Source organism: Pristiophorus japonicus, chromosome 6, assembly GCF_044704955.1.
Source record: "Pristiophorus japonicus isolate sPriJap1 chromosome 6, sPriJap1.hap1, whole genome shotgun sequence".
Classification (NCBI taxonomy): Eukaryota; Metazoa; Chordata; class Chondrichthyes; family Pristiophoridae; genus Pristiophorus; species Pristiophorus japonicus.
Genome location: NC_091982.1, coordinates 40,385,628 through 40,446,575, shown reverse-complemented (window position 1 = coordinate 40,446,575; position 60,948 = coordinate 40,385,628). Strand labels below are relative to the sequence as shown.

Below are 60,948 nucleotides of genomic sequence, written 5' to 3'. Positions count from 1 at the left end.
GCGTAGTGCTGCTGAGGCGTCTGCCCCGTTACCGACCCGCTTACGTTCCACTTTCTTCCAGGGACAATAAGCTGAATTTCTTGAGAGGGGCGAGACTTTAGTGCCTGGAGCTAGTGCAGTGCCCGACTGTTACTGCCCCCAAAGGGGCAATACCTAATTTCTCCCCCAAACTATTTCCTCTGGGAGAGTCCAGAACAAGGGGGAATAACATTAAAATTAGCGCTAGGTCGTTCAAGGATGACGTCAGAAAGCAGTTTTTCATAAAAAGGGTAGTGAAAATCTGGAACTTTCTCCCCAAAAACTGTTGAGGCTAGGTGAACTGAAAAGGTCAAAACTGAAATTGATAGATTTTTGTTAGGCCAGGGTATTAAATTTTACAGAACCAAGTCGAATAGATGAAATGGTGGAACAAGCTCGAGGGGCTGAATGGCCTCCTCCTGTTTATGTTCCTATGTTCCTAAGTAGGTCTGAGGCTCTGTAGCCTTTGCTGGAGATATACTCAACATTCCTACACTTGTATTGGAGGAAGATTGAGTGGGGCAAATTTTCCCAGCCGATCCCAGAAACAAAGCAGAAGGAAAAGGGACACAGATACATGACACTAGGGGGTAAATTTTCAACTTACTGCCCGGGTCCCCTGTTATAGAAACTTCACGATTTGCATTTCCATTCAAATCAATGGAAAGAAAAAACCTAAGACAGTAATTTCCATTTGGAACACTCAGAATGTCATAATTTAGAAAATTACAGCTCCCTGTTTAAGAAAAGTTATGATAAATTATTATAGCGGCTAAGTGCAAAAATGAGATCACTGATACCTCCACTACTGTAGGTGCCGACCTTTACTGGTATATGAGCATTCCCAATTCTGTGGTACCTCACCCACATTGTAATTTGTCATGTGTGAACTTGGACAGAGAATGTCATAGAGGCATCACCACTGACCTTCAACCTCCGTTTCTATTATGTGCACTTTGCAATAAGCGATACCAACTCCTACACAAAATAATTAGCTCATAAGAGCTTTATCACTGCGTTGCTGGATCCATTGCACATTTTGTTCTAAGATAAAGTTTATCAGACAGGAACAACTGCTGATTTAACTTAATGCCACAGGAAGTTTGAGGCACATGAGGTCATGTTCACAGTTGTTAAGTCAACAAAAAACCTCACAATCTCATCATACATAAGAACATAAGAATTAGGAATAGGAGTAGGCCATCTAGCCCCTCGAGCCTGCTCTGCCATTCAAAAGATCATGGCTGATCTGGCCGTGGACTCAGCTCCACTTACCCACCCGCTCCCCATAACCCTTAATTCCCTTATTGGTTAAAAATCTATCTATCTGTGATTTGAATACATTCAATGAGCTAGCCTCAACTACTTCCTTGGACAGAGATTTCCACAGATTCACAACCCTCTGGGAGAAGAAATTTCTTCTCAGCTCGGTTTTAAATTGGCTGCCCCCGTATTTTGAGGCTGTGCCCCCTAGTTCTAGTCTCCCCGACCAGTGGAAACAACCTCTCTGTCTCTATCTTGTCTATCCCTTTCATTATTTTGAATGTTTCTATAAGATCACCCCTCATCTTTCTGAACTCCGACGAGTCTACTGAATCTATCATCATAAGGTAACCCCCTCATCTCCGGAATCAGCCTAGTGAATCGTCTCTGTACCCCCTCCAAGGCTGGTATATCCTTCCTTAAGTAAGGTGACCAAAACTGCACGCAGTACTCCAGTTGCGGCCTCACCAATACCCTGTATAGTTGCAGCAGGACCTCCCTGCTTTTGTACTCCATCCCTCTCGCAATGAAGGCCAACATTCCATTCGCCTTCCTGATTACCTGCTGCACCTGCAAACTAACTTTTTGGGATTCATACACAAGGACCCCTAGGTCCCTCTGCACCGCAGCATGTTGTAATTTCTCCCCATTCAAATAATATTCCTTTTTACTGTTTTTTTTTCCAAGGTGGATGACCTCACATTTTCCGACATTGTATTCCATCTGCCAAACCTTAGCCCATTCGCTTAACCTATCTAAATCCCTTTGCAGCCTCTCTGTGTCCTCTACACAACCCGCTTTCCCACTAATCTTTGTGTCATCTGCAAATTTTGTTACACTACACTCTGTCCCCTCTTCCAGGTCATCTATGTATATTGTAAACAGTTGTGGTCCCAGCACCGATCCCTGTGGCACACCACTAACCACCGATTTCCAACCCGAAAAGGACCCATTTATCCCGACTCTCTGCTTTCTGTTAGCCAGCCAATTCTCGATCCATGCTAATACATTCCCTCTGACTCCGCGTATCTTTATCTTCTGCAGTATCCTTTTGTGTGTCGCCTTATCAAATGTCTTTTGGAAATCTAAATACACCACATCCATCAGTACACCTTTATCCACCATGCTCGTTATATCCTCATATTGGTAGATACACCTGCATCTTTCTATTCTATTCTTTTAAAAATATTTATTTTTCCTTCCAATGTTCTCCCCTCCACTACAGTAGGTGCTGATTTTTACTGGTTGCATGGGCACACCCCATCCTTTGGTACCTCACACACGTGGTCATTCGCCATGTGTAAACATGGACTGGGAATGTCAATGGGTGATTCGGACATACAGGCATCACCACTGATCTTCAACCTCAGTTTCTACCGTGCACCCTTTCCCATAAGCGAGAACCATGGCTGCTTTTACCGCACTCGATTGCAGAGTGGCTGAAATAAAGTGTAGCATTCTTACCTTCACCCTCGGTGAGATCAGCTAACTCAGCATGAACCAACGATTGAACTTGGGACCATCCTGGACTGCTTGGCTCAGTTCTACACTAAGTGGTGCATTTATCAACTGAGCCATCCGGACAGCAATCTGCTTTTCTTTTCGATTCTCGTTCTGCCCCAGCTCTATCCTTGACCAAATATCAATGAGTTGTTCTACGTCAGGATTAATAAAATGGTGAAAAATCAGTCAAGGTTCCAGCTCTCGATCATTAGCCAATAATTCCTGCTGGGATATGCATATGGTAGAAATTGGGGAAGAACAGATTCAGGATCAACGGTGAAGACCAAATATAGTATTGCTGCACTGAGTGTCCGACTTTCAAATATCAAAGAGCACAGGAACAAAGCACTTTAAAAAATCTTACTTTGGTGACTTGTGCTTATTGATTTAAATGATAGAGTATGGAATACTGTCCCACTTCTACCAATTAAAGACAGCACCAAGTGAGAATATAGGAACAGGAGGAGGCTATTGAGACCCTTGAACCCATTCCGCCATTCAATTAGATCATGGCTGATCTGTTCCTCATTCCATTTACCCGGCTTGGTTCTGTAACCCTTAGTACCCTTGGCTAACAAAAACTGACCAACCTCAGTTTTGACATTTTCAATTGACCGAGCCTCAATAGGTTTTTGGGGGCTGCGAGGTCCAGATTTCCACAAATGCTCCAAGATCAGACACGGCATGAGTTGGGCGAAGACTAACGATCTCTTTGCTTTGCCCCAACAATATAGTTTAGCCTCAACCTCGGAAAGGCACTGCCTACTGCACCAGTGTGACATTACTTAGCAATTTCAACGTGATAATTTCTAAGTTCTATCCAACCCATAAAATAACATAACTTTTAAAATGGTATACTAAAAAAGACTTGCTTCTAAGATATTAGTGGTGTGGGACCTATTCTGCCTCCCATCTCTCCTGCCCCCACCACCGCCGCGCCCCCCCCCCCAAGTAGTTCACTGTAAACGCACTTTCAATGCTGATTGTCCTGGGATGGAAGTCGTGGTGGGTGAGAGAAGGCCTCTGTATCTGCCTGACTAAGTTCTAATGTCCTACCATGTGCAAACAGTAGAGAAGAAGGTGAGATGAATAGTGCAAAGGCACTATTATAGAAACATAGAAACATAGAAAATAGGTGCAGGAGTGGGCCATTCGGCCCTTCGAGCCTGCACCACCATTCAATAAGCTCATGGCTGATCATTCACCTCAGTACCCTTTTCCTGCTTCCTCTCCATACCACTTGATCCCTTTAGTCTAACTCCCTCTTGAATATATCCAATGAACTGGCATCAACAACTCTCTGCGGCAGCGAATTCCACAGGTTAACAACTCTCTGAGTGAAGAAGTTTCTCCTTATCTCAGTCCTAAATGGCTTATCCCTTATCCTTAGACTGTGTCCCCTGGTTCTGGACTTCCCCAACATTGGGAATATTCTTCCTGCATCTAACCTGTCCTGTCCTGTCAGAATTTTATATGTTTCTATGAGAACCCCTCTCATCCTTCTAAACTTCAGTGAATAAAGGCCCAGACGATCCAGTCTCTCCTCATATGTCAGTCCAGCCATCCTGGGAATCAGTCTGGTGAACCTTCGCTGCATTCCCTCAATAGCAAGAATGTCCTTCCACAGATTAGGAGGCCAAAACCGAACACAATATGCCAGGTGAGGCCTTACCAAGGCCCTGTATAACTGCAGTAAGACCTCCCTGCTCCTATACTCAAAACCCCTAGCTCTGAAGGCCAACATACCATTCTTCACCGCCTGCTGTACCTGCATGCCAACTTTCAATCACTGATGTACCATGACAGCCAGGTCTCGTTGCACCTCCCCTTTTCCTAATCTGCCGCCATTCAGATAATATTCTGCCTTCATGTTTTTGCCCCCAAAGTGGATAATCTAACATTTATCCACATTATACTGCATCTGCCATGCATTTGCCCACTCACTTAACCTGTCCAAGTCACCCTGCAGCCTCTTAGCATCCTCCTCACAGCTCACCGCCACCCAGTTTAGTGTCATCTGCAAACTTGGAGATATTACACTCAATTCCTTCATCAAAATCATTAATGTATATTGTAAATAGCTGGGGTCCCAGCACTGAGCCCTGCGGCACCCCACTAGTCATTGCCTGCCATTCTGAAAAGGACCCGTTTATCCCGACTCTCTGCTTCTTGTCTGCCAACCAGTTCTCTATCCACGTCAGTACATTACCCCCAATACCATGTGCTTTAATTTTGCACACCAATCTCTTGTGTGGGACCTTGTCAAAAGCCTTTTGAAAGTCCAAATACACCACATCCACTGGTTCTCCCTTGTCCCCTCTACTAATTACATCCTCAAAGAATTCCAGAAGATTTGTCAAGCAGGATTTCCCTTTCATAAATCCATGTTGACTTGGACCGATCCTGTCACTGCTTTCCAAATACGCTGTTATTTCATCCTTAATAATTGATTCCAACATTTTCCCCACTACTATATCAGGCTAACCAGTCTATAATTACCCGTTTTCTCTCTCCCTCCTTTTTTAAAAAGTGGTGTTACATTAGCTACCCTCCAGTCCACAGGAACTGATCCAGAGTCGATAGACTGTTGGAAAATGATCACCAACGCATCCACTATTTCTAGGGCCACTTCCTTACGTACTCTGGGATGTAGACTATCAGGCCCCGGGGATTTATCGGCCTTCAATCCCATCAATTTCCCTAACACAATTTCCCGCCTAATAAGGATATCCTTCAGCTCCTCCTTCTCACTAGACCCTCGGTCCTTCTCACTAGACCCTTGCACATCCGGAAGGTTATTTGAGTCTTCCTTCGTGAAGACAGAACCAAAGTATTTTTTCAACTGGTCTGCCATTTCATTGTTCCCCATTATAAATTCACCTGAATCTAACTGCAAGGGACCTACGTTTGTCTTCACTAATCTTTATCTCTTCACATATCCATAGAAGATTTTGCAGTTAGTTTTTATGTTCCTGGCAAGCTTCCTCTCATACTCTATTTTCCCCCTCCTAATTAAACCCTTTGTCCTCCTCTGCTGAATTCTAACTTTCTCCCAGTCCTCAGGTTTACTGCTTTTTCTGGCCAATTTATATGCCTCTTCCTTGGATTTCACACTATCCCTAATTTCCCTTGTTAGCCACGGTTGAGCCACCTTCCCCATTTTATTTTTACTCCAGCCAGGGATGTACAATTGTTGAAGTTCATCCATGTGATCTTTAAATGTTTGCCATTGCCTATCCACTGTCAACCCTTTAAGCATCATTTGCCAGTCTATTCTAGCCAATTCACGTCTCATACCATCGAAGTTACCTTGCCTTAAGTTCAGGACCCTTGTCTATGAATTAACTGTGTCACTCTCCATTTTAAAAAGAAATTATACCATATTATGGTCACTCTTCTCCAAGGGGCCTCGCACAACAAGATTGCTAATTAGTCCTTTCTCATTACACATCACCCAGTCTCGGATGGCCAGCCCTCTAGTTGGTTCCTCGACATATTGATCCAGAAAACCATCCCTAATACACTCCAGGAAATCCTGCTCCATCGTATTGCTACCAGTTTGGTTAGCCCAATCTATACGTAGATTAAAGCCACCTATGATAACTGCTGTACCTTTATTGCACGCATCCCTAATATCTTGTTTGATGCAGTCCCCAACCTCACTACTAGTGTTTGGTGGTCACTACACAACTCCCACTGGCGTTTTCTGTCCTTTGGTATTCCACAGCTCCACCCATACAGATTCCACATCATCCAAGCTAATGTCCTTCCTTACTATTGCATTAATTTCCTCTTTAACCAGCAACGCTACCTCACCTCCTTTTCCTTTCTGTCTATCCTTCCTGAATGTTGAATACCCCTGGATGTTGAGTTCCCAGCCTTGGTCACCCTGGAGCCATGCCTTCGTGATGCCAATTATATCATATTCATTAATTGCTGCCTGTGCAGTTAATTCATCCACCTTATTACAAATACTCGTCGCATTGAGGCACAGAGCCTTCAGGCTTGTCTTTTTAACACACTTTGCCCTTTTAGAATTTTGCTGTAATGTGGCCCTTTTTGATTTTTGCCTTGGGTTTCTCTGCGCCCCCCCCCCCCCACTTTTATTTTTTTTCTTTCTATCTTTTGCTTCTGCCCCTATTTTACTTCCCTCTGTCTCCCTGCATAGGTTCCCATCCCCCTGCCATATTAGTGTAACCCCTCCCCAACAGCACTAGAAAACACTCCCCCTAAGACATTGCCCAGGTGCAGACCATCCAGTTTGTACTGTATTATATTGTAAGAGTGTATAATCATCTCCTGACATTGACTACGCCTGTAAATGTAACTGAACTGATCTGATGATTTTGTTGTTTGATAGCAGGGACCCACTGCTTCAGAACTCCACTTAAAAGTAAAACCATGAAGCGGGATCCCATGCACTGCAGCAATTCACCAAGGCTTCTTCGGCAGCACCTCCCAAACCCATAACCTCTACCACCAAAAAAGACAAGGGCAGCTGTAGAGGGTGGTGTGTGGGGTCAGGTTCACCTCTGACCTTCTGAGTGCTTCGAATCGCTCCCACTCCCTTGGGTTCTAGACTCTGGATTTATTTGGGCGATGTGATAAAGTGCAAGAGACAACTGGTTTGGTACAAAAGAGCTTCGATTTTATTAAAGGCAAGAAAATACAATGTCAAACTTATAATCACTCAATTAAAGAACAGTACATCACACATTCAAAGGGGTTACAGTGAATAATACACCTCCCACCTCCCAATGCCTAACACTGACTAGGTTAAACTTCAGGGCAAACAGGAACTATGCTCACCAATCCTTTACTGGTAGTTGGCAGTTGTTCACGATTTCAGGATTCGCTGGATTCTGTAGGTTCTGCTTGCCATACCCCGAACGTCGTAGAAGACTTCTTACTGCGCAATCTTCAGTTGGGTGGTGTCCGCTGATGCGGTATGGCGTGTTTTGGACTTATGTGGTAAGTACCCACATTCTTTCGTTAGAAATAGGTTCAAAGTCTCTTGAGGTAATGTTTTCACCTGTTGGTAGTCAGGTTTAGGTTGTAGAGTGGAAACTTTCAATTCTTCGGTTTCTTCCTTCGGTTTTGTTTGGAAGTTGGTCAATCGGGGTGTTTTTGGTGGTACCACGTTGGCTGTGGTCGGTTGCTGCCGCAATGGTGATGTTCTTCCTTCCTTTTCCGATTTCAGGACGTCAAGGCTGGAGAAGCTAGTTAAAACTACTGCAGTGGTCTCTCTCCCTTCTTGATGCTCTATGATGCTTTGCTGCTGTGTGTATGCCTTCTGCTAAGTGTCCCTGGCAGTGTCTTCTGAAGCAAAAGCATACCCTTTGTTAAAGCAGGGCCCAGTTATACCTTTGGAGCTGTTCTAATCTTCGTGCTAAATCAGCTCCTGATTCTTTGTTTAATTTTGGCAGGCTTGATATTTCTTTGTCATATTTTGGCGGGCTCATTAAATGTTAACCTGTCTAGGATGTGTTGATCTTCTAAATTTGTTTCTTGATGGAAATATTAGCTTTGGTATTTGCAATGTCTGTCTGTGCTTGGGTTTTTCATGCGGGCTGGATGTGCCATTGTTATTATGTATGTGCTGGAATGGTTTTCCAGATCAGGATGATGGTTAGCTATCTCTGGGTTAATTGTTGCTATGTTAATGTCTCCTGGGGAGAAGGGTTTTCGAGTATCCACAATTCTCCAGACAATTTGCTTTAGCTTCAATACCCCAGACAGCTTCAATACTCAAACTGGCTTCTTTGCAGGATGGTTATCCTTTAGCTTTTAGCCCTGCCCACAAAGACTCAATCTGCCTTGTAAAATCCTAAATTCGATTAAAGTTCTTCCATGTGCACTTTAGGATCTCAAACTTTCTGGTAGATAGTTCCAAATTAAATTTCCTTTCCAATGAGTCCAAACACCGGGGGGGGTTTTCCCACGAATTTTGCAACCCTTCACAGCAGGCGCATGGGAACACCATCACCTGCAAGCACACCACCAAATCACACACCATCCTGAAATATATCACCATTCCTTCATTGTCGCTGGGTCAAAATCCTGGAATTCCCTTCCTAACAACACCATGGGAGTACCTTCACCTGCTGCATTAAAACTTGTGTAGTAATCCTAGCCACTGCCTCGAGTTCATGTAAGGGCTGTGAAGGGAATCTGTCGGACAGATACTTCTGGGTGATGAACAGCTGGAATGTGTTGTCAGGCAGGTTGGTGAGCGCAGTGAAGGGGTGCTCTTCTGAGGGTGGAAGTGGTGCAGGAGGGATACTGTGGCCGTGTAATTCGTTGGTACTGCACCTGTTTTTCAAGCACAAAATGGACGCCTAAGCTTCCAATATGGCAGGCAGTATGTATGCGCTCATTCCACGCCGGAAGTGCACCTTCCGCCATATTGGATCGGGCTGCTCTATAGGTGTCCAAGACACATGCCAGAAGTATTTTATTAAAATATGATTGAAAACCTGCTGCCGAAGTTACTTTTCAGCAAGCAGTAGAAATGTTATGTGTTAGAGAGACTTGCCTTGGAGTATTGCTGTCCATGCTATGCATTGATCAGGAATCTTCACAGTTTTTAGAAAGACTGTAATCTGACAATAGTCAAAAATGAATACAGAATGTTATTCCAGCTCTTAGACATTAGCCTCAAAGCCACCAACAGCTTTTCCCGTGCAGCTAACCACAAGGTCCATATCCTGTCACACAGGAACACAATTAGCTGCAGCTTTGAGTTGATAACAATCTCTTACCTTGTACAAAACCATAGCATGCCAGTGCCTCACAAAACAGTGTCATGCTCTCGCGGAGGTGTTTCTTATTCATCTCCCGCCCATTCCACATTTCTGTTGCTCTTTTGTATGAAATGACTTCATGCGGCCATTTTAGGCAATTGCTATGTCCTCACTGATGCCCTCGTTCCCCAAAATTGCTAATATGAGAGCACATGCTGCCTCCTATTTCTCTTTATCATCACCGAATCCCAAAATGGGGAAAAGTAAACATGGTGAGATAATTCCACCATCCTCACCCAGTTACCCAATTCTACGCAAAACAGCACTTTTGGGCACTGCACCTTAGGAAGGCTGCGAAGGCTATAGAGAGGGTTCAGAAAAGATTTATGAGAATGGTTCCAGGGATGAGGAATTGCAGTTATGTGGATAGATGGAGAAGCAGGGGTTGTTCTCCTTAGAGCAGAGAAGGTTGAGAGGAAACTTAATAAAGGTGTTCAAAATCATGAAGGGTCTAGACAGAGTAAATAGCGATAAACTGTTCCCATTGGCTGAAGGTTTGAGAACCAGAGCACACAGATTTAAGATGATTGGTAGAAGATCCAAAGGTGATACGATGAAGAACTTTTTTACACAGTGAGTGGTTAGGATCTGGAATGCACTGCCTGAAAGGGTGGTGGATGCATATTTAATAGTGGCTTTCAAAAGGGAATTGGATAAGTACCTGAAGGAAAAAAAATTGCAGGGCTACTGGGAAAGGGCGAGGGTGTGGGACTAGCTGAATTGCTCTTGCAGAGAGCCAGCACAGGCTCGATGGGCCGAAAGGCCTCCTACTATACTGTAAAGATTCTATGATTCTACAGCAGTAACCCATTATCACTGCTGTGGGTGCCATTGGGAAAATAGTTTTATTTGACAGGGTTGTTGATGCCAGATGTTAATTCAGTTCCTTCATACAGTGGGCTTCAGTAACTACCCATAGTCAGATACTGATTAATGACTGTATTTGATAACGTCACCCAGTCACCCACCTCGAAGCCGCCGTATACTTGGAGCAGCTCGTGCTGGAAATTGTAGTCGGGGTGGCCCACAATGTTGCAGGGGCCACGCTCCAGCTCTTATCCTCCCGACCTGCGGTGGTGTCCTCTCGCAGGTCAGGGTGGCCCACGATTCTGATGTGCAACAGTCAACACACGTTAAAAAAAATGCACGCACAGGCATCTTCCACCCCTCGAGTTCAGGACTGGAATATCGGGTCCTTCATTGAAACATCTGCAAACTCATTCCTTTGCTGTGAGGAGGACGCTAAGAGGTTGCAGGGTGACTTGGACAGGTTAGGTGAGTGGGCAAATGTATGGAATGGATAAATGTGAGGTCATCCACTTTGGGGGCAAAAACACGAAGGCAGAATATTATCTGAATGGCGGCAGATTAGGAAAAGGGGAGGTGCAACGAGACCTGGGTATCATGGTACATCAGTCATTGAAAGTTGGAATGTAGGTACAGGAGGCGGCGAAGAAGGCAAATGGTATGTTGGCCTTCATAGCTAGGGGATTTGAGAAAAGGAGCAGGGAGGTCTTACTGCAGTTGTACGGGCCTGGATTATTGTGCTCAGTTTTGGTCTCCTAATCTGAGAAAGGACGTTCTTGCTATTGAGGGAGTGCAGCGAAGGTTCATCAGACTGATTCCCGGGATGGCAGGACTGACATATGAGGAGAGACTGGATCGATTGGGCCTTTATTCACCCCAGTTTAGAAGGATGAGTGGGGATCTCATAGAAACTTATAAAATTCTGAAGGGACTGGCCAGGTTAGATGCAGAAAGAATGTTCCCAATGTTGGGGAAGTCCAGAACCAGGGGACACAGTCTAAGGATAAGGGGTAAGCCATTTAGGACTGAGATGAGGAGAAATTTCTTCACTCAGAGAGTTGTTAACCTGTGGAATTCCCTACCGCAGAGAGTTGTTGATGCCAGTTCATTCAAGAAGGAGTTAGATATGGCCCTTATGGCTAAAGGGATCAAGGGGTATGGAGAGAAAGCAGGAAAGGAGTACTGAGGTGAATGATCAGTTGTGATCTTATTGAATGGTGGTGCAGGCTCGAAAGGCTGAATGGCCTGCTCCTGCACCTATTTTCTATGTTTCTATGTTTCTATGTTTTGATTTGGAAGCAAGTCATCCTCGTCTGAGGGACCGCCTATGAATGACTCTATTAATACTGGTTTTATTCCAGCCATTACAATTTCTCCCAATGATTAACTCTGTTAATGGGTGCATTTCTACTGATCCAATTGCTAGCTAGCAATGTGGAAAAATATAAAGCTGGAACAAGAAAATGATATGCAGCCCATCATATTCGCTTCTACTGTCGATGTTATCTACCTTATCATGGACTCCACCCCATCCCACCAATTTAATCTTCTGAGGGAAACCTGTGTATAAGACACCAGTAATCTTCAGAGGTAATCAGGCAAAACTCTAGAGTATCTATCCATTTCCTTATCTCCATTTGTCAACCTTGGTATGCAGTCCTTCACAAAAGCATAGAAATCATTGGGGCCGAAATTCAGTAGTGCAAGAAAGCTGGTGCACCTATGAGCTTTTTTCTGTTTTTACCGCAGGAATCCATGAAGCAGCTGTATGAGCGATTTTCAGGACTTTGAATTTCAGGACGGGAGTTGGTCATAGTGGGGATGGGAGACCAACAGGAAGCTGTATTTGGGTCGGGACCAGAATTCCGCCACTGTCAATCAGCGGTGGAGTGGTGGTGACGTCACAGCGCGTGTGCGTCACCACGCTCTCTCCCCTCCATTAAAGGGGAGAGAATCTGTTCGTTTTCATCTTCGGCCACTGGGCCACCAGGGAGGGTTTCGGCCAGGCCAGTGGCCTGGCACCCAAGAGGGGGTATCAGGCTGCCTATTGGCTGCCCGAACCCATGAGCACTATGTTGTCGGCCAATCGGGAAGTTGGCCGGCAAAAATGAATACATGGCGGCCGCGGGCCCTCCCCTTGAAGGGCTGCCACGATGCTGGGCCGCACTCACTGCGGATAAGGTGCATCGACACAGAAAGCTGTCGGGGGGACCGTGTGGCGGGGCATCGATTTTCTGACCTGAATTTTGGTCAGTGCATTTCTCAGGTGAGGGAGAGCGGCGGTGCGCATTCTGATGACACGCCTGCGGTGGTCATCGGCATCGGGGCGGAATCAGGTCCAGGCCGAAAAATACCCGACCTGAATTTGGGTCAGGTCGGCCAGTTGACCACAAAGCGGCGGCCACGGGATTCTGACACATGGTCGCCGCAAACGGGTAGTGACGGGTCTTTATGAGACCCTGAATTTCAGCCCCATTGTGTCCTGTAGAGTATTAGATTGTCTTCTAAGATCATCCCATATGTTGTGTTACTGAGTGCATTTCTGGCAATGTTAGTCCAGCACGCTCATACCTTCAGGTTCCTCCTCCAAGCTAGTTCTGTTGAAGATGTAACCAGCATTTATTGTACTGTGTATTTGACCTGCTTTGTATATATTTGCACATTGTTAAGCAGCTTTGTTGCGTGCTTCAGCTATTTTAATAAAGATTTTCAAGAGGAGGGCACTGTCTTTATATAAAAAAGGCACTTTCAAACCTTTCTTGTGTATTTAAAAAACATTGAAGCAGACTGACACAAATCACATTGGAACTCATTATTACATGGAAAATGTTGCCATGTTGTATGCATGTGATGTCAAAGCAGATTATTCAAATAGGATTTCTGACATTCCTTGTTCAAAGGCTCTGGTCAAATTGTTTTCACCAGTTTAAGGGTATGAATACCAATAGCTGCCTGGTCTCTCCAGCTTCCCCCTACAGAGACTGTTAAAATGAACTCAACCACCTGCCTATGCATCTCCTTGTGCGTTTATGGCTCTGTGTATTTTTTAATTGAGAGATGTGGATGACGGGCCTCGGCCCATAGTGGAGGTCACACCAAGGTTGAAGAAAGTAGGAGAGAACACAAGATAAATGAGCAAGTTTTCATTGGGAGATATGGAGTTTAGGATTTAAAAGTCTGAAGATGGTTGGAGAAAAAGATGATAAAAGATTAAACAGTTTTTAAAAAATAGAAGAATGAATTATAATAGGAGAATGGGCAATGGATCTTTATTTCAACAGAATGTAGGAATAACTTAGCAGTGGGTCTGTAACATTGTGAATAGGTGACGTTTAACATGATATGGACGCTTCAAGGGAAGTGGCAGAACACAGAGCAAAAACCTTAGTAGATTTAGGAACGGCTCCATTGGTCGGCTTTGCTGAGGCTGAAGTGGGAGAAGGCTAAGAAATGAAAGGCAAAAGTGAAGAGAAGGAAAAGCCAATGCACAGGTATTACTGGGTATAGATGGTCAGAGGGAGAGAGCATGAATTTATGTGATGGAGGTCGCTGCCTGTTAGTTGTAGCAGATGCCACAGCTCTGGAACTGGGTGTCTGCTGACAATGACCCTTCTCCTAAGTGGATCAGGATTAGGAGCTTATCCTCAATGATGCCGGAGCCCAGCACATGAGTGCAAATGACAAGGCTGAAGCATTTGCAACCATCTTCAGCCAAAAGTGCCGAGTGAATGATCCATATCGGTCACCTTCTTGGGCCCCCCTTCACAGAAGCCAGTCTTCAGCCAACTCGATTCACTTCACATGATATCAAGAAAAGGAGTATAGGAATATAGGACATAGGACTATAGAAACAGGAGTAGGCCATTCAGCCCCTCGAGCCTGTTCCGCCATTCAATTAGATTATGGCTGATCTGCGAACTAACTCCATGGGGTTGAAATTCACCGTCCCCGAAGGGACGGTGACCACGGTGTTTGGGCAGCCGATTGAAAAAATCGATCAGCCGCTGAGGTCAGAGGATTTTTCCTCCCTGAGCCATATTCAGCTCGGTGGGGTGGGGGGTGGGGGGGGAGGATTTGAATGGTGTGCACTTCCGCTGGAAATGGTGTGGTGAAGCCGCTGTAAAGATAATTTTCCAGCGGAGAGCTCTGCAGCGTGCGGGCTGCTGAAAAGCAGCAAGTACAGGGATTTTCAGCTGCAGAAAGGTCAGACTTTTCCCGGCACTGCCCCCGCAAGGTATTTGATGCGGTGCTCGAACGTGACACCGCTGGAGTGTTGCCGCGATCGAGGCCCTTTGGGAGGGAAATAGTTTTATTAATTTTAGTGTTTTTATTTCAGATTCCAGCATCCACTGTATTTATCTTTTCATACAGTTTTATTAATTGTTTTGGTTCCACTCAAACTGCTGCGTGCTGCTCAGAGTTTTTCCACATACTTTTGTACAACTTTCGGGTCTGACTCTTTAACAGAGACCTGCTTGGCAGGGTTCACCCTGAGGATGGGGGGAGTGTTGGGAGGGCGACACCTGGTACACCTGGTCAGAAGCAGGGCGGCACGCAGGAGTAGGCGTCGCCATCAGCACCATGCAGAGAGGCAGCGGGCAAGGGAGGCAGTAGCCATGATTCGTTCATTCTGCGCCAAACCAGTGTGCCCGCCGTCTTGACCGGCCCGAATCAGGATTGCAGTCGGCTGCTTGGAGACAAGGGATACCCCCTGTCCACTTGGCTTCTCACTCCACTGCGGAATCCCAGGACAGCGCCAGAGCATGCATACAATGATGCTCATTGTGCCACCAGGTGTATCATCGAGTAATGCATAGACATCCTTAAGCAAAGGTTCCTGTGCCTGGACCACTCTGGTGCCACCTTGCTGTACTTTCCTCAATGGGACTCCATAATCGTCATGGTCTGCTGCATGCTGCACAACTTGGCCATTATGAGGGGACAGTCGCTGGAGGTTGAGCCAGCAGTACCACCTGAGGAGGAGGAGGAGGAGGAGGATTCCCGTCGCCCCAGAGCTAGGAGGCGTCAACCCATCGCCACCCTGGAAGGGCCGGGTGAAGACTGGCCAGCACCCTCCTGGGAGGGTGCGTCCTCACATATATGGAGGTATCTGACACCTCCCCTGCAATCTCCCTCCATGCATTATGTACTGGGGTCTGCCAGGTCTCCCCATGTCAGGAAACAGTATTCTTCTTCTGTCCTCCGCACCGTCCATCTGTGTCTCCAGCTCCATATCAGTGAACCTGTTGGCTCTCCTTGCTCCTCTTACATCAGCCATCCTTCCAAACTCCTTCCAACCTCCTTCCCCCCTCAGGGCCTTGCTGTAAACCCTGGTCTTTAAATAGGCCAGGGAGCAGCTGGCTTGTTAGAAACCCTTATCTGCATGCTGAATTTCTCAGTGGCGATAACGCTCAAATTAAGACAGCCACACCGCTGAAAAAAGCACTTTGGAAGGGTTCCTTAGCGCTGGAATCAATTTGTTCACTTTTGGAGCGGAATATGGGGTAGCCCAGCCACGAAAGAATTTTGGCGCTAATGGCCACAAAAAGGTGGGGGGAGCACCAGCTTTCCAGTGGTACTGAATTTCGGGCCCCATATACCTGCCTTTGGCCCATATCCCTTAAAACTTTGCTTAACCAAAAGGTATCAATCTCAGATTTAAAATTAATGATTGATCTAGCATCAATTGCCGTTTGCGGAAGAGAGTTCCAAACTTCTACCACCCTTTGTATGCAGAGGTGTTTTCTAATTTCACTCCTGAAAAGTCTGGCTCTAATTTGTAGACTATGCCCCCTCATCCTCGAATCCCCAACTAGCGGAACTAGTGTCTCTCTGCCTACCCTTTCTGTTCCCCTTAATATCCTGACAACATTGATCAGATCATCCCTTAACCTTCTAAATTCTAGGGACTACAACCCTAATTTGTGTAATCTCGCCTCTTAACTTAACCCTTGAAGTCCGGGTATCATTCTGGTAAATCTACGCTTCACTCCCTCCAAGGCCAATATATCCTTCCTAAGCTGTGGTGCCCAGAACTGCTCACAGTACTCCAGGTGTGGGCTAACCAAGGTTTTGTATAGCTGCAGCATAACTTCTACCCATTTGAATACTAGTGCTCTAGATATAAAGGTCAGCATCCTATTAGTCTTTTTGATTCTTTTCTGTACTTGTTCATGACATTTTAATCATCTATGTACCTGGACTCCCAATTCTTTTTGGACCGCCACTGTTTTTAGCTTTGCACCATTTAGAAAGTACCCTGTTCTATCCTTTTTAGGTCCAACATGGATGGCCTCACATTTGCTTACATAGAAATCCATTTTCCACAGTTTTGCACATTTACTTAATCTATCAATATCGCTTTTTAATTTTATGCTTTCATAAACGTGTATTTATATAGAGCCTTTAACGTAATGAAACGTCCCCAGGTGCTTCACAGGAATATTATGAGATAAAAAAATTGACACTGAGCTGCATAAGTAGAAATTAGCGCAGGTGACCAAAAGCTTGATCAAAGAGGTATGTTTTATGGAGCATCTTGAAGGAGGAAAGAGAGGTAGAAAGGCGGAGAGGTTTAGGCAGGGAGTTCCAGAGCTTGGGGCCTAGGCAACAGAAAGCACGGCCACCAATGGTTAAGTGATTATAATCAGGGATGCTCAAGAGGGCAGAATTAGAGGAGTGCAGATAGTTCGGGGGAGGGGGGGGAGTAGTGAGTGGGTGGGGGGGGGGGGTTGCTGGTGGTGCTGGAGGTGATTACAGAGGGAGAGGCGAGGCCATGGAGGATTTGAAAATAAGGATGAGAATTTTGAAATCGAGGCATTGCTCAACCGGAAGCCAATGTAGGTCAGCGAGCACAGGGGTGATGGGTGAGCGGGACTTGGTGTGAGTTAGGAAACGGCAGCCGAGTTTTGGATCACCTCTCGTTAACTTAGGGTAGAATGTGGGAGGCCAGCCAGGAGTCATTGGAATAGTCAAGTCTAGGGGTAACAAAGGCATGGATGAGGGCTTCAGCAGCGGATGAACTGAGGCAAGGGTGGAGACTCGCAATTTTACGGAGGTGGAAATAGGCGGTCTGAGTTATGCTGCGGATATGTGGTCGAAGCTAATTTCAGGGTCAACTATGACACCAAGGGAACAGTCTGGTTCAGCCTCAGACAGAAGTTGGGGAGAGGGATGGAGTCAGTGCTAGGGAACGGAGTTTGTGACGGGGACCGAAAACAAGGCTTCGGTTTTCCCAATATTCAATTGGAGAAGAGAGGAGTGATGACGGCACATTTGAGGGAGAGGGGGACAGCACCTGAGGAGAGAGAACCATTAACAATGTCAGCTAACATACGAGCTAGAAAAGGAAGTTGGGTGGTCAATAATTTGGTGGGAATAAGGTCAAGGGAGCAGGATGTGGGTCTCATGGCCAGGGCTATGAGGAGAGATCGGAGAGAAACTGGAGAAAGATGTGAGGTCAGGGCTAGGGCAGGGGGGATCCTGAGAGGAAGTTTGGCCCAGTGGGGCTAGAGGAAGGAAGGGAAGAGGCAGAGGCGGCCGAACGGATGGTCTCAATCTTAGAGACAAAAAAAGTCCATGACCTCCTCACACTTATTGTCGGAAGTGAGGGTGGAGACTGGGGAGAGGAGTTTAAAAAGACGGTTAGCAGTGGCGAATAGAAGCCGGGGTTTATCTTTACATTCCAGAATGATTCTGGAATAGTGAGCAATTTTGGCAGACGAGAGCAGGACCCGATAGTGTTTTATGTGGTCCAGCCAGATCTGGTGTGAACGGCTAAATCAGTTGTCCACCATAATCGTTCAAGTCTGCATCCCTTAGACTTAAGGGAGCAAAGATCAGGGCTTAACTAGGAGGAATGGCCAGGGTGAGAAACAGTAATTGTTTTAACAGGGACCAGGGTATCAAACGTGGTGGTGAGGGTGAAACTGAGCAGATTGGTAGCTATAGAAATGTCATGGTGAATGGAGGACCAAAGACTGGACTGTTGGGAGTTGATAAGTGCAGTTGTAAGAGAATCTGGAGAGAGTTTTTTCCAGGGGCAGACACAGAAGGAGGTAGCATTGGTGAGGGCGGGGATGGTGGAAGGGGGATGTGAGTGGAGAGTGATCAGAGATGGCCTTATCTACGATTGACACGATGGGAGTAGTGAGACCACGAGAGATGGCAAGGTTGAGGGGGTCGCCGTGAATATAGGTGGGGGAGTTTACATGGAGGGAGAGATTAAGCGATGATTTGAGGCTAGTGAGCTCAGAGGAGAGAGTGCATGATGACTTGAGTTGGAGGTTGAAATCACCGAGGATGAGAAGTCGTCCGGTGCAGAGGCAGAGGGAGGAAAATGGTGAATAAATATCATCTCCACTGACTACAATGTTGCCTATCTTTGCGTCATCGGCAAATTTGGATATATAAATTTTTATGTCATCATCTAAGTCGTTAATAAATATCATGAATAGTTGAGGTCCCAACACAGATCCCTGCGGGACACCACTCGTCACATCCTGCGAATTAGAATACCTATACATTATCCCTACTCTCTGACTCCTGCCGCTCAGCCAATTTTCTAACTAGGTCAATAATTTGCCCTCAATTCCATGGGTTTCTACCTTAGTTAACAAGCTCTTATGAGGGACTTTATTCAATGCCTTATAGAAGTCCATATAAATAACATCCATAAACATTCCCCTGTCCACTACTTTAATCACCTCCTGAAAAAATTCAATCAGGTTTGTCAGGCATGACCTACCTTTCACAAATCCATGCTGGCTCTCTGATCAACTGAACATTTTCGAGATGTTCGTCACCCTATCCTTAACTATAGACTCTCGTGATTTCCTGACAACAGATGTTAGGCTAACTGGTCTATAATTCCCTGGTTTCCCTCTCTCACCTTAAAAAGCGGAGTAACATGCGCAATTTCCAATCTAAAGGGGCGGTTCCTGAATTGAGGGAACTTTGGCAGATTACAGTTAGAGCATCTGCAGTGTACTCATCTACTTCCTTTAAACCCTCAGATGGAAACCATCTGGTCCTGGTCCTGACTCTTTAGTGCCATTATTTTCTTCATTACTGTTACTTTATTTACATTAATTTTATTGAGTCCCTGTCCCTGATTCAATATTAGTTTCCATGGGATTTCTGGCATGTTATTATCATCTTCTACTATAAGTACTGACACAAAATAATTATTCAACATGTCCGCCATTTCCTTATTATCCGAGCACATTGGATACATGAAAGGCTATGGGCCCCGATAATATCCCGACTATCATGCTGAAGACTTGTGCTCCAGAACTAACCAAGCTGTTCTAGTACAGCTACAACACTGGCATTTATCCAACACTGGCATTTTTGTCCTGTCCACAAAAAGCAGGACAAATCCAATCCATCCAATTACTGCCACATCAGTCTACTCTGAATCATCAGCAAAGTGATGGAAGGTGTCGTCGACAGTGCTATCAAGCAGCACTTACTCACCAATCACCGATGCTCAGTTTGGGTTCCGCCAGGACCACATGGCTCCAGACCTCATTACAGCCTTGGTCCAAACATGGACAAAAGAGCTGAATTCCAGAGGTGAGGTGAGAGTGACTGCCCTTGACATCCAGGCAGCATTTGACCGAGTATGACATCAAGGAGCCCTAGTAAAATTTAAGTCAATGGGTATCAGGGAAAAAAACTCTGCTGGCTGGAGTCATACCTAGCACAAAGGAAGATGGTTATAGGAGGACAATCATCTCAATGCTAGGACATCGCTGCAGAGTTCCTCAGGGCAGTGTCCTAGGCCCAACCATCTTCAGCTACTTCATCAATAACCTTCCGTCCATCATAAGTTCAGAAGTGGGGATGTTTGCTGATGATTGCACAGTGCTCAGTTCCATTCGTAACTCCTCATAATGAAGCAATCTATGCTCACGTGCAGCAAGACCTTGACTATCTCCAACAAGAGAGGGTCTAACCACAGCCCCTTGACATTCAATGACATTACCATCGCCGAATTCCCCAACATTAACATCCTGGGATCACCATTGACCTGAAACTTAACTGGACCAGCCACATAATTACTACAAGAGCAGGTCAGAGGCTGGGTATTCTACAGTGAATGTTTCACCTCCTGACTCCCCAAAGCCTTTCCACCATCTACAAGCCACAAGTCAGGAGTGTGATGGAATACTCTCCACTTGCCTGGATGAGTGCAGCTCCAACAACACTGAAGAAGCTCAACGCCATCCAGAACAAAGCAGCCTGCTTAATCGGCACCCCATCCACCACCTTCAACATTCACTCCCTCCACCACCGGCATACCGTGGCTGCAGTGTGCATCTTCGACAGCACCTCCCAAACCTGCAAACTTAACCACCTAGAAGGACAAGGGCAGCAGGCACATGGGAACACCATCACCTCCAAGTTCTTCTCAAAGTCACACACCATCCTAATTTGAAAATATATCACCGTTCCTTCATCATCACTGGGTCAAAATCCTGGAACTCTCCCTAACAGCACTGTGGGAGTAGCTTCACCATGTGGACTGCAGCAGTTCAATAAGGTGGCTCACCACCATCTTCTCAAGAGCAATTAGGGATGGGCAATGAGCTGGCCTTGCTCATGACGCTCATATCATATCACAGCCCAATATCTAGTTAGGCATAATGCAGGAGTCGTAACATTGAACTGCCTTGTGTGCATTTCTCCTATCTTCTGGTAGGTGGACTGATAAACACTCTGGTAACATGAGGTCAATTATAAACCAGCATGTTGATTTTTTTACATATAATATATGAACAAACAGAATGCAGTGGATGAACTTTCTTCAAAAGCAAATACTCCGGAGGCTGGAAATCTGAAATAAAAACAAAAGATGCTGGAAATACTCAGCAGGTCAGGCAGCATCTGTGGAGGGAGAAACAAAGTTAATGCTACGGGTCGATGACCCTTCGTCAGAATTTTCTTGCTGTTTTCAGCACAATAGCAGCGTTTAAATGAATGAATTTTTGTTTTCAGCGAGGAAATCGGTTCCGCTGCTTGTGCGGCTTTATAACACTTCCCCCAAGTTTCCTCATGTTCTTTGACCCTTCCGATGCTCTGTCCCCATTGGCCTCATTTACATATTTGAGAGTGAGGGCTAGTGGCACGGCAACTGCGAGTTTCCTGCTCTTACACAGCTAGTGCACTCTGAGCAACTTAGACTGAGATTTCTGAGGCGCAGCAGCGGCCACGACCAGCTGATCAAGGCGGAAGGGAGGCATTAGCGAACTCGAAGAGGCAGCAAACACTGTACAGTGGTATCTGGGAGCCTGCATTCTGGGAGGTGGCGGGCTCCTCATGCAGTACATCATGGGACTGAGGTGGGCCTGCTCTCATGGCAGCTGGTTCCTGGCATGGCTGCATTTCTAAAGAGAGCTCCTGAGCCGTGTGATCTCTCCTCCCACGTTTCACTGGCACTGCACTCGGAGGGGGGAAGTCAGAGGCCCGGCTGATGTCCTCAGAGGCAGCAGTATCAGGGTGGCCTGGTCCTCATTGTCTTCCACCACCATCATCACCTTCCTTCCCCCCGTGCTGCCTGTTGCTGTGGTGGATCTTCAGGAAAAGAATGTAGAAGCAAAGAATGGGATTAAGGAGTAAGAGAAGGGAGTGGAGGACTGTGGCCTTTGTGCTGCTTTACAGGGGATGCAAGGGCGACAGTGTAGGTGCTCAGTCCGAAAGGTGGTCCTGGCAAGATGCCGCTGACCTTGACATCATCCACGGCAGGAGCTGAGCGCCTCATAGGAGCTCTTTCTCCAGTTGGTGGGCCGGCGTTGCTGGAGGCAAGCAGGTTGGTGCTTGGGGTCGGGTACCCTTGTTGAAACACCGTGCTGGTGAGCTGGTCAGCATCCTTGGTGTTGACCTACATTCTTCTTCCACCAGACTCCTGGGCCACTGGATCCTTTGCTGATTTGTCAAGCCTCCCACTTTAGCTACTCACACTCCCTTGTCTTGTGGATGCCTTTTATTCTAACAGCCGGGAATTTCCTCGGAGCTGCTCTCACTCCCGCTCCGCTGCTATAACTTCACCAGAGGTTTGGTGGAAATTCTGTTTACCCCCCCTTTTAATGGGCTAAATTCACTCTACAGCCGAGTAAATCTAAGAAACTATTCAGCTCGAACCTTAGGAAGGCAGATTTTTCCCTTCTCCTTTGTGACTGCTTCCATTCCACATTTCCCCCAGCGTCCCGGCTAGACATGAAACCCAAAAATCTGACCTCTGATCCTCATCCAGCTTTTCTTGTTGGGGATTGGCCAGTTGAGCATCCAATCAGATCTGTTTCCATCCTCTTAGGTTTGGGCCCCTGGCAGCTGCCTCACTTCCTTCAAGCCTCTTATTCTTAGGCTCCATGGGGGAGAAATTCGGGTGCGGCTCTATTGCAGCGTTAATCCATGAGGAGCTGTACTTTTAACACCTTGAAAAAGTTTACGTCTTCCGCCCAGAAATTCACCAGAATCGGTCGGAGAGCTGGCAGGGGCGATAAATCAGCCGTTGTACACCAGAGCTGGGGGCGGGGGGCAGGGGGGTGGGGGGGCGATAACGAAAGTTTGGTCGGTACATTTTGCAGACCCATTGTGGAACTCCGAGTCAGATCCCAGGAAAAGTCGAGTCTTAAAGCCGCGGCAAAGTAATGCACCCATTAAAGTTTTCAAAGTCACTTGCTTTCAACCTATAGGGTTATGTCTGTCTGCCGCTGCAAACTTGGAGACTCACAGAAGGGAAGCGCTTCCTCATCCCTTTAAGTAGCCACAGTTAACGACTCTGCAAGCCTGTACCGACTGCTTTTCCAGACATTGTTATTGTCGGGCGCTCAATGAGACGCACGCAGCGAATTTACTGACCGGGGCGTAAGCGTGCGTGTTGCACCAGGATTACGTCATGACCGGAGTGCTTGTCAGCAGCCAGGCATTACTGGTTTGCTCTCCCGGTAAGCCTCTAATGAATTTTCCATCAGGGCGCTAAAAGCTGCATGCCCGGTTGGTAAGCTCTAACGCTTGCATTAGCGCCCCCTCTGGCCGCTAACTGAGGGGAAAATAACTGACAATATGGCCCCATGTTTAATGCTGTTTACAGGGCAGTTACAGTTCTGATGTTATTACTTATTGGAGAGTGTATTACAGATAAGATGAATCCAAAGTCTTCTGAGTTAGAGAAAAACATTTTATCCTCTTGAACTTCACCCTGCAGAAGCTTGTTGACCATAGTTTTGAAACTCGGGTGAATGGTGGTTAGGAGAAAAGGCTAAGAAAGGCTATAGGTTAGAACCAAAGCCTCATTGCAATCTTGTTTTTCCATCATGACATGCTTTGTCAACAAACAGGAAACCTCAAATTTAGTTAATTTTTGCAGGCTCGCGAGATCCTCACCGCAGGTTTTGTGTCAGTGCATGTTATCCAATTCCCATCAGATTGTATGAACTGGGGTTATTTAAAGACAACGGTTCAGGAAGTGTAGTGTCTTAAATTTCCCCCATAATCTTACATATTTAAAGGACAGACCATGATCACCCAGTCACCACTTCTTACATTGCTTTATGCTTTAGAACTGCAGAAGTTTAGAATTGTAGTCTGGGAGCAGGCGTTTCATGCGACGCTCCTCCTGCTCTGATATCTATTTCGAAGAAGAGCAGGGGAGTTATCCCCAGTGTCCTGGCCCATATTTATCCCTCTGATATCAAAAGGTTCAACTCAGTTACATCGTGAATGAATGTTACTGTCCACAACTCCTTGTCTCCATTTGTGCTGTCACGAGAGCAGAACGTAACACAAGGCACTGCACTAAATGTCTGCTGTCAGACTGCCTATGGGCAACAGTTATAAAGTAAAAAACGGATTAAGATGTTATTATTCTGGGGCACGGGTAAATGTCTGTCAGCTGTGGCTCAGTGGGTAGCACACTTGCCTCTGAGTCAGAAGGTTGTAGATTCAAGTCCTCACTCCAGGGACTTGAGCACATAAATCTAGGTTGTCACTCCAATGCAGTGCTGTGAGAGTGCTGCACTGTTGGAGGTACTGATTTTCGGATGAGATGTTATAACGAGGCCCCGTCTATTCTCTCAGGTGGACACAAAAAAATCCCATGGCACTATTTCGAAGAATTACAGGAGAGTTATCCCCAGTGGCATGGCCAATATTTATCCCTCAATCAACATAATAAACACAGATTCGCTGGTCATTATCACATTGCTGTTTGTGGGAACTTGCTGCGTGCAAATTGGCTGCCGCGTTTCCCACATTACAACAGTGACTACACCTCAAAAGTACTTAATTGGCTGTAAAGTGATTTGAGATGTCTGGTAGTTGTGAAAGGCGCTATATAAATGTAAGTATTTATTTTTTCTATGGCTCTCTCCTGTTCCTAAAATGATGTCAGAAAATAAGTGTAATTTGCAGTTGCTGCCATCTACTGGTCAGGCCGAAGACATTTACTGTCTCTGGGAAAGAAATCACTCCTGGAATGAATGAGGTTGCACGGGTTTGTTTGGAGGAGATGGCGGGGAAGGAGTAGGTTTTACATAACAATGCCCCAATACATTTTTGTTGCATGATTTCAGGTGCAAATTTTGAAAGAATGTCAGCATACAGTACCGAAACAATGGCCTTTAGTACGATTGATTGCTTGATTTAGCTCCAAATGGTGCTTTCTGTCAGACTAATGAGGATTCTTATTGGTGAAGGTTAGATCAGGAAGCCAACCTGTGATGTAGCATGCAAATAAATGTGCAGAATGAATTAGCTGGGCAATATTTTGTACAAAAAAGGGGTTATGCCTGTAAATATATTGAACTGAATGGATCTTGCTTAAATAGCAGATAATAACAGATATTGGCGAGTGTCTTGCCTCCTTGCTCCCCAAAGCCCTTCCACAAAGCGTGGTGTTATACTCTCCACTTGCCTGGATGAGTGCAGCTCCAACAACACTCAAGAAGCTCGACACCATCCAGGACAAAGCAGCTGCTTCATTGTTACCCCATCCACCACCTTAAACATTCACTCCCTCCACCACCGGCGCACTGTGGCTGCAGTGTGTACCATCTACAAGATGCACTGCAGCAACTCGCCAAGGCTTCTTCGGCAGCACCTCCCAAACCCGCGACCTCTACCACCTAGAAGGACAAGGGCAGTAGGTGCATGGGAACACCACCAACTCCACGTTCCTCTCCAAACCACACACCATCCTGACTTGGAAATATATTGCTGTTCCTTCATTGTCGCTGGCTCAAAATCCTGGAACTCCCTCCCTAATAGCACCGTGAGAGTACCTTCACCATATGGACTGCAGCGGTTCAATAAGGTGGCTCACCACCACCTTCTCAAGGGCAATTAAGGATGGGCAATAAATGCTGGCCTTGCCAGTGATGCCTACTGTTGTGTTCAGAATAACTCCACAAGACTGTATTGTGAGCTCAAACTGTTGTGACCTTGGTCTCTTTAATGTGACTCCAGAGTGAGGAAGCAGCACGGTGGATTACCTATTAGGTGTGCCCCCTGGTGGCAAGTCTTATATATTGATGAGGTTTACATACATACATAACATCACTCCCCCCCAAAGTCTTATGTGCAAGTTATTTATAAGTTGAGGCGAACTGGCGCACTGCGTTCCCGGGTCGATCGACTGAGTTGAAGTCCTGGCATGGGTGAGTTGGTCGGATCATTGCTGCGTGGCCGGGCGGCTGGTCTGATCAGACTGTCAGGCATGGTGGGTTCATCCTTGTGGTTGACAGCGAGGTCGATTGTGTTAGTGGGTCGCTGGGGACCAGGTCCTTTCACAGTGGTTCCTGGTTATCTGTAGTTTGCAGTTTGGTCTGGTCCAAATGCTTTCTGTGTTTGCCCATTATATGGTTTCATAACAAACACTCCATTTTCATCACTCCATACCCCTCTTTGGCCAATACAGTGCTAGCAGCCCATCTGTGGCCATGAACATGGTCTACATAATTTATTCTGATGTCGCGTGGATGAGCCGTGCGATCATGGTACATTCTCTGCTGATAGCATACGGAAGGCTCGGTTCTGAGTGATTCTGTCCGGTGACTGTGTAGCACCCGAGATAACCGGGTCTGTAGGGAGTCTACCGTGACATGTGGTGCTTGGCTTTATGATTTGGGCTGCCCGCTCCAGACTATTGTCGCTGACCCTAAGGTCTGGCAAGCCAAGGATGGCCGATATGGCCTTGAGACTTTCAGTAGTGGCGGGAGGCCGCATGGTCCCCGTGGATCCTGGGCCATGGTATGGAGTGTAGCCTCCCTGCCTTTCTTTCCAATGGTGCAGGGTTGCCCCATAGGGGGCAATCTGATGGGATGAGCATTTCGTCTTTGCGATGGATAAGCTGCAACATTCCATCTAGCGGTTCGCCGTTAGCAGGAGGTAACGTGGGATCCTGGCTGGTCCAGGTCCTAAACTGGGGAGCCATTACGGTTGACCCCTCGCTTTCTAGCACTTCCATAACAACGAGCAGGTCTGCGAGCTGCATTGTTTCCACCCCGGTGGTGGGCAACGGTAGCCAACTGAGGGCATCAGCGCTGTTCAGTGCCTGGCCTGTGGCGGATCATGGTACAGTGCACAGACAATGTTAGACATATTCGAAACAAAGCATTGATAATGGTGCCTCTGCTCTCCCAAAACTGTGGGATTGGCAGCTTGTCTGACACGAGCAAATATTGGGACACTCTTTGGTACGTTCTCTTTTGTCCCGTGAACGCAGGCTACTGCCTTGGTTAACTTATTGGATACATGTACAACCGGTTGGGGCTCGCCCGCTACTTTGGCTTGCTGTACAACACGCCCGACCCCATGTGATAACACATCACTTGCTACAAGTACTTTGTCAGGTACACATACGACCGGTTGGTGTTTGCCCGCTACTTTGGCTTGTTGTAAGGTACCCCCGACCCCATATGCTAATACATCATTAGCCGCGAAAGAGCGCTCACATGGGTTACACAGTGCAAACAACTTATTGGAACGTAGTGGGTTCTTGGCCTTCTCAGCAGCCACCCCGTACCTTTGCCCCAAGCCTAGTCATCTTCCTTGCTGGGCAACACATGCCTCTGTTTCGTTGTAGCGACATCCCGTGGTCTGGACACTCTCTTGTCCCGTGGTCTGGACGCACTTTCGTTCCGTGGTCTGGACGCTCTCTTGTCCCGTGGTCTGGATGCTCTTTCGTCCCGTGGTCTCGACGCACTCTTGTCCCGTGGTCTGGATGCTCTTTTGTTCCGTGGTCTGGATGCACTCTCGTCCCGTGGTCTGGATGCTCTTTCGTTCTGTGGTCTGGACGCACTCTCGTCCGTGTCCATGTTGCCGACTGCTGCGATCTTACTCCCCAGGGATTTTGCCTTTGGTGTTGGGAAGACGCATTCGGATAGTTTCGGCCAGAGTCCCACTCTGCTTGGTCAACCTGGAGCCTCTTCCATCGTCGCAAAGAGGCCGTCGGCTTTGGGTGGTGGGTACCGTGCCTGTACCGCTGCTCGGTTGATCTTTACCTCCTTGTGGTCGTGATGAGCGGCCTGTGCCTCGGGGATCTGCAAATGGATCTGCACTTCGATGCCTGGTTCAGCTGAAAGTGGGGGCTTGTTCAGCTTTTGAGCAAGGGAGACGTTGTTCGCCGGAGAAGGTACACAGAGGTCTTTCCAGTTCCATCGAATCTTCCCCACCCACCTTCTACCATCACCTGAAACAATCCAGTGATAAATCATGCACTGCTCCCTCATGGGATACTCTTATGTCCGCAATACCAATAACAGGTATCAGTTCCTTGGTGTAGGTGCGCAGCTTTGCCTGAATCGGGATCAGCTTGGGTCGTTGTGCTTTGTCGCCCCTCAGCTTCTCGAATGCCTTATAACTGATTGACTCGCCCCCGTGTCTAATTCCATGGAGACTGGAGTGCCGTTGAGTTCAACTTTTGACATTATCGGAGGGCTTTTGGTGTTGAAGGTGTGTATCCCATATACTTCCTCTTCATCCTCAGGTTGTTTAGCGTGATCCTCGCCGGATCAGTCGTCCTCTCCTGACTCTGCCACGTGGTGAGTCACAGGTCATTTGCACATTCACTGGAGGTGCCCCATTGTTCCACAGCCCTTGCACACATAGTGCTTGAATTGACATTGATGGGCTCTATGACTGCCCCCGTAGCACCAACATGGTGTTAATGGATATGCATTCACGCCCCACGGTGGACTCTGAGTCACCCTAGGTCTGGCCTCTGCAGTCGTGTAGGCCCTGCCATGTACAGTTCTGCCTGCTGAAAATATTACTTTATGCACAGTACTTGCCGATGAGAACGTGATCCAGATGGGAAGACTAAACACGTTCTACCCTTCTGTTAGACGTGGATCATGTGCTTCCACCCTCATCCCCTTTACACTCACATCACATTCCCCCTCTCCTCCCCCTAGACCTGGCTGATTTCACGTAAAGCCCTGCACGTGTGCAGCAAGTGACATCATTGGACTGCACCAAATCCGGAAGATATGACACTGTCACTATTGAATGCATACCCAATAAACCTGTTGACAATCCGTGACCCACATAATGCCCCATCTACTGGGGAAGGCGGAGAGGGGAAGAAGAAAGTCTGGTCATGTCATCCAAGAGGACCAATCAGAACTTTGGTGCTGGAAATACATACAACCATTAAAAAAAACCTGGTAACTTTGGGTTCATGACTTTAAGTGGAACATGGGTTTAGGAAGAGTGTCTAATGATACAAACGGCAGTATTAATAATAGAATCACCTGTCCACTCACTTGGCCAGCGTTTCCTTTCAATTCAACAATCTGCATGAAGGACCAAACCCCATTCCTGCAGGATTTCACCAACATTGAAAAAGGTAAAAGATAAGGTAACTCGAGAAGTAGTGATTACTTGACATCAAGCCTGGGTTTTAACACTGGATTGCAGGAGAAAGAGAAAGGTGAATGAAGTAACGAGTTCCACAGTTTGTAGAGCCTTGGGAAAAAATGAGTAAGAATGGGAGATGGTTTTAAGAATCCTGATCTAAACACAATGAGGATGCAGGGAAGGAGGAAGAACCAGAAATGGTACATACTTCAAGAAGAGCGAAAGGTGGGAGAAAACTAACAGAAAACAAATCAACAATAACGGGAAATAAAGGACAAACATTTGTGCATTAGATTATTTTATTAGCTGATTGCTACATTAATGCATCTATTATTATATTTTTCTATTGTGTTATGACATGCTATTTTGGGAACATTGCAAATGCATATTGTGTAAGTTAATGTGTAGAAGAGGGTTATGGGGAGCAGGAGGGACCGGAAGTGGAGCTGAGTCCATGATCAGATCAGCCATGATCTTATTGAATGGCGGAGCAGGCTCGAGGGGCCAAATGGCCTACTCCTGCTCCTATTTCTTGTGTTCTTACATAGCCCCTTTATTTGCCTTGCGTAAAAATCACTGAAACTTTAGTTAGATAATAATGTGCTGAACAATCTATGTTGGAGATTTCACTTTTACACTCCTGTGGAGCATACACACCGGCATTTATGTGATGGTACTCTTGGCAGGTATTATGTTGTTAATCGGAGGGACAACACATTCTGTACCTATAAAAAAACAAATCTGGTTAAAATATAATCACCTTACAGCAAAATAAAACACATTCTTTTCATTTCACATTTGAACTTGTCAAAGGTTTCTGGAGGTGTTTGCACCAGAAGGTGGGCAATAATTATTGATTTATTCATCATAATAGTCAGTATATTTTTCTTGCTAGGGCACCTTACCGTTTAAACTAGAAAAATTAAATGGTCCACTCAGCAGGCTTTATTTCTTTTAATTATTCGTTCACGGGATGTAGGCATCGCTGACAAGGCCGGCATTTATTGCCCATCCCTAACTGCTCTTGAGAAGGTGAGCCACCTTCCTTGAACTGCTGCAGTCCTTGTGGTGAAGGTACTCCCATAGTGTTGACTTGGTTGTAGCAGTTTGGTACAACTGAGTGGCTTGCTAGGCCATTTCAGAGGGCAGTTAAGAGTCAACCACATTGCTGTGGGTCTCGAGTAACATATAGGCCAGACCAGGTAAGAGCAGCAGATTTCCTTCCCTAAAGGACATTAGTGAACTAAATGGGTTTTTACGACAATCTGGTAGTTTTATGGTCATCATTACTGATACTAGCTTTTTATTCCAGATTTATTTAATTTATATAATGTGTTTAATTGCGTTTAATCTTGTGAGAGGCAATTGTAAAGCAGTTATATATGCACAACTTACTGAAACAAATGGCCCAATTTTAACCATGCCCACCTGGCAATAATGGGGTGGCCAGGCCACTAACAGTAAAGGAAACCAAGGCAGTGATATAGAAGGGCAGCGTCAAAAGAGGAAAAGTGAAAAAGATAGACACAGGTGATTACATTTCCATAGATGATTAAATATGTGAAAGACAAGTACTCTTAGGGGTAAAAACAGAAAATGCTGGAAATATAAGAACATAAGAACATAAGAAATAGAAACAGGAGTAGGCTATACTGCCCTTCGAGCCTGCTCCGCCATTCAATAAGATCATGGCTGATCTGATCATGGACTCAGCTCCACTTCCCTGCCCACTCCTCATAACCCCTTATCCCCTTATCGTTTAAGAAACTGTCTTTTTCTGTCTCAAATTTATTCAATGTCCCAGCTTCCACAGCTCTCTGAGGCAATGAATTCCACAGATTTACAACCCTCTGAGAGAAGAAATTTCTCCTCATCTCAGATTTAAATGGGTGGCTCCTTATTCTAAGATCATGCCCTCTAGTTCTAGTTTCCCCAATCAGTGGGAACATCCTCTCTGCATCCACCTTGTCAAGCCCCCTCATAATCTTATACGTTTCTGTTGTGTATCTGTAAAGCATTGTATATAAGCTGGCCCCTAATGCCAGTTCCTCACTCTGGAGTGTCTTATTAAAGACTGACGTCACTGTTACTTTAACCTCCCTGTGTGCAGCCTCATCTGTGTTAGGAACACAATAACTGGCGACGAGAATATGAATCCAACACAAAGATGCAGCAAACTGTGGGCATCTGAGACTTCAGGATGGTATGTTGCTTCCCTGGTGCAAGGGTCAAGGATGTCTCGGAGCGGGTGCAGAACATTCTGAAAAGGGAGGGTGAACAGCCAGTTGTCGTGGTGCATATAGGTACCAATGACATAGGTAAAAAATGGGATGAGGTCCTACGAGATGAATTTAGGGAGCTAGGAGTTAAATTAAAAAGTAGGACCTCAAAAGTAGTAATCTCAGGATTGCTACCAGTGCCATGTGCTAGTCAGAGTAGGAATTGCAGAATAGCTCAGATGAATACGTGGCTTCAGGAGTGGTGCAGAAGGGAGGGTATCAAATTCCTGGGACATTGGAACCGGTTCTGGGGGGAAGTGGGACCAGTACAAACCGGACGGTCTGCAGCTGGGCAGGACCGAAACAAATGTCCTAGGGGGAGTGTTTGCTAGTGCTGTTGGGGAGGAGTTAAACTAATATGGCAGGGGGATGGGAACCTATGAAGGGAGACAGAGGGAAATAAAATGGAGTCAGAAGCAAAAGATAGAAAGGAGAATAGTAAAAGTGGAGGGCAGAGAAACCCAAGGCAAAAAAAAAAACAGGGCCACATTACAGCAAAATTCTAAAGGGGCAAAATGTGCTAAAAAAAACAAGCCTGAAGGCTCTGTGCCTCAATGCGAGGAGTATTCGGAATAAGGTGGATGAATTAACTGCGCAGATAGCAGTTAACGGATACGATATGATTGGCATCACGGAGACATGGCTCCAGGGTGACCAAGGGTGGGAACTCAAAATCCAAGGGTATTCAGCATTTGGGAAGGAGAGACAGAAAGGAAAAGGAGGCGGGGTGGCGTTGCTGGTTAAAGAAGAAATCAATGCAATTGGAAGGCAGGACGTTAGCCTGGATGATGTGGAATCGGTATGGGTGGAGCTGCGGAATTCCAAAGGGCAGAAAACGCTAGTGGGAGTTGTGTATAGACCACCAAACAGTAGTGAGCTTGGGGACAGCATCAAACAAGAAATAAGGGATGTGTGCAATAAAGGTACAGCAGTAATCATGGGCGACTTTAATATACATATTGATTTGGGCTAATCTAACTGGTAGCAATGCGGTGGAGGAGGATTTCCTGGAGTGTATTAGGGATGGTTTTCTAGACCAATATGTCGAGGAACCAACCAGGGAGCTGGCCATCCTAGACTGGGTGACGTGTAATGAGAAGGGACTAATTAGCAATCTTGTTGTGCGAGGCCCCTTGGGGAAAAGTGACCATAATATGGTAGAATTCCTTATTAAGATGGAGAGTGACAAAGTTAATTTGGAAACTAGGGTCCTGAACTTAAGGAAAGGTAACTTCGACGGTATGAGTCGTGAATTGGCTAGAATAGACTAGCAAAGGATACTCAAAGGGTTGATGGTGGATAAGCAATGGCAAACATTTAAAGATCACATGGATGAACTTCAGCAATTGTTCATCCCTGTCTGCAGTAAAAATAAAACTGGGAAGGTGGCTCAACCATGGCTAACAAAGGAAATTAAGGATAGTGTTAAAGCCAAGGAAGAGGCATATAAATTGGCTAGAAAAAGCAACAAACCTGAGGACTGGGAGAAATTTAGAATTCAACAGAGGAGGACTAAGGGTTTAATTCGGAGGGGGAAAATAGAATATGAGAGGAAGCTTGCAGGGAATATAAAAACTGACTGCAAAAGCTTCTATAAATATGTGATGTTGTGTATCTGTAAAGCATGCACTCCCATGTTCCGCCACCAGGGAGCACATCCCCTGAAGTCCCAAGGGATCCCAGCATCCCTTGGGAGCACTGTATATAAGCCGGCCCCTGAGGCCTGTTCCTCACTCTGGAATGTCTTATTAGAGACTGAGGTCACTGTTACTTTAACCTCATTTGTGTTTGGAACACAATAGTTTCGATAAGATCACCTCTCAATCTTCTGAATTCTAATGAGTAGAGGCCCAACCTACTGAACCTTTCCTCATAAGTCAACCCCCCAACCCCCCTCATCTCCGGAATCAATCTAGTGAACCTTCTCTGAACTGCCTCCAAAGCAAGTATATCCTTTCGTAAATATGGAAACCAAAACTGCACGCAGATTCCAGGTGTGGCCTCACCACTACCCTGTACAGCTGTAGCAAGACTTCGCTGCTTTTATACTCCATCCCCTTTGCAATAAAAGCCAAGATTCCATTGGCCTTGCTGATCACTTGCTGTACCTGCATATTATCCTTTTGTGTTTCATGCACAAGTACCCCCAGGTCCTGCTGTACTACAGCACTTTGCAATCTTTCTCCATTTAAATAATAACTTGCTCTTTGACTTTTTTCTGCCAACGTGCATGACCTCACACTTTCCAACATTATACTCCATCTGCCAAATTTTTGCCCACTCACTTAGCCTGTCTATGTCCTTTTGCAGACTTTTTGTGTCTTCCGCACACATTTCTTTTCCTCCCATCTTGTATCATCAGCAAACTTGGCTACGTTACACTTAGTCCCTTCTTCCAAGTTCTTAATATAGATTGTAAATAGTTGTTGTCCCAGCACTGATCCCCACTAGTTACTGGTTACCAACCAGAGAATGAATCATTTATCCCGACTCTCTGTTTTCTCTTAGTTAGCTAATATAGGAGATCCACCAACATTGGTAAAGGAAGAAAGACAGACCAATATTTTGGATGTAAGAAAGAAAGAAGTTGCATTTATAGAGCACCCTTTGCATCCTCAGGAAATCACAATGCATTTTACAATGAATTAATTACTTTTGAAATGTAATCACTGCTATTAGGTAAGCAAACTTGTGAAAAACAATTTGTGCACAGCAAGAAGCCACAAACAGTAATTACATAAATGATCTGTTCATCTATTTAGATGGTGTTGGTTGAAGGATAAATGTTGGCCAGGACACCAAGAGAATTTGCCTTCAAATAGTGTCACCTGAGCAGACTTGGTTTAATGTGTCTTTTCTCATTACAGATGCTAACAGACTTGCTTTGTTTCCGACCAATTTCTGGTTCGTTTCAAAGATTTGCAGATTTTCTTTTAACTCAGCACTAAGCATTTCCAGCACCACTACCAAGTCACTTAGAATAGAACTGGTCAGGGTTGTCATTTTGAGTTAATATGATGGACTTCTGAATTCATCATTATATGATGGGATGAAATTTCATGGAGTTTTATCTTCTTGTTGGTGTTATATTTGGATGTTTCTCCCAGGAGATTGAGAGAGTTAGGAATAGTCCATATAGGATAAGTTTTAAAAGACTATCTGACGAAGGGTCCACACGAGAAATGTTAACGCGTCTGTTCTCTCCACAGATGCTGACTGAAATGCTGAACGTTTCCAGCATTTTTGGTCTTTGCTTCAGATTTCCGGAATCAGAAGAGTGTAAAAGGAATGGGCTTGATGCACCAAGTGGACTTTTCCCATTCTATGCTTTCTCATAAGAACATATTCCATTGGCCTTCCTGATCACTTGCTGTACCTGCATACTATCCTTTTGTGTTTCATGCACAAGTACCCCCAGGTCCCACTGTACAGTGGCACTTTGCAATCTTTCTCCATTTAAATAATAACTTTCTCTTTGATCACTTCTGCCAAAGTGCATGACCTCACACTTTCCAACATTATACTCCATGTGCCAAATCTTTGCCCACTCACTTAGCCTGTCATAGAAACATAAATAATAGGTGCAGGAATAGGCCATTCGGCCCTTCGAGCCTGCACCACCATTCAATAAGATCATGGCTGATTGTTGATCTCAGTACCCCTTTCCTGCTTTCTTTCCATACCCCTTGATCCCTTTAGCCATAAGGGCCATATCTAACTCTCTCTTGAATATATCCAATGAACTGGCATCAACAACTCTCTGTGGTAGGGAATTCCACAGGTTAACAACTCTCTGAGTGAAGAAGTTTCTCCTCATCTCAGTCCTAAATGGCTTCCCCCTTATCCTTAGACTATGTCCCCTGGTTCTGGACTTCCCCAACATCTGGAACATTCTTCCTGCATCTAACCTGTCTAGTCCCATCAGAATTTTATATGTTTCTATGAGATCCCCTCTCATCCTTCTAAACTCCAGTGAATACAGGCCCAGTCGATCCAGTCTCTCCTCATATGTCAGTCCTGCCATTCCGGGAATCAGTCTGGTGAACCTTTGCTGCATTCCCTCAATAGCAAGAATGTCCTTCCTCAGATTAGGAGACCAAAACCGAACACAATATTCCAGGTGAGGCCTCACTAAGGCCCTGTCCAACTGCAGTAAGATCTCCCTGCATCTATACTCAAATCCCCTAGCTATGAAGGCCAACATACCATTTGCCTTCTTCACCGTCTGCTGTACCTGCATGCCAACTTTCAATGACTGATGTACCATGACACCCAGGTCTCGTTGCACCTCCCCTTTTCCTAATCTGCCACCATTCAGATAATATTCTGCCTTCTTGTCACCAAAGTGGATAACCTCACATTTATCCACATTATACTGCATCTGCCATGCGTTTGCCCACTCACCCAACCTGTCCAAGTCACCCTGCAGCCTCTTAGCATCCTCCTCACAGCTCACACCGCCACCCAGCTTAGTGTCATCTGCAAACTTGGAGATATTACACTCAATTCCTTCATCTAAATCATTAATGTATATTGTAAATAGCTGGGGTCCCAGCACTGAGCCCTGCAGCACCCCACTTGTCACTGCCTGCCATTCTGAAAAGGATACGTTTATCCCAACTCTCTGCTTCCTGTCTGCCAACCAGTTCTCTACCAGTACCCCCAATACCATGTGCTTTAATTTTGCATACCAATCTTGTGTGGGACCTTGTCAAAAGCCTTTTGAAAGTCCAAATACACCACATCCACTGGTTCTCCCTTGTCACTCTACCAGTTACATCCTCAAAAAATTCTAGAAGATTTGTCAAGCATGATTTCCCTTTCATAAATCCATGCTGACTTGGACCGATCCTGTCACCGCTTTCCAAATGCGCTGTTATTTCATCTTTAATAATTGATTCCAATATTTTCCCCACTACTGATATCAGGCTAACCGGTCTATAATTACGCGTTTTCTCTCTCCCTCCTTTGTTAAAAAGTGGTGTTACATTAGCTACCCTCCAGTCCATAGGAACTGATCCAGAATCGATAGACTGTTGGAAAATGATCACCAATGCATCCAATATTTCTAGGGCCACTTCCTTAAGTACTCTGGGATGCAGACTATCAGGCCCTGGGGATTTATCGGCCTTCAATCCCATCAATTTCCCTAGCATAATTTCCCGCCTAATAAGGATTTCCTTCAGTTCCTCCTTCTCACTAGAACCTCGGTCCCCTAGTATTTCCGGAAGGTTATTTGTGTCTTCCTTCGTGTCTATGTCCTTTTGCGGACTTTTTGTGCCCTCCTCACGCATTGCTTTTCCTCCCATCTTTGTATCGTCAGCAAACTTGGCTACGTTACACTCGGTCCCTTCTTCCAAATCATTAATATCTTCTAGTTTACAATTTGATTGTGCTATGGGTGCACCACCTTTTTAAGCAAATAATAGGAATGTTTTCCCAAACTGCTTCTGACTATGTTGCTATTCACTAAAACTATCTGATTGAATGGAAAACACAAAAGGCTCAATTTTCCCCAGTATTTACTCTGAATTTTTGGAGTAGGCTGCTTTTTCTGGCGTAACTTAAAAATCCCCAGTTTCCCCAATCAATTTGCACCAGCATAACTGATTTAGTTACGATTTTTTTAGGTACGTTTTTTTTCTCAAAAGGGGGCGTTACCAGCCAATTCTGGCCATTTAGGCAATTTTGGCCAGCTAATAGTTACTCTATTTCTACTTAGGCCAGCATGTGGCCACTGGAGAAAACGCTTGCTAAAGAAATCGGTGCAGGTAAGGAAATCGTCGCAGGTAAGGGGAGAGGTGGGGAAGGAAGAGAGAGGGTGGGTGGAAGCTTTCGGGTGTAGTTAGGTGTGGGGACTGGGAGAGAGGAGGCCACTCGGCCTGGGCTAGGGGCGGGAGAACGCACCAGCAAGCCCTTTAACCAGGGCTAGGGGTGGGGGAACAGATCCGGAGGTTGAAGACAGGGCAGGTAGGTGGGTCATTTCGGCCCGGGATAGGTGCGGGCTGGCCCGCTGCCTTCTCGGGCCGAAATGACCCCGCACCAGCCCGCTGCCTTCTCGGGCCGATAGGACCCCGCGCTGAAAGGCAGCGGGCCGATACGGGGTCCTTTCGGCCCGAGATGGCAGCGGTTTCAGTTTCCAGCCCAGCCTCAGCCCTTTTTCCGTTTCTAACCTCAGCCCTTCTGAGCGTCCCTCGTTACCCTAGCAACATCAATTTTTGGCACAGGCCTTAAGCTCCACCCACAAAGCTTAGGGCCAATCTGCACCGCTCCAAATTCAAAGTTAATTCCGGCGAAACGTCGATTTTTGGGGGGCACATTTGGGCCATTAAAAAATCGTACGTACCTTTTCAACTGCGCCAAAAATCACCTATGTGGAAAATTGAACCCATAGATTCAATCCTGAAACATAAGAGTCCTTCAGTGTGGTTCAGAAGTTTAGACCTCATGGTGTTTGGAATGTTGGAGGCTGTTATTAACTGTTCTATGATTTAGTGCAATTCTCGATCCTACTAAGATGGAGGGGGAGGTCAGTGCTTTTTGTTTTTTGGCCTTTTATTTTTAATTTTTCCCCTTCCACTTCTGACTTACACTGACATACAGTTCTAGGATGCTAATCGAGTTAGGCATTCATTACGTTATGAATTCAGGCCAGGCTGATGTGATGGAGGCTTGTCTCCTTTATGATGATTGTATAAGTTTAAGTGGAAGGAGTTTGGCTCGTGTTTCCATGAGTTGCAATTCACGGGCCAGAACATTTTGACATATAGAGAAGTAGACCAGTCTATTATACAGCCAATGTAGCCATAACAACTAAATCAAAACAGATTGTTGCTCACCTTTTAACATTTAGCAGATACAACATAATTATCAATAAACCCAAAACTGGTACAATAGAAAGTATCATCAACTGACAGAATCTTCTTTGCTTTTTTTCTGAAAAACAAAACAATTACCTTTTTCTCTTTCCCCCCTTATTTTCTGCCTTAATCTCCTCAAAAAGCACAGACTTATGTTGGGGTTCAACCACACAGGTATAGTTTTCATGCACAGGTCAGCAGGCAATTCAACTATGGAGTGCATAACAGCCAAGCCCAATCCAGTTTCACCCAGTGTATGCTAGCTGTGAGATGTGGGTGTGAGGCTTGCAGCAGTGCTAAGTGTGTTAGGGTAAGGTGAAGCTATGAAAGGTATGAGTTCAGATTGATAGCGATGGTTGGTAGGTGAGTGAAGGGGGTGGGGTGAATTGAACAGTGTCTGAGCCTAGTGGTTCAGTTGCAAGGATATGACATTTGAAGATGAATTCACTGATAATGGCCATTTGTGTGAGGTGATTAAACTTCTTGTGGCACTGCATCCAGGTCCTCGGGACTACACTGCTGGCATTAACCGCGATGGCTTTCTGATTCCTTTATCTTCTCACAGTTTGGAGGGCTTTGCGGCCCACTCCTGTCTACTTCCTGCACCAAGGCCTCCAGTGCTCCGTCGGAAAATCTTGGAGCCTGCTCTCTCCCCTGTTGTACCATTAATACATCATCTTCCCGCACAGAATGTCTGCCCCAGCCACTTCCAGCACCTGTTGCACTCAGAATGCACCCCCCCTTTAAGAGATGCAGAATGGTTTTAAGAAGTGCAGGCTAGCTTTAAGTGGTGTTAGCCTCACACGAACTTGGGCCCCCTGCTGAGGTGAGCTGGACTGCACACTACTATCATTTAAATTAGCAGGTAACACAAAGTCTACGTACTGCCTGTTTTGGTCTCAATGGGCTTGGGCTAATCATGCATCGTGGTCCCCGTGCTCATTTTCAGGGGCTATCTAATTTAGCCCTGGTGATTCTAAGATTACATAACAAAAGCATTTCATTACCTGTCTCATTTCTTCCCCAGTGAACAGGTAAACTCCACTCACTCCACAGGTTAGTTGTGCCACAATACAGGTTAATCTTGCTTTGCACTTGAAAGGTGTAGAGTTTCTCTGAATCCACACTTGCCAATTTAAACCTTGTTTGCTCAGTGACTGTTGCACTCTGTTTGAACAAAACAAGAAAATGTAGAATGTGATTAAATGTGGTGACAAGTTTACAATCTCAGCACAGAGGCCAACAATGTCGCTCCAAACTTCTGTTATTTGTAGCGTATTGTAGACGGCAGCGAAGATTGATGTCATCAAGGTCCAGGTCAGTGATTGGAGCGTGGGCAGATACAGCAGGAGCGGCGAGCGACTGTGGAGGAATGTGATCGGGGCCCAGGAGAGGCGTGAGTTCGGGGCCAGGGGCCCAGGGTCAGCACAGGCCAGCCCACACAGCGATATGTGTGCGCACTAGTTCCGTGCAGCAGAACAGGTCTCCAGTCGTCTTGGGTAATCCTTGCCACTGGACCAAGACCTTGCTCTGTCAAGCCCGTGTGGTGGTTGGTGTGCAACAGCCACCACACATTAAAAAAATCCACGCACAGGCATCTTCCACCCTTGAGGATGTAGTTCAGGATCTGGAATATTAGGTCCTTCATTGAAACACCTGTGAACTTTTTGGCATGGAAGCAAGTCATCCTTGACTCGAGGAACTGCCTATGATGATGGTTGTGGAATCGGACTAGCAACCGAAGGTTCCCACACTGGCACGTTGTGAAACTGAATTCTGATAACTTGTGGGGTGGAACCAGAAACATGTGCATGGAAGCTACTGGATTGTCCTAAAAAAGCAACTCATTCATTAATGTCTTCAGGGAAGGATTTCTGCCACCCCCTACCTGGACTGACTCCAGTCCCATACTATCTGGTTAAAGCTGAAGAATTTTCTTAACTAGCGATGGATTTATTGTCACTGAACTGAGGTGGTGCAATTCACCAAAGTACTGCAGCAATTTGTCACAGCTGAGGAATGTGTGAATTTTGTGGAGAAAAGCAAAATGAAATGTATGAAAATGGCAGTTTGTATGCTTAAGCCCTTTGTCACTGCTGCGATGGAAAGGCAGGGGCATTTTTTTTTGAAGTAGGATGGCTACGCAATGTGACAAAAATGTTCGATGCGGTATCAATAATTCACGGAGCCTGACAAGATTCAAGGAGAAATTGCACGGTTTAAACAAAAGAACAACGGTAGGACTGGACTGTTACTGTAAAGCAACAGTGCAAACAAAGTAGCCATCCTACTTCAAAAAAAAAATGCCCCTGCCTTTCCATCGCAGCAGTGACAAAGGGCTTAAGCATGCAAACTGGCATTTTCATACATTTCATTTTGCTTTTCTCCACAAAATTCAAACAGTCCTCAGCTGTGACAAATTGCTGCAGTACTTTGGTGAATTGCACCACCTCAGTTCAGTGACAATAAATCCATCACTAGTTAAGAAAATTCTTCAGCTTTAACCAGATAGTATGGGACTGGAGTCAGTCAGGTAGGGGGTGGCAGAAATCCTTCCCCGAAGACATTAATGAATGAGTTGCTTTTTTAGGACAATCCAGTAGCTTCCATGCACATGTTTCTGGTTCCACCCCACAAGTTATCAGCAAACAAAAGAACAACGGTAGGACTGGACTGTTACTGTAAAGCAACAGTGCAGGACTTCTACAGATATGAAGGAAGGTAGCAATTATTTGAAAAATTATGCCGAGAAATATTAATAAAGAGGTAGCAACCATGTTATTAGAAGTGAAAATAACAGGATTGTGAAAATTCCATTACACATGTAATAATGGGAAAGAGAATATGCTGCACGAAAGAATTTTCATGGGTTAAATCACCCTGTTTGAACCATCACTGGCCTCATATTTAAAGGTAAAAATGACAAGAAATGCAAGGGCACTGCATCGAGCCAGCTGTGGAACATATTCCAACAAAGTACTTACACCATATGGGAAAAGACTCCAGCCTCAGAAGATTCCAGTCTCATATTAGATTGATGTGACACCAGTCTCTTTGTTCCCTTTTTCAATTTGCTTAATGTATTTCCTATTTCCACTAACTTTCCAGCAGTTCTGTGCTGTGTCTGCGATGAACTGGGCTGAGGTTGCCCAATTTCACTTTATGTATTTTTGGTCAATCATTGCCTGATACACATAGAAACCCATCACTATATTTAAGAGTCTCCTGTTCAAGTCACTGGGAAATTTAAACCCGTCTGTATGGTTTCTGTTTATCCAATCTAAAGTGCACATTCTTTTCCTACAGAGGCATATTCCACATTCCCAAGTCTGGAGAGATAAGATACAAATTGGCAGAGCCAAACCTTAGGAACTTAAAGCATTCACAGGCATACTACTAGAGTTTAACCAGCTAAAGAGCAAGGACTTGTAATATATTTGCTTTATAGGTCTATATATTTGCTATAAGAATTCATAGCAACACATTGCTATTCAGAATTAGTTGGTTTATTAGCAAAAGGTTTAACAATCACAATACACATTACCAGTTCATCCACCAGGCTCACAGCCACCTGCCTAATCGTGGATCCCAACTGGCCGGGGTTTCATTGAGTCTTGTGAACATCACATGACTGGCTAAGCCACTCCCAACTCAAGAGCTCAACAACTCTTTTGGAGTAAACAAAATAAACATTAAATCAAGTGCCCCCCGATCTGGGGGACACTCCAGACACTTTTTAACTGCCCTTTTTTAAAAAAGTTTTTTGTTTTTTGGGGGTTTTTTTGGGCATTAAAATCATATATTTTACAAGTGCCCCCTATAAAAGGGGCGGGGGACACTAAAACCGGCAATTAAAACAAATTAATTTTAAAACATATAAAATCAAATTAAAATTTGTTTGACGGGAGTAACGATGCACTCCAGTCCCTCCGGCGCCCACGTCTCACGGAAGGCCGCGAGCGTACCGGTGGATCAAGAGCTCAACAAACCACTGAGCATTCTCACAGGTGCATACAATACAGAACTGGTAAGCTTCCTGCTGCTTTTCCAGTCGGGGCCACCTGATCCATTAGGGCAGGATTCTCCAGAGCTACATGGGATCAATTCTAGCCACTAGTGAAGGTCTGTCCCTCCAGGTTTCATTATTGAACTAGCTTAGCTGTCCAATGATCAATTGTGCCTTGGAGTACTATAGACCTGCCTGGCTGACATTTTGAATTATCTTGTTTTTCAATGGGTGGAGGAGCGGGGAGGAGGGAGAAAGGTTGATGTGACACCAGTATCTTTATTCCCTTTCTCAATTTGCTTAATGAATTTCCTATTTCCGTCATGAACTGCTTCAGTTTGGAGTAACCTTGACAACAGAGAGAACCTGGCTACCATCGCCCCCCCCCCCCCCAGCAAAAGTCAATTGTCCATTGTTTGAAACAAACAAAATAGGTTTGAACTGTCCAAGTTCTTAGCAACTCCTCACACATGGCATGGTGAGCAGCATAACTCACCATAAAATGTAGGTGTGGGTCGTCACCATCCTCCTCACTACAGCATGGGCACACACCATATCCCATTAATTGGTGGGTTCATCAGTTGGACATGTGAAACTTAGCAGTAGCTGATTGCTTTTCTGCAAACCAATTATGATATGCACCAAGTCCTGCCTATATGTGTGTGTCAGCATACCTTCCTCCAGGTAATACCCTCAAGCAGTTATCATCCCAAATCTCAGAATTTTCTCGGTAACTATATGCCAGAGATCTGGTGAAAAGATCTCCACAGAGCAGCTTGATCCAAGGCAGAGAGAGGAGACATTCATTCTAATTCCCAATGGGATAGGGATAATGTACTTCCGCTACACCTTCCAGTTCCTAAAAATTAGTAGCTGTCCTTTTTTTATAAGGTAAAACTCTTGCCAAACTTTAAGACAAAGCGTTCACTGCCACACTGTACCTGCCAGTCTTTATCCTTATTACTCTGGTACCTCACTCTGTACATCAGACATCTCCGTCGTGGCATCGGTGCTTCCCAGCTCAAAGAGAGCCCGTTGTTGATCGTGGCATTCACTTTCAGGTTTTCAGGAGCATTGGGTTTCACTGAAAAGTATGAATTGAGTTTTTATCCTGTTACAGAAGTGGATCAATCCTTGCACTTCAGAGAGTGATTCTTTCAGAAAAAGATTGTAGCTCAACAGAACTGGAGTGAGTGAACTACCTGAGTTTCAAGAACTATCATCATTTGTGAACAAATTCAATGCAATAATTATATATTTTCAATATCTGTAACACCCACACACAGTCAGTACGTCCAAGCTGTTGAAGTGCTATGGGGGTAATGTTTCTATTGTGGAAATAAAAATTGGGAGGGATGTAAAACGGGCTGATTTGCCATCACCCACTTTACACTATCCACATGACCCTCGATCAAGAGGATAGAGTTTAAAGCTATTCTTGCACTATCAGAGGAATGATATGCATTTACCACTGATACATTAAAACAGATTATGGATCCTTTTTGCATGTTAAGTTGCCACTGGTGATGAGTGTTAAAAAATTGAGAAATGAAACATTTGGTCTGTGTTAATGACTTTAATGAGGCAGAATGGTACGCAATACTCCAGATTTTGAAGAGGGTGAGCTTTGTATTTTAATGCTATACCTTTTATAAATGAAAGCAATTCTTGGCTCAAAGATCTTTTTTCTTGCATATCCCTTTTCCTTTTGCTGAATGAGTAGTCCATGTGTTTGCCTTTGGAATTCTCCAAACTTATCGACCAGTTGGCCATCTATTCCACATGTCAATAATCTAAATACAGATATTCCTTAGGCTGTTTAGCTGTGGGTTTCTTTAGTTTATATTCATGTTCTCTGGTTCTCCCACATTACATTTTACATAAAATACATCCATGCAGCCTTAGCTATATTATCAATGCTCCTCATTAAAAACTTGGATTATGTCTCCTCTTAACATCATTTACTTCTCATGAAATTCGATCCATTTCTCAGCTCTCTTCTTACGCTCAGAAATCTAAAACTTGCTTGCTTAGAACATTTGCCAAAGGCTGTTCTTGTGATGCCCCCTCCCAAAGTTTGACTTCAAGTAGTGTTCGGCAGTGCCAATTCCAATCTTTTCTTCATACTAATCACAAATATCAATATTCATTTACTCTTCTTATTGAAGCCTGTTAAATAATGAGTTGTCACTCTGTGTCCTCAAATTTAGAAAACTGTTTATTGCTTCACAATAACATCAAAAACACAATTGAATCATCACTGTGGGTGCTGCATTTCACTTGCCTGAGCCTTCTGGAAAATATGTATTATTATCGACTCGCTCTTTTTTACCATATTATATGCAGGCAGGTTCTTTGCTCTATGCAAGGCACATTTGATGCATTAAAATTTTTGAAAAGAATACAATTCCCATTGATATATTTGTTGTTTCTTCCAGGGATGAGGGATTTTAGCTACAAGGTTAGGTTGGAGAAGCTGGGGTTATTCTCCTTGGAGCAAAGGCGGTTGAGGGGAGATTTGATAGCGGTGTACAAGTTTATGATGGGTTTGGATAAGGTAGACAGAGAAAGGCTGTTCCCACTAGCTGATGGTACAAGGACTAGAGGACACAGATTTAAGGTTTTGGGCAAGAGATACAGGGGAGATGTGAGGAAGAACTTTTTAACGCAGCGAGTGGTAATGACCTGGAGCTCACTGCCGATGAGGGTGGTGGAAGCAATGATGATCAATGATTTTAAAAGGAAATTGAATAGGCACTTGAAGGAAATAAACTTGCAGGGCTATGGGGATAGAGCGGTGGAACGGGACTGGATGGATTGCTCTACAGAGAGCCTGTATGACTTGATGGGCCAAATGGCCTCTTTCTGTGCCATATTGGCTCTAGGGGCTGAATTTTTGACTTTGATGACCTTGGGACAGTAATGGTGGCAGGACGGTAAAGTTTGCGCCCGGGAACAGTTTGCACTTCAGTCATCAAAATTGACCAGGGGCGTTGCACACCGGCACAGCTCTTCCGGGCGGTACTGCTCCGCGCCGCCACAAAACCGGCCCCAAAACCCATTGTGGGGCGCTGGAGGCTGAGTGCCCGCCCAGAAGACCTCATTGACCTGGCTCCGGTGCGAAAAACGGAGCGCAAAGGACCGGAAAATCCTCCCCAAGGGCTCTAAGTATGTTACAGAATAATCATTGCAGCAAATTTGTTCAAAAATGCACATTGCTTTTAAATCCTAAAACTCCTTTATGATTGCAGCATAGCCAATGTCAATCTAATTATCAATGCCTTTATAAATCACAGCACAGTTTCAAAAGTAATAAAGTACATCTTGTGTTACGGAGGAATTTAATGAAATGTACAACACAGTGACAAGACAGTAAACCGATCTCCCCCATTCAGGATATTTAACTTCACATGTCTAGACATCAACATGTTGGAATCGGCAGTGTTTTAGGATTCCCACTTATCTTCTATTAACCTGTGTACTAATAATTGTTGTTTATTCATTTTCAAACTTTATACAGAGGAAGCGTAATCCTTTAAGGCATAAGTTGTACCTTTGTCATAGACAAGCAGCTGGTGTTCGGGCTTGGAAAAAGCTGCAACAAATGGCCAAACTGCTCAGATTCAGCAGGAAAGTAGTGAAAGGAATGTTAGAGCATCCAAAGTTTAGGGAGAAAGTGAGTGGGATCTCAAATGCAAGGAATATCAGTGAAAAGCACAAGATGGAGGGTAATGCCACTGAGGAAAATGAGACAGAGGGGAGATAAATACACTGAGGGATTGGAGGTAGAGGGAGGGGTGTGCTAGATAAATACTCAGATGTACTCACAAGCTGCTCAGGTGCTTTGTTTTTCAAACATGTAACTGCTGAATAGTAACTATCCCCCCCACCCCCGACATGTTAGCGAGAGGAATTTTCCATCCTATACCCAATGCATAAACATCTTCATTTTACAATGCTACGATTCTCCCAATTGAGATTAATTTCTCCTTTGTCATCGTTAAGTTTCATGTATGTTTGAACAAAGTATTTCCACGACAGAAATAACCTTCATTTAATGTTGGAGGGTTCTTTTACCACATGCACAATTTTCCAGCTGTGCAGCATTTTAAAATGACACAGCAGCTTTTGTGCGGTTAAGATTTTGAGTTAGTTTAAGTGCATTAATTCAAATAAGTGAGGGGAAAAGTACTCACTGCTCTACTGCACCTTTAATCTTTAAGGCAAAGCTCTCACTGCCCACAGTACCTGATAGTCCTTAAGGTACAGCATACACCTGCCCTATTGCACCTTTAATCTTTAAGGCAAAGCTCTCACAACCTCACTGTACTTGTTGGTCTTTAAGGTAAACCACTCACTGCCACATTTAGCGAAAGCTGTGGCTCAGTGGGTAGCACACTTGCCTCTGAGTCAGAAGGTTGTGGGTTCATTTCCACTCCAGCACATAAATCTCGGCTGACAATCCAGTGCAGTGCTGCGGGAATGCTGCACTGTTGGAACTGCTGTCTTTTGGATGATAACAAAATCAGACTATCTGGTCATTATCACATTGCTGTTTGTGGGAGCTAGATGTGTACAAATTGGCTGCTGCGTTTCCTGCATTACAACGGTGACTACACTTAAAAAGTACTTCATTGGCTGTAAAGTGCTTTGAGATGTCAGGTGGTTGTGAAAGGCGCTATATAAATGCAAGTCTTTCTTTTTTCTTTTTCATGGTATCTGCTGGTCTTTAAGGTAAAGCTCTCACTGCCCCGTTGCACTCATCTTTACTTTCCCTTCATGCTCTGATGCTTGATTTTAAAACATCAGACATCTTGATCGTTGCAGTGGAGTTTTCCATTTCAAGAAGAGTTTGTTGTTGGTTCTGATAGTCACTGTGAGATTTTCTGGACTGATTTGGTTCATTAAAAAGATAAGTGGAGCTTCCATTCAGTTATAAGAGTGATTCAGCAGGCCATTCAAAACGAATCACTCAATTATGAAAGTAGAACTAAAAGTGGGGGGAGGGGAGGGGGGAGGGAGGAGATTGGTCTTTGGTGCGAGCGCAAAACGGGCGATAATGAATTGAAGTTAACGGAAAAGAAAATTAAGCGGGATGTAAATCAGGCCGCCTATTTGCTATCACCTGTTTTGCACGACCACCAAAGACCAATTTCATTCCCCATGATTTTTTGATCTTGATGTCATTTACACCAGAATGTCGATGGGGTGGATTTTGAACAGACTAAAATGGACAGCTTAGATTTTCCGGTCGGTGCTATTTTAACACCAATGTTTACCTTTTTAAAATGAATGGGTAAAGGCTGGCATTTATATGACACCGATTGGAAAATCTAAATGAGCAGAATGACGGAAGGTGCAAAAAGTGCAAAGTAGGAAGGAAAAATAGATAACACGCATACTTCATGAATGGGGTTGAAACAGCTATGGATGAAAGAGAACTCGGAGTTTTAGTAGATTTCACACCAAACATGTCCAACCAATGCCGGGCAACAAACATAGCCAATAGATTATTGAACTACATAGCTAATACCGTGGAATATAAGTCAGAAGAAATTATGATCAAATGGTATAATGTTCTAGTAGGATCATACCTTGAGGTCTGGTTGACCAGGCGGAAGTGAGACATTCAAACAGACAGTCGAAGAAAGGGCCATAAAGCTGGTCCTAGTATTAAAAGTCTGAAATGTGAGGAAAGATTGGAGAAACCTGGGCTTTTCAGCCTGGTAAGAAAGCACTGAGAAATGACCTTATAGAAGTCTATAAGATAGTTAAAGGTAAAGATTGGAAAAGATAAATCTGGAACATTACTTTAAATAATAGCAGGTTAAGGGGACACAGGCTCAAACTAGCAAAAGGTTAATTTTGGACTCATTTCAGGAAATGGTTCTTCACACAAATTGTGATCAATACATGGAACGGACTCGGTGGTGGCGATCAAAACCCTGGAATCGTCTGATGCTGCAATGGGAGAACTTTAAGTTGTTTCTGAACAGATTGATTTAGTTGGGTTGAATGACCTTCCTCAGCTATCAAAATTCTTTTGTGATCTTGAATTCACCGGCACTATCCTGTGTCTTATTTACAGATACTCCTACCTCGGCTCTGCAGCTGGAATGTTTGTGTAGGTGTTGACTCATTTCCTGAGTCACTGAATCCATTTCTGTAAACGTTAAAGTCTCGAAATTGCTTAATCTCGTTGTTTGAGAAATTGCATCCAATGTTATAGCCATCCTGCTGGATGTAGTTCCTACATTCTGTTTCTGGCTCTGAGTAATACCTGTAAGGGGTGAGAAGTGGTTATTGTTTCATTTTTATTAACTGTTCTCAATTGGAGAATTTAATTTGAAAACATCACTCAGTAACTGCCTCACAATTCTGTCCAATTCTCCACAGTCTAAACAGCAGGGGTAGAACTTGGCTTTGTGTCACAGTGTAACATGGGTGATCGTGAGTCGAAAATGCGAGGGAACACCACCACCCCTTGTACATTGCCTTCTTTGACCTTACCAAGGTCTTCGACACTGTTAACTGTGAGGGACTATGGAGCGTCCTCCTCCGTTTCGGCTCCCCCCAAAAGTTTGTCGCTATCCTCCGCCTGCTCCACGACGACATGCAAGCCGTGATCCTGAACAACGGATCCACCACAGATCCAATCCACGTCCGGACCGGGATCAAGCAGGGCTGCATCATCGCGCCAACCCTCTTCTCGATTTTCCTCGTGGCAATGCTCCACCTCACACTCAACAAGCTCCCCGCTGGAGTGGAACTAAATTATAGAATCAGTGGGAAACTGTTCAACCTTCGTCATCTCCAGGCCAGATCCAAGACCGTCCCATCTTCTGTCGTCAGGCTTCAGTACGCGGACGACGCTTGTGTCTGTGCACATTCAGAGACTGACCTCCAAGTCATAGTCAACATCTTCACTGAGGAATACGAAAGCATGGGCCTTGCACTTAACATCCATGAGACAAAGGTCCTCCACCAACCTGACCCCGCCATATAGCACTGCCCCCCAGTCATCAAGATCCATGGTGAGGGGGTGGGGGGGTGGGGGACGGTGGTGATGAGGTAGAAGTAGTTGACTAACTGACAGCCACCCTGATCCTGTTAGTTTCAGTACACATTCTGATAGACTTCCATCTTTTGCAATGAGCAACCTATCACAGGACCCAAAATGCTTGCAGGGGTTTCTCTAAACAAATCCTACATTTTCCAGTTAAATTCATCATTTACTTCCTGCAAAAAGGAGCTGAATTAATATCATCTTTGGAACAGGATTAGTAATAGGAATATTAGGTACAGATTGAAATGATTAAATATTCCATGGGACACACTAGGGCAATTGTCCTCTCGGGGTGCCTGACAGGTGTAGTGTACCTGGGGTGTTCTGTGCCTCATGATTTTCCTGGCCAGGGCCATTTTCATAGCCCAAGTACACTTGTGATTCAGGCCTAGCCCTTAGTAGGGCCTTACATTGGGGTCGGGGAGCAGGGGAAGCTACAGGAGCAAAGGAAAAGGTCGAAGAGGGGCCCTGAGTTCTGCAGATCTTTGGGGGAGCAAGAACATCAAATCAAATCAAAGACTAAATTTACCTAGAAGTAGCCTCTGGTGTCCCTGGTAACCCCTGAAGGCCCTCTGCGTCCCAGCACAAGACCCGTCATCAGGTTCCTTTGGTGCATCTACGCTTGGGTACCCAAGAGTCAGACAAAAAGGAAACTGAGATGGGAGGTTTGAGAATGCCCACCATGCCTGACCCCGCACGAATTTCCACTCCAGCCCAGCAGTGGCGACGTTATTCCCTTTGGCTTCAGCGTGCACATGAGGCTCGGGAGTTAAAATCTCCCAAGTTTCGCACTCCGCCCTTTCTGGCTCCGCACCCCTGATTCACAACCCAAGTTAAAATCAGAGTTTTCAAGGTGGGATAGAATGTATGATATGGTTGATTGCATGTGGTGTAGGGAAGGAGTTGGATTTGATTGGCCAAGTTGCTTTTTCTAATGTAAATGACTATATATTGCCAGTATGTACAAACACATTCATCACCTTTGAAAGAATTAATGCCACACACAGGTGCAACTCTATCCCCTCCACAGCAGTAAAGTAATAAATTTCGCACACACGGCGATTTTATGATGAATTTAACGTGCTACTTTCTCCCGACTCTTCCAGGGTACATTAACAAATGTGACTTCCTTATTTGACTGACTTGCCAAACCTGCAAACAAGGAGTCAGCTTTAATATACCTAGTTACATTCCCTTGAATTCTTAGTTATATTCCATTGAATGTAACAAGAAAATACTAGAATGGACAAAAATTAATTCTCGGGATGTGATCATCTCTGGCAAGCCCGGTGTTTATTGGCCATCCCTAGTTGCCCTGTGAAGGTGGCAGTCGGCTGCCTTCTTGAACCGCTGTAGAGGTGTTTTTGATTCAACTGAGTGACTTGCTTGGCCACTTCAGCGGGCAGTTTAGCATTAACCACGTTGGTGTGTGACTGGACTCACATATCGGCCTGACCGAGTAAGGACGGCAGGCTTCCTTCCCTGAAGGACATTAGTGAATCAGTTAGGTTTTCACGACAATCCGAGAGCTTCATGGTCAGATGAATGTGTGATGAGTGGACTTGTGACGATGATTGATTGAATGTTCGTGGCATAATTTTAGATTGTAGAAAATTTTATCATTTTCATTCCTGTGTCACAAGTCTCAGACACAAATACAGGAAAATCTATCGATCTTGGGGCAACAAATCATAAATATATTCTTAGGCTTGTGAAAGCCCCTGAACAGTTGCACCTGACCAGCAGACTCACCAGTAATGCAGGGTGTAGTTTGGTTTCCCTTCACTGTGGGTCCAGGTACACTCCATAAATTCCTCATTGTAGACAATGCAATTCACAGCTACAGGTAAAGCAGATCACACTGTTACACACTGTGGCCCATCTAGGAGCATAGTACGAGAAGCCCACCATGGCAACACAGTAGGCGAAACACACAAAGAAAAAATAAAATGTTATTCTGTTTCATCCTTAGACAGTGTAACCAAAGCATCATAGTCCTGAGCCCTCCTTCAGTCCTATTTCTGTTTAAGTGCTGATAACATTGCCAGTGAACTTAGCGTGGAAAAGTACTGCCTGAAATGGTGGTGGAATCAGATTCAATTGTAACTTTCCAAAGGGAATTGGAATATATATATTTGTAAAAGAAAATTCTTCAGAGCTGTGGGGAAAGAGAAGGCCAGTGGGACTAATTGGATAGCTCTTGAAAGAACTGTCACAGGCACGATGGGCCGAATGGACTCCTTCTGTGTTGTATGGCTCTATGAAGTAACACACACATATATCGACACACATCCAGAGTATACACATACAAACACACACATAATTTTATGCCCCTTGTATATTATTGAATTACCTGTACTTGAAGCAGCTCTACAATGTCCTAGGACCTCTGGTGCTGTGGAATCTGTCCCATTTGCATTTTGCTATGGATTCCGTAGCAGCATAGACACCAAAGGAACAACTGTGTACACAAAGCATTTTCATTTTCTAGCCTAGGACCTTCCTGATGGGATGGCCGAGTGCTCAGCCTCCAGCCAGAAAAGTCAGTGCATGCAGCAGCAACCTGAAACCAAGTTTAGCAAAAGAATCCTAACTCTGAAAGGCCTTGGGTAAAATACAAATAAAGGCAGAATGGATACTTAACTTCTGTCAAGGACTAGTGTAATGGGTTTTTGGGGAGGGGAGGGGGTCCTCAGCGTTAGTGTGCCCCACAATTCTGCTTGAATGCAATAAATCTGCATTGAAAGCGAAACAATTTGTACCCGAGGCAATGGTGGTGGGCTGCTGCTGCCCATGAGAAACTGGATTTTTTCCCTCTCTAAATCACTCTTGACCCCGAAATGAAAATTCAAAATTGGTGCTAAAGCTTTATTAAATTTTCAGATGGAGCACTGAAACAAGAAATGGAAATGTGCCTCATTCAACTGATACTGGAGAAATACAGGCTTAGAAAGGCAAGAGGGACGAAAAATAGACTGAGCCGCCCCTGAACATCACCTTACTTCTGCTTGAATTTGGTTATCGGTTGCTAATAACTAATATCACTAAATCAGATTGCCTGCTCATTGTCACATTGCTGTTTGTGGGACTTACCCGTATGAAAATTGACTGTCACCTTTCCTACATTACAACAGTGACCACGTTCAAAAATACTTCATTGGCACTTTGGTCATGAAAGGCGCTATATAAATAAAAGCCGTTTCTTTCTTTCACCCACCTCACTCCCCAGAACCAGATCCAACAATGGCTCTTTCCTCTGTAGGCTGGAAACGTACTAACCAAGAAAGTTCTCCTGAACACACTTCAGAAATTCTTCCCCCTCTCTGCCCTTTACACTATTACTATCCCAGTCTGTATTAGGATAGTTGAAGTCCCCCATTATCACTACTCTATAGTTCTTGCATCTCTCTGTCATTTCTCTGCAAATTTGCTCCTCCATATTTTTCCCACTAGTTGGTGATCTATAGAATACACCTAGTAGTGTAATGGCACCTCTATTATTTCTTAACTGTAGCCATATAGATTCTGTCCTTGACCCCTCCAGGACATCCTCCCTCTCCAGCACTGTAACATTCTCCTTCACCAATACTGACACACCACCTCCTATCTTTCCTTCCCTATCTTTCCTCAACACCCTATATCCAGGAATATTTATTACCCAATCCTGCTCTTTTTTGAGCCAGGTCTCCGTTATTGCCATGACATCTTATTCCCATGTGACTATTTGTGCCTGCAGCTCACTTACCTTGGTTACTATGCTTCGTGCATTCACATACATACACTGTAAACCTATCTTAGACCATCCTGTGTTCTCTCTTAGTCTGACCCCACCTAATACCTTACTATTACTTGCTTTAGTGCTCTCTGTCTCTCTCAACACTTTGTGCCCTTTGTTTCTCCTTTCTAATGCTACATCCTGGTGCCCATCCCCCTGCCAACTTAGGTTAAACCCTTCGCAATGCCATTAGGTTTAAAGTTGAAGTTGCGAGCATGGACTTGAAGAGATAATCTAGGCTTGGGTGCAGCATTGTCAGGATGAGATGTTAAACTAAGGTCCAATTTTCTCCTTTGAGTGGATGTTAAATATCTCATGGTACTTTTCAAAGAAGAGCAGGGGGATCTCCTAATGTTCGAGCCAGCATTGTACCTTCAACACCACCAAAACAAATGAACTGGATCTTACTGTGTGCAACAGTCACTGCTCTTCAGTTCATTGTATGTGAAGCACTTTGAACTGTGATGTGATCAGTGGTTATATATGTGCAAGTCTCTCTTTGGCCTTATGTTGAATCTCTACATTACAGCTTGTTCTGCGATCTGGAGTATTGTGTTCAATCCTTGGCACCACACTTTAGGAAAGATATCAATGTCTTAGAAAGGGTGTAGAGGAGATTTGCTAGAATGGTACCAAGGATAAAGGATTTCAATTATGTGACGAGACTAGAGAAACTGGGATTGTTCTCCTTAGAGCAGAGAATGCTCGAGGCGTTCAAACTCATGAAAAGTTTTGATCGAGTAAATAAGAAGAAACTGTTTCCGGTGGCAGTAAGGTCAGTAACCAGAGGACTCAGTTTTAAGTTTATTGGCAAAAGAACCAGAGGCGGCATGAGAAAAAACATTACTCTGGAATTTATTATGATCTGGAATGCACTGCGTGAAAGGGTGCTGGTAGCAGATTCAATAATAACTTTCAAAAGGGAATTGGATAAATACTTGAAAGGGGAACATTTTGCAAGGCTATGGGGAAAGATGGGGGAGTGGGACTAATTGGATAGTTTTTTTAAAGAGCCAGCACAAGCATGATGGTCAAATGGCTTCTTGCTGTGCTGTATCCTTCTTCTTAGGCAGTCCCTCATATCGAGGGTGACTTGCTTCCACACCAAAAAGGGATGAGTTCACAGGTGTTTCAATGAAGGACCTGATATTCCAGGTCCTGAACTACATATTGAAGGGTGGACGATGCCTGTGTGTGGATTTTTTTAATGTGTGGTGGCCGTTGTACACCAGCCACCACACGGGCTTGACAGAACTAGGACTTGGTCCAGTAGTAAGGATTAACCAGGACGACTGGAGACCAGCTCTGTTGCATGGGCCTAGTGCGCACACATGTCGCAGTGTAGACTGGCCCGTGCTGTCCCTGGGCCCTCACCTCTTCTGGGCCCCGAACTCCCGCCACTCCTGGGCTCCGATCACATCGCTCTGCAATTTCTCGCTGCTCCTTTGCCCAGACCTTGCCGCTCCTGCTGTACCTACCCACACTCCAATCATCCAATCAGCGACCTTATTTTGGTGACGTGGCGTGGCAGCCCCGACCTGCATGGGAACATCAGCGGCAGGTCGGGGCCATAAAAGGAGCGGTGAGCGGCTGGTCATGTAGAGCGTGGTAGCATACCACTGCAAGGTACAGAGCGAGCTTGTTCAGGAGGGCGACGACTTAGAGGCGGGCGACTGGATTGGACGTTACCAAAATCCTGCGCTGTATCATTCTATGATTCTATGACTGGAATCTACTAGGGAATGAAGTGAAACTATGATGATTAATTTCACTCAGAAGGGAAACTCCAGTCACTTCTATTTAATGCACAGTATGTTTTTTCTTTCAAATCAAGTGACGATGAGATCATTGGCCAGCTGATTTGTAGGATATAGTGAGACAGAGAGCACCAGCGAGCTGAGATTAAGGGAAATTTCAGCCTCAAAACAAACTTCCATTAATACACAGAACACTTCTTCAATATCTGGCTCCAGACACTGTCCCACTTTTCTCACTTCCTCTTTGGTGTCGCTCACTGAACTTATGACGCTTAATTGTCCATGATAGTATTTAAAGTGTTATTGTGAATGATGTACATAGGATTTATGCAGTTAATTTGTGACCAATATTTTATGTGAAATAATACATTGAGTTGGTGAATAAAATACAAAGAACGCTGTCAGAGTCTTTAACAACTTTCATGACTGCCATCCCCAACAATAATATGAGTACACAGATATCAAATAAATTACAGAACATGAAAAGAAAATATATCTAATAATGTCTCCATTGTCTCGTAATTTTGATTCTCCGATGCGGATGTGAATGTAGACACAAACCTCGATTAAATTTCAGCCTATTACTCACTCCCAGATATCCAATATTATATGCATAAATCCTCTTAACCCTTCAGTTAGCTTCCAGTCTGCAGCTTACTTCCAGATATCCATTACTTTATACATAAACCATTTGAACTAAGTCTGCAATTCTCTCTAGTATACCTATTTATTTATCTATATATAAACCGTCTGAACCCCATGATTGGATAACCAGCCCAGCAATACGCAATCTATTATATTATAAACATGAAAACAATACTGAATCTCTTGGGTTAGAAATTTAGTTCTCAGCGATAACTGTATTTACGCCAAAATTACCGTTATCGCAAAACTATCGCTATGAGGCTGTAAATTCAAGGTTTAATTTGCGCGGCGGTAAAAATCGGCATTGCACGAGGATTTGCGCCGCAAACTGCAATCCTCGCCAACTTTAGTCCAAGGCCAATACCGCTGTGAGTTGGGCCGAGGGAGGGCGGAAAAACACCTAAAAATAAATTGGATAAAACAAAAAAAAGTCACAAAACATTTACAAGACACTTACCTGGCGAATCGCTGCAAAAGAATTAAAAAATAAAATTGTTAAGATACCTTTTTTTCAGGTCTTCATACTTACCGTTGCTCCAAGGGCTGTAACGCAGCTTTTAACTGGGCAGTCTTTTTCGCCCTGAATATGGGTGCTCTGTGAGCCAAATTTTTGGCGAAAGCGATATTTCGAGTCTTGCACGGCGACGCTCCTCTCTCCAGCGGTATTTGAAAAGCGTTGCCGCAAAACGTCTCCGAATTTTCCGCCAACCAGGTTTTCGCCAAAAAAGGTGAAATAGCACGAAAAACCCCGTCGCAAAATCGCAAAATTTCCAGCCCCTAGTGTTTAGATGCTGTTATTTTTCGAAACAGCATGAGAAAGCGCTGAATATTTTCATTATTATATATGATAATGAGGTAATGCAGTGATTATAATGATAAAATAGAAAAAATATCATTGTAAATAATCAGCAATAAAAATCAGATGATAGCTTGAAGGTTCTGAGCCATAAAAGTGTAGAAGTTACTGCTGATGATTTTGTCAGACCTCTTTGATGACATTCCTTTGCCTGCTATTTTAATGTAGGCATTCACCCATTTTTATTTTAGCCTCCACTTAAATAGCAGACAAAAGACTGTCTGAAGAGACACATTAAGCATCATCACCGGCAACAATTTCTAGGCTGCAGAATTTTTTTTAACTATTGAGTGCTACAAAATTCTAATTTTCCTTTTTAGGTGACAAGTAAAACTGCAAATGATCAAACTCTGAAACTAAAACAGCAAATGCTGGAAACGTACAAGTCAGTTATTATCTGAAAGAGAAAAATAGGTTAACGTTTCAGATGCGTATGATTCTTCATCAGGATTTTCCCAATAACGCAAGTTATTCCATAGATCTCAGAGTGTGCGCCCAATTGCTTTCCTCACCCAATCACACCCAATTGCTTTCCTCCTCTCAAACTGTGGGGGTAACAAGTCAAAAGTTTAAAAAAGTTGAAAAAAAATGTCAAGTTGCTTACCATCTGATGGTGTGCTTGGTTCCACACTGTGTAAAACAATCAGGCAGAAGAGATAAATCTGCTGCAGGAGTGTCAGTGTTCTCAGGGAGCAATTCCCTGCCATTTTCAAAACTACCTCAATTTTTATTGAGATTCTTATATATAGTCACCTTCCGCTTTCATTCTATGTCATGCTTACATTAATTCTGCTCCTTCGGCAAAGTTAGTCCCTTGTTCTGTTTTTGTCCTCCTTCATACGTTGCCATATGTTAATGAGAATTATCATTATTTTTTTTAACTGATAGGTCCACACTTCTAATTTAGTCAACTACTCTGATGTCCCAAGGAGTTTTACAGGCAATTAAGTACTTTTGAACTGTCATCACTGTTGTAGTGTACAGGGCAACACTCTTGTGAAAAAGTATTTAACAAACGTTTTTCAGTCTGGGGGAAAATTTCCTTTTTATTCTATTTGTAGTGAAATTGTAAAGGCATTCGTTATAACCCTATTGATGATCTCACTACAAATAGCACACAGGGAAATTCTTCCTGCTCCATTTAAGAACAGAATCATACAGCAAAGAAGGAAGCCAGTCGGCCCATCGTGCCTGTTCCGGCTCTTTGTAAGAGCTACCCAATTAATCCCACTCCACGGCTCTTTCCACATAGCCCTGCAAGTATTTCCTTCATTGATACAATAATAAGAAATAGCATTTGTGGCAGTTTTTTTTTTAATGGTTTTCAATGTTTACTGTGGCTGGATATCAGTTCCATTCAATTGATACTGTTTTTATGTTATTAAAAATGTAAATTTGGAGTGCAATTCCTGAAGATTAGTTTGACAACTCTCCATCTCAGATGATATGGTGCTGAGCCCACTGAAGGAAGGATTTATCAGAAGATGATAAACCAACACTGTCTTTTGAAAGTTGGCATTATGGTAAATGACACCCCATTAGCCATCAACTCAGACCATTAGTAGTTGGGGTCTGTGTTCCTGAGATAGGCATAGAACGGAATACCCTTCTCTGGAAAATGTCATCCACAACCTAACAATCTCAGTTTAGTAGAGTGCAGAGTTGCATGTTCAATAGGAGTTTCAATTGGTATTTGACCAATAAGACGAAGAAAGAATCAGATTGTGGCCTTGATGTGTTTAATGACTGTCACAGGCATGACAGGGTCAGATGTACACCTGAACGGCAGGCAATGAAACAGCAAACATGTTCCCCATGTGTCTGTACTTAGGATACCCTAACCATAATTCCATTTTATAATATTATAGCTTGCCCGAGCATTTCACTGCCATTGAGATTTGACAGCTCACTGCAGAGACTCAAACATGTATGAAGAATTAGGAGGGGAGATATCAGGGGCAATTGCAGGATTTGGAGTGGAACAAAACTGTGGGGAGCGGGGGGGGTACACACCCCTCACCCTTTTCAGCGGTTACACAGCAACCTAGCTCCAAAAGCCCCTAGCTACAAACACAACCAGATTAGATGGAAGAAGGTTAAAACTCAGTCACGCCATGCAAAAATGTGAAATAAATATTCTACATAATATGGATTTTATAGACAATCCCATCATAACTGTTTGAATGGAAGCTTGAATGAAACTCATGCCGAATATTGTTCTTGCAAATATGAAATTCAAGTTCAAATAGACTTGGGAGTGGGTTAAGTGTGTTATCATTTCTAAGGAAGGGCTGTGGAAAGTGCTAGATATTGTCATTGGGGGTTTTAGTTGTGCTTAAATTTTTATTTTATTTTGAGTTGTGAGTTGGAGAAAAGAAAAAAAATAAACGTTTGCATTTTTATAGCACCTTTCACGACCTCAAAATGTCCCAAAACACTTTACAACCAATGAAGTACTTTTGGAGTGTAGTCACTGTTGTCATGTAGGAAACACAGCAGCCAATTTGTGCTCAGCAAGCTCCCACAAACAGCAATGTGATAATGACCAGATCATTTGTTTTTGTGATGTTGATTGAGGGGTAAATATTGGCCAGGATAACCGGGGAGAATTCCCCTGCTGTTTTTCTAAATAGTGCCGGGAGGGCAGAGGGGGCCTCAGTTTAGCGTTTCATCCAAAAGACAGCACCTCCGACAGTGTAGGACTCCCTCAGCACTGCATTGGAGTGTTAACCTAGATTTGACAGGTGTTAACAGTTTATCCTGAAAACCTAGAAATCCTAAATGTAAACTGTGTCAAAATGTATCATCACGACATTGGCATGTGATGTTATCATAACAGAAATGACTCGTCAGTTTTCTTGCCCTTCCCCCAACACAAAAATGAAAAAATTGCCACGCACTTTTTCATGAATTGTCTCACTGACATGTAAAGCACTTGATTAATTACCTTAGTTTAATTTATTTTAAGTCACGTAAAATTTAAAGACTACCTCATGTTATTTTGGGAATTAAACCAGGAATCTCCAGTGTAAGCAAGCTGTGTAAATAGAAACATAAAAACATAGAAAATAGGTGCAGGAGTAGGCCATTCGGCCCTTCGAACCTGCACCGCCATTCAATGAGTTCATGGCAGAACATGCAACTTCAGTACCCCATTCCTGCTTTCTCGCCATACCCCTTGATACCCCTAGTAGTAAGGACTACATCTAAGTTCTTTTTGAACATATTTAGTGAATTGGCCTCAACAACTTTCTGGGGTAGAGAATTCCACAGGTTCACCACTCTCTGGGTGAAGAAGTTTCTCCTCATCTCGGTCCTAAATGGCTTACCTTTTATCCTTAGACTGTGACTCCTGGTTCTGGACTTCCCCAACATTGGGACATTCTTCCTGCATCTAACCTGTCTAAACCCATCAGAATTTTAAACGTTTCTATGAGATCCCCTCTCATTCTTCTGAACTCCAGTGAATACAAGCCCAGTTGATCCAGTCTTTCTTGATATGTCAGTCCCGCCATCCCGGGAATCAGTCTGGTGAACCTTCGCTGCACTCCCTCAATAGCAAGAATGTCCTTCCTCAAGTTAGGAGACCAAAACTGTACACAATACTCCAGGTGTGGCCTCACCAAGGCCCTGTACAACTGTAGCAACACCTCCCTGTCCCTGTACTCAAATCCCCTCGCTATGAAGGCCAACATGCCATTTGCTTTCTTAACCGCCTGCTGTACCTGCATGCCAACCTTCAATGACTGATGTACCATGACACCCAGGTCTCGTTGCACCTCCCCTTTTCCTAATCTGTCACCATTCAAATAATAGTCTGTCTCTCTGTTTTTACCACCAAAGTGGATAACCTCACATTTATCCACATTATACTTCATCTGCCATGAATTTGCCTATCCAAGTCACTCTGCAGCCTCATAGCATCCTCCTCGCAGCTCACACTGCCACCCAATTTAGAGTCATCCGCAAATTTGGAGATACTACATTTAATCCCCTCGTCTAAATCATTAATGTACAATGTAAACAGCTGGGGCCCCAGCACAGGACCTTGCGGTACCCCACTAGTCACTGCCTGCCATTCTGAAAAGTACCCATTTACTCTTACTCTTTGCTTCCTGTCTGACAACCAGTTCTCAATCCACGTCAGCACACTACCCCCAATCCCATGTGCTTTAACTTTGCACATTAATCTCTTGTGTGGGACCTTGTCGAAAGCCTTCTGAAAGTCGAAATACACCACATCAACTGGTTCTTCCTTGTCCACTCTACTGGAAACATCCTCAAAAAATTCCAGAAGATTTGTCAAGCATGATTTCCCTTTCATAAATCCATGCTGACTTGGACCTATCATGTCACCTCTTTCCAAATGCGCTGCTATGACATCCTTAATAATTGATTCCATCATTTTACCCACTGCTAATGTCAGGCTGACCGGTCTATAATTCCCTG

The 60,948-nt window shown here is 44.5% G+C and overlaps 1 protein-coding gene across 2 annotated transcripts; it reads right to left on the bottom strand.

Moving 5' to 3' along the window:
• Positions 1-8,720: 8,720 nt before the first annotated feature.
• On the bottom strand, positions 8,721-57,206 carry LOC139265121 (cytokine receptor common subunit gamma-like). Of its 2 annotated transcripts, XM_070882026.1 has the most exons (8): positions 57,104-57,206; positions 51,219-51,306; positions 48,499-48,680; positions 43,342-43,484; positions 39,402-39,561; positions 38,374-38,470; positions 29,913-29,980; positions 8,721-8,770 (listed from the first exon to the last, which is right to left on the bottom strand). In XM_070882026.1, exons 1-7 carry the CDS (start codon positions 57,204-57,206, stop codon positions 29,953-29,955), a joined length of 801 nt encoding a protein of 266 aa, XP_070738127.1. In that variant the 3' UTR covers positions 8,721-8,770; positions 29,913-29,952. The 2 variants fall into 2 exon arrangements, with proteins under 2 accessions (XP_070738127.1, XP_070738128.1); XM_070882027.1 differs by lacking the exons at positions 8,721-8,770; positions 38,374-38,470 and having other exon boundaries at positions 29,587-29,980.
• Between the last annotated feature and the right edge of the window lie 3,742 nt (positions 57,207-60,948).

Coding starts and splice junctions, on each gene's coding strand:
- LOC139265121 (XM_070882026.1), bottom strand. CDS start 57,206: ATGGCAGGGAATTGCTCCCTGAGAACACTGACACTCCTGCAGCAGATT. Junction 48,681..51,218: donor AACTACACCCTGCATTACTG/GTGAGTCTGCTG, acceptor CACCCCTTACAG/GTATTACTCAGAGCCAGAAA. Junction 43,485..48,498: donor ATTCCAGCTGCAGAGCCGAG/GTAGGAGTATCT, acceptor CATACTTTTCAG/TGAAACCCAATGCTCCTGAA.